This window comes from Buteo buteo, chromosome 1 (genome assembly GCF_964188355.1).
Source record: "Buteo buteo chromosome 1, bButBut1.hap1.1, whole genome shotgun sequence".
Classification (NCBI taxonomy): domain Eukaryota; kingdom Metazoa; phylum Chordata; class Aves; order Accipitriformes; family Accipitridae; genus Buteo; species Buteo buteo.
The window spans coordinates 7,378,514-7,439,461 of NC_134171.1; the positions used below are offsets into that span (position 1 = coordinate 7,378,514).

General features: G+C 36.1%; 3 protein-coding genes across 3 annotated transcripts; all 3 read right to left on the reverse strand.

The window, feature by feature from the left end:
* Positions 1 to 15,886: 15,886 nt before the first annotated feature.
* RNF212 (ring finger protein 212) lies at positions 15,887 to 37,796 on the reverse strand. The gene is made up of 12 exons (XM_075040606.1): positions 37,685 to 37,796; positions 36,008 to 36,069; positions 31,864 to 31,938; positions 29,020 to 29,076; positions 25,880 to 25,938; positions 23,671 to 23,735; positions 23,512 to 23,581; positions 22,647 to 22,692; positions 21,238 to 21,301; positions 19,341 to 19,413; positions 18,366 to 18,562; positions 15,887 to 15,924 (listed from the first exon to the last, which is right to left on the reverse strand). Exons 1-12 carry the CDS (start codon positions 37,794 to 37,796, stop codon positions 15,887 to 15,889), a joined length of 918 nt encoding a protein of 305 aa, XP_074896707.1.
* Positions 37,797 to 38,676: 880 nt separating this feature from the next.
* On the reverse strand, positions 38,677 to 51,423 carry LOC142043601 (transmembrane emp24 domain-containing protein 11-like). The gene is made up of 5 exons (XM_075054983.1): positions 45,788 to 51,423; positions 44,797 to 44,897; positions 43,918 to 44,043; positions 41,549 to 41,695; positions 38,677 to 40,699 (listed from the first exon to the last, which is right to left on the reverse strand). Exons 1-5 carry the CDS (start codon positions 46,062 to 46,064, stop codon positions 40,550 to 40,552), a joined length of 801 nt encoding a protein of 266 aa, XP_074911084.1. The 5' UTR covers positions 46,065 to 51,423; the 3' UTR covers positions 38,677 to 40,549.
* Positions 51,424 to 52,161: 738 nt separating this feature from the next.
* On the reverse strand, positions 52,162 to 57,643 carry SPON2 (spondin 2). The gene is made up of 6 exons (XM_075054856.1): positions 57,257 to 57,643; positions 56,232 to 56,457; positions 55,649 to 55,872; positions 55,190 to 55,381; positions 53,942 to 54,116; positions 52,162 to 52,595 (listed from the first exon to the last, which is right to left on the reverse strand). Exons 1-6 carry the CDS (start codon positions 57,422 to 57,424, stop codon positions 52,417 to 52,419), a joined length of 1,164 nt encoding a protein of 387 aa, XP_074910957.1. The 5' UTR covers positions 57,425 to 57,643; the 3' UTR covers positions 52,162 to 52,416.
* Between the last annotated feature and the right edge of the window lie 3,305 nt (positions 57,644 to 60,948).

The window sequence follows — 60,948 nt, forward strand, 5'->3', positions numbered from 1 at the left end:
ACCGGTATTTTGTAGTAGAATTTTGCATGTCTGTGTAAGATCTTGTACATGCATGCACAGAAGCACATACTGTTGCATGATTTGCCTTTGAATGGAAATTTCCCATAAATATAAATTAAACTATTCCACACAAGTGAATACTGCACAAACACAATTACATCAATGTGTTTCTTACATATTTTGGCAAATCAGTAGGATCTGGTTATCAAATTTATGATGTTCTGCTCCTGTAATAAATAATCTGTGAACCCATTAAAACTGTTTCTCATATGTCATTAACTACAATAGACCCAGCACATGTGTAAGCATAATCTCCTTCCTAAAGCCAGATAGTGTATATCAAACTTCAGGGTTTTCTATGTGGCCTGTTTGTAATATTCTTGGAACTGAGGGAATTAAAATGTTTGCTATATATTTGAGACCTATAAAAGATTGGGTTCATTTCTCCAAATGTCAAATAAGTTTTCCACTCAACAGATTCATCTAAGTTTTCATTCAGTACCTCCCACCATCAGATCCAAGCCTCAATCCGCTAATTACCAGCAAAAAGCAACCCCTCCATTTTTAACTTGCTCAAAATTGCAGGTAGACAAAATACTTCCTGCTAATATAACATCTTCCCCCTTCAGCCTCAACTCACAAATGTCAGACCGCTTCTATTCTCCTCTACCGTTATATCTATTCATTTTACAGCCACTAGCAGGTAGTTTTATTTTCTTAGCATCCTGCAGCAGTTAATCTCCAGACAATTTTATATCCTTTGCCTCCCCCATAAAAAAAAGTAAAACCACCCTGACAGTGAAAAATACAGGGGACAGAAAGGTTAAATGATTTGTTCATGGTTGCGCTGGAGCTCTGTGGATAAGGCATCTTGCAGGATTGCCAGTGCAGTACTGAAAGCCACCCTTCCTTTGGGCAATAAATACTAATGCTCTCGCAAATACCCACGAATTCAACCTGAGAACAGCGTTGCTCTTCCCACCAGCAGCACCACCTCTCGCTGCAAAAGCAGCAAACTGTAGTTTGAATAAAAGCTGGTAATTGTCAGCACTCTGCTTTCCTGCACAGCAACAAAAGTTGTGCTCAAGCTTCCAAATACTCGTCTCTCCCTCTCGCCCACATTCATTTGTGAATTTTCATTTGTGAGAACATTTTCACTCTGTTCTGTTTCTGACAAATCTCAGAGAAGAAGCATCAGTGATATTACAGCCGTATAGCATACTGTTTACTAAATAATTCTTCATTACATCCCACTGACTGTTTTCTTTGGAGGGAAACAAACATTCTTACAAATACAACAGATGACATATGAAATGTTAAAAGTGCCTATTGGGTAAATGAAAGATCTCCTTTATTCTCAAAAACATCCAGCTTTACAAGTCTAATGTGCAGTGCTGTACTATGCCAGATACATTTGGAAACCATCCCAACTATCACTTTGAAACTCTGCCTATTTAAAAGTTTTGGCAACTTTAATCACAGGCACAAAAGCTTCAGCAAAATTGCTGTTTTAATGAGGCCAGCTCTGCCAGGAAGCGACAAAGCAACCAATGCCATCTGTTTGCATCTACCCACATTTAATCTATTAATGTGAGCCAAACTTACAGTCATCAGTATTGTTTTACTGGTATCATTATCTGGCCTAAAAATAAGCTATGGGTCTTATTCATTGCTGAAGTAACTGAAATCAGCACTCTTATACCAGATATAAGTTTGACCCAATGCTTTTTTGGCCAGAAAAGAAAACAGGAAAAGTTCAGCTCCATATGCCGTGAATGCAAGTGAACCTTGGCTAAGCAGACAAATGTTTTTTTTCACATATGCATTACAAGCTGAGAACTAACTACGCTTGTGGGTAACAGTGACTGTATTCTGAACCTCTGTGGAGTTAAAATACATGGAATAAAAACAAGTTAAAAAGACATTACCATGTTCCTGCGCTACTCTCAAGTTACTATTCAATGATCCAACATGCAGTAGCTAAATAAATCCAACTGGCTTCTTTTCTTGTGCAAGCCCTAGGTCCCTCAAGATTTTTCTTTCTGTATGTTTTCCACAGTTATAAAACCTTTGGACAACTGCAATGATAAAACATGAATATGGGCATTAGTGGCTTCCTTCTTCAGTGCAAAACTTAAAACCATGAATTGATTTGACACTCCAAAGAAAGACACTGCTGAGAAACGTCAGCTTACATTTCATGATGTCTCTGCCTACACATTAAGAATGGAGCAACCAGGGCTGAGTGTGAACTGCAGGAACCTGGAGCAATTCTTGGGCTCTTATTCTGAGTATGAGCTCTAGTTACATCTCAGCTCCCATACAGGGAGTACCGCAGGTATAAATCTCCACTCCCCACCTCCCTATTCCACTCTCCCCCAGCTTGCCCTCATTTTCTAGCCTCTGGGACCCTGGCACATGGATTGAAGGGAGCCAAAGCAAGATCCACCAAGATCCCTGCTCTGGTCAGCACCAGGATTGTGGAGGTTCCTAAAAACACAGTTGTCCTGCAGTCTAAGGTATTTTAAAATGCTTCAAAACTTCTTGAAGAACATGAAAGGCAAAGGTGAAGGTTTCCAGATAGGGATGATGTGAGCTTGTGAGGACCAGAGCATTATCTTCCTTGGTTGGCAATAGCCTTCCCTCCTGTTGGAATATTTAAGCCTAGAAAGAGGAATTATTTATTTCACTTTTGATGGTATGAGACTGTACACACACAAAAGGAGATGGACAGACAATATCTGCATGTTGTTTAACAAGTGCTAACAAATAATACAGACAATCAAAGCAAAGGAAGACAAAGTGTAAGCTTTTTAACACCTGTAGGATCTGGAATCGGACATTTCTACTGGGTAGGGTAGGAAATTTTCCTGGTTTCCTACTTGCTGCCCACCACAAGAATAAATGTGTGTGGAATCACTATTCTCCAGCACTTTTAAACATAGTTTACTACAAGAAAGATGTTAGTTTCATTGGCTGACTATAGACATTCTCCTGCAATAGGGATAATTCTTCCCAGTTCCTTGGGCCTGTCATGACTTTATTTCTTACTTGTTCAAAAAATTACTTATGATCACCTATATCCTCTGAGTTAATGGTACAATTTTTTTTGTTGTTTTGGGCAGCTTATGTTATGATCCCTGAGACTATGCTGGATTTAGGGATTTCAGTTTGGTCTTTAGTGGCTCATATATTTCGCAAATCTAATACATATCACAGGGCACAGACTAAAACAAAACGTGTAACTGAGGATGACATTTCTGTAAAAGCCCAGAGTGCTGTAGTACATTGGCAGGCTAATCTGTCATGACTAAGAATTATTATATTCATAAGTGTCTACCACACAAACTGAATCCTCTGATCTAAATGAAATTACTCTGGTTTCATGGCAGTGCTACTTAGATTGCATTATAGTCCATTATCCGTGGCCTTGTTCTGGCTATAAGTGATGACTGATTCTGGTGCCTTATATGGCTATATTGCCCATTTACTTTCAATGCTAGAACAACAGGCATAAACAAGCCTCTTTTGTAAAGATTTGGTATAGCTTGATTCACATACCTACCTCAGACGCCTCTCTGGCAAGTACTGTATTCTGCTTTTTGATCAGACTTTTTGAATATATCAGTCTTCTCTTTTTTCAACACTGCCTCTTTTATCTTGCGCACCTGATTCTTAATCATTAGGATTTCACTAAGCTGTGACATGAACAAACTTTTCCAGCATATTCTGCTCCCTTAATGCCAAAGTTCACTGTTGTTTATAGATTTTAAATTCCCCTGTTTACTTCACATTTTATTTAAGATATTAGTATATCATGTTCTGACACTGCAGAATGTTATAGGGTTTAATGTTGATTTATCTTAAACACAATAAATCGTAGTTCTCAAACTCACATTACCTTAAGCATCACTGGGCTGGATGACCCCAAAGTCATAAGCACTGCAGCACTCCTGGAGAGAAGCATGGCAGACGCTGTGTCTTCTCTGGCTCCGATTTGTGGCTCTTATACCAGCTGCTGCAGAAAAAATGGTGCAAATGAGCAGACTCAGGTTAACCTCCAAAGAAAATTTCTTCCTAACCCACCAGGTCTAAGCATTGGATTAAGCCCTGAATAAGATGCACAGCAAATAATTATGGAGAATGAGAAATGGGCTTTTTTAAATGTTTTAGTTCCATATTATTTTCTCAGTGCAGGAAGAGGTTTATGCTTGCCTCGGGCAGCATGGTAGTGGGGTGGCAGCAAGAGGGGCAAGGGAACATCACGCAGTAGTTGCATTTAGAAAGGAAAGTACTGATTACTAATAACAAACACATTTCTGCACTTTGGATGCTATGCTGTTGTACAGGAATACACAAATAATTCCCCCAAATACATTGACACAACCTTTGTTGTCTGACATCCATAAACACAGACCTTAGCCTCCAAGTACAAAAAGGGAGATAAACTACAATCTGCTTGATTTTAAAATAGCAATTTAATAACTGTTATAATAGCCTCTGATATTTATTTTCCAAAGCTAAATCCAGACCACCAGCCATATTTAGCAAGCACTGGAGCGTGAGCCGCCTCTCCAGCGCCGGTTCCTCCGCGCGGAGCTGGAACGACGCAGCAATGAATCAGTTACGCGCTGCAGACCACACTCCAGCTGTCTTACAATAAACCAAAGCTGCAGCAGCTCCAGAAGTTCACAGTAGCGGCACTAATTTTTACCAGCTGAGGACTCGAGCCTTTATCTCTTGTTTAGACTTCGGAACAGACCTCCGATGTCTGCAGTGTGAGTCTCCTCTAAACAAAAGGCTGATCTTTGGGTTTTCCCCTTTTGCTCAGCCGTCCCGAGGGCCGGCGAGCGCAGAGGACCGTTTCCCAACAGGCGATGGGGTGTTGACGCCGTTTGCACGGTCTTCCTCGTGCTGCAACAGCATGCAGCTCCGGTGACAAAATGCCATCTAAGACCTGGAACAATGCTACCGTGGACGGGGGAAATGAAGTACCTACCACATGGGTGCTACTGAAATGAAACCGGCCCCGCGTGCCAGCTTCGCAAAAAAGAACACTTTGTTTCTGCCTGGCCTTGGCAAGCTTTTAACCCTGGCTAATTTAACATTAAAGCTACACTAGCTGTCTCAGATCCATATTGTTAAAGCCAGCTGGATATGCCAAAAACTACAAAGAGAGCAAGCTTTTTGCCTAAACAAATAATACTGACTGTCACTTTGTATCAGGACTTAATCCGGTTAATGAGCTACAGGTGGGGCAATTTCCCTGATTGAATGCATTTTTCAGAGACCATTTCCATTCACTGTATTGCTTGCTGATAGCCATAAGGTATGTACTGTGATCCGGACTTCACTCTTACTCAGCAATTCATTATTTAGAGTGCCTTTTGCTTTTACAGCGACCCAACCCTGTTATCTCTACCACGGCCACAAGGAAATGCTGTTCCCATTTATTGCAGGGTTTGCAAACTGTATGCAGATTTGCACCAGACTGCAGATTCGTATTTTGTATTGTGGAAACAGGTTTGGGGAGGTTTCAGCCTGTTTCACAGTTGTTCCATTCTGCTGTGCTGAATATTGGAAATTCCACAGGATTAAATTAACAGCTATGAAAGTGAGGTAAATTCCTTGGTTATTCCATTTCAGATCCTAAGATCTCACTTTGTGCTGCATAGAAACAGGCCCATGGATTGGATAAGTTTAACATCTGACTAGATATTAAAATTAGTCTAGAAATGCTATTTATGTTAATAACAAAATATATTGTTATTTTTCATGTATGTTGTTTTAATTTGATCCCACTGTGTTTTCATGGATGTAGAAGCAACAAGAGAAAGTTCTTCTTTGCTGCTGAAAACAGATGAATTAATTTCCCTGTTTACATTATATGGACATCCTTGGAAGGAAAATCCAGTGTGACCGAATGAAAAGTTGTCACCTCAGCCCTTTGGAAACTGGGCAAGTAGCTGTTCTTATAGTGATCCTGCTTAGGTGCAGCAGGCTGGGCGAGTAGTTCTTTGGCCGAGCTTTGCTATGTGACATCCTGGCTTTCTTACCTCCACTTGCTCTCCCAGGAAGAAAAAGATGGGAAAGGAGGCAGCCAGGATACTTGTTTTACTATCCTCTGAATAAGAATATGCTATTTCAGGTAAAACATTTTGCATTTATGATCTTTCTTTTTAGGTTGACAAGTGGGAAGAATATGAAAAGCCCACATATTTTTCAATGAACATGAAATTTAAAAAAAAAACACCTATCTTGGGAAAACTCACTCCTTTTTGCTGAAGACCAGTTCTGCTGCTTTAAACCACATAAAGACCAGTGCTAGCTGCAGGCATGGGACCTGCACACGTTACTTCCTTGGGCTGTTTTGCAGATCAATACCGCAAATGATTTGCTGCTTGTTTTTAAACTAAGCCCTAGACAAAAAAGGACTCTTAGGGGTTAAATGAACAAGCACTTCTTTGAGTACAGGAACTAAAAAAAGGCTGGCCTCCAGCAGACTGCTATCTTACGCTTTTGTTTGTTTTTACCTGAATTAGATTAGTGCTGCAGTGCGATTTCACCCTTATTAGACACTCGGAAGGCACACAATGTAGCACTAAGCTCAAGAAATAGTTCAGACAGAGTTCACAGCTAATTAGACATCCCAGGCTCCTCACAGCAAAGCAACTTGATGGTGGAGTGGATTCTTGTGTGTCTAATATGACCGAGCCGCACCGGCATGGATTTTTGCTGTCACTAGCCCATGGGGTTTCTCCGGTGCCTGAACACTTTTGCATCCAGCTGGTGGCTTTCCCTCAGCAATGAACTAATAAGTGCTGTCTCTCCCCACCAGTTTGCACATAAATGTTTACCAGAAAATCACTGAGAACTCTGTTAAAAATATCAGAGTTATATGTCACATAAATATTTATGACAGGACAGCATAACGAGGCATAACTGTGACGCCAAGAAAGGATATATGTAGCTACTACCATTTAGTATAACTTTTTGTATGACTTTTCTAAATAAATTGTAAAGTTAAAGTAAGTTGCTGGGTTTTTTGTTCTTTTTTTTAATATTATGTTTAGGCTAAATAATCAGACATTCAAGATCTATTTGGTATTGCCAAAGTAATAATATCAGGTTTACGGAAAAGAATACAAACATTACCCCTACTAATTGTTGAGCAAACATTTGTATTTTTTACCTTCCCAGTTATAACAATCTGATTGCCAGAAGTTTGACTATTTATGAAATTATGTGGCAAAACACATGCGTGTATCTCTTTTTAAACCACCAAAACCGGGGATGTGGGTAGGAACTATGAGCGTGGATGGCGGTGTTTCACCCCTGCTTGACTTTCATAGGAATTGTTTCTCTCCCTTTAGTATAAAAGAGACTTGTTGCTCTATTTTAAAAGTAATTGTTGGCAGCAAATAGTTATGTTCCAGGCACCTCTGCCCAAAAAGCTTCACAAAGAATAAAATTCCCTCTTGCTCAGATGGTCAGGCTCACGTATCACTTCGGCCCTGCTTGGTTGTATTTTCGGCGCGTGAGTGGGAGACCACTGGCTCATGAGCTGTTTTCTGAAAGTCTTTGCTGGAGTAAATTCACTGCTGGGTGCCGGGCTCTCCAACGGCAAAATCTGGCCTGTGCCCACTGACTTGGCTTTAGCTGTGCTGTGTTAATATACTCTTTCAGAATCTGCTTATTACTGCTTAAAAGGAAAACGTAAGAGGTTGTATTCCCCAAATAGTCACAATTTTCACTGTCTTGGGGCATAAAGAATGTGGATTAAACACTGTGTAAAGTTGGGGGAAATATATAGCTAGTACAGCAGTATCTCATTAAACATGATCTATGCAGTAATATGACATTACATATGGTGTATTCAGATAGTTCAATACTGTCGAATGGTAATTCAGGTAAAATAAAACACCAATTAGCATATCACAAGAAGGCTCTAAAGCACTCTACATAAACTTCTGTGCTTTTTTTTTTGCTCAGGAGCTAATTAATTTTTTGGAAACAGGCTGCATTTATGAATTTTGGAAACTAAATGAAGCACGGCAGGGTTTCCAGTTTATTGCCTAACAAAAGCTATTACTCTTTTAACAGTTCTGACAGGCACAGCTGAGTCTTACAAGAGCTATTCCCTTCTCTCCAACCCCTTTTTTGTCCCCTCAAACACTCTGTCGCCATATTAACAATCAGTGTAGAAAATTTGCAATTACCTCAACAGAATATTATAAGGAGCTGATTTTCTGATTTATATCTTTCTCAAGTGATTCTCAAGGAACAGTTAACCATTGCAAACAACAGGAAGGCTTTCAATGTCCATGTACTCTATATACAGTGTACGTATATTTGTGTCATTTATTTCATAGCTTGTATCTTTAGTGGTAATATCTGTTGCTCCATCAACAACCGAGGTAAGAGTTTTAAGGGAATTATAGTTTGAAACAAAGATTGCCCCAAAGAAAGAGGGCTCGAGTTGTAATGCATTAAAATGTTTGCACATGTGAAAAATACTTATGAAGTCACTCCTTGGTCTGAGTTACAGAGTCAGGACACGTGGAGCAGATTTCACTGCTGAAGTGTTACAACGATTAATCATAGGCCATAGGAAAGTCACTTTGAGTGTTACGGGAGGAGAAGCGCAGGGGCACCACCATGTAAGAACTCCAAAGAGGTTTCCATACACCGGCACAGAGATGACTTTCTGCCCCATCCACACTTTCCTACAAAGACTGCCAGAAGCTGCCAATTTCAGCCCACCAGTGAGAATCTGAACTCCTTATTCCTGAACCCCAAAAGGCTGCTGTCTCATCCGGTGTGCAAAAAGGCTTCAGCAGTCTGATGCCTTAGCATTATTATTATTATTAGCTGGCTGTGATTTATGGTGTGAAGGAGAAGGCCTGCGGCTGGGGTGTGGCTTGCTAGTTTCCAGCTGGAGTTGAACTGGAAATATACAGCAGCTTTCCTCTAAATCTGCAACCACAGCACCAATATTTACATGAGCAAGTGAAGATACAGATCCACCATGTCCACATGCATCCATGGCAGGGTACCAGTTGGTCAGCCTTTGCATAGGCACACCCACCCCTGCCTCATACTTGTCCTGCAAAATGTGAATGGATGGGCTTTTTAACGAAGAAATTACTTTGGGGCCTCATGTAATTCTTTTAGGAGAACAATATTGTACTACCCAGCATACTGTATATGGCATAGGTTGTGAGAACACCAGTTAGGTTAAAGGAAAAATCCTTACTATATGTAAAAGCTGCTTTATATTTCATTTACACATTTTCCACAAGAACTATTGAAAACCCTGACAAAGTGATATATGAGCAAATAAAATGTGAGTTTACTGCATACAGACTCACACTTTCTGATACATTTTTTCTCAAAACTCAGTGCCAACTGTTTCCCTTGCCATTTTTCTCAAAACCCACTGTGCCAACCAAATGTCATTGATATGTGACTTTCCACACAGATAGATAGTATTGCAATTTTTCAAAATACTAGCCTAAGGCTATTAAGCATATTGCTTTAAACTTTCACCAGAATTGGAGGATATGAAGGAAGCAGACAATTGGCAGAACTAGCCTTTCCACCACATATGTCAGTAAGACCTATAGCTTGGGAAAATGATGCTTTCTGGAATATACCACTAATGTATTTACCGTATGCTGTGCTAGAAGCTTTTTACGTTCACGCTAATAATCTGCAAACTTGGTAATTTCACACACACAAACTAGAGCTCTCTTTTTATGTTTCAGCAAAGATTTAATGTATGGTGCTGTAACATTACTAGGCTGTGTTACTTTTACCCACACAGTCTATAGACTCTTGGTAAGCTGTGAAATGTGGTCAGAAGTAACAGTAACTGCACTATGCTTGTGAAAAAGTGTAAGTCCTCTACATTATGAAGGTTATTGACCTTGCTTCTTATCCCTTTATCTATTTACACCTTAGTTAGAAAAGCTGCATAATTTGTAAAAGACCTGCTAGCCATTACTAGGTACTGCAGAGATTCTAACAGAAGGGGAAAAAAATACATAGAAAGCTGGAAATGCCCATTTCAGAGCTTACAATGAAAGAAAGAAAGAAGGTAATCCAGGTCTGCATATCTGTTCCAAGAAGAATGATATCAAAGCACAGAACAGCAGAAGCCTTGACCAGGGACATTCAACCAGCTCGCCTTCAGGTATTCCACAGCCTCTCCTTGCTCTAAATGCCTTCCAAGATCAATCCATTGCTGATGTTGCATGGGAAACAGCAGAAAGGAGAACAGGCATGAGCATCTGAGTACACACAAGGAGAAAAGCTGAGCGAGACTGGAACAAGGTTGTTTACATTGAAAACAGTCCTTGATACTCATGGCTGCTTTTGTTCTTCCTCCCTTTATCCCTCTATCTCCCACCTAGGCTTTCCCAGCCCTCCCCTGCACTGTCCCCAATTTACAATGCTCCCACATTACAGGCAACTGCTAGCGTAACAGATAACCCACAGAGAGCTGTCCCCCTCCCAGGCTGGGTCTTGTTTGCAAATATAGGTCAAAAACACAGTTGAGACTGGACTGGGTAATCCCAAATGGCCCATCTGTTCCTCACTCCCATCACACGAAGCCTTGCCTGTCGTCACCCACTGTGACTCTCAGAGCTCTGTCCCGCCTGTTTCAAATCAGTTGAGTTCAGAGGAGCAGGAGATGGCTGAAATGTTTTTTCACCATATTCTGCAACACCAAACGCATAAAGACACAGATGTACTTAGACCATCTCCAAAGTCAGCTTCTGTTTGGCTCAACACTGAGTTGGGCAAGGATGTCAAACATGGCTAAAATGTGTGCTTGGTTAAGGCAGGGGCCAGAAAAAGCCTTTAGGAATGTCTAGTGGTACTGATTTCCTCTTCTCTTTTGTGTTGTTTCCTCCAGATGCCTTAACACGGGGATAGATAGCCCTTGATCTTGTTACGGAGGTTGCCCTGATAGGATATGTGTTGTATGCCTTTATTTGAGAGGCCCTGTTTTGCTTAGGACAAAATACTGCCTGCATGGGGTGATTGTCTAGAGTGCCAGAATTAAAGTGGATTCTCTCAGTGTTGTTGATCTTCTGCAGAGGTTTTTTTGCATGTGAGCCTTGGCAGCACAGCTGGGGTAAATGCCTGGTTTCAGACTATTGCAAGGTGGACCAGGAGATAGAACAGCCTCTTTTCAAGCTTTGGTGGCTTCTGAATAGCTCTATGGCAGCAAGGTGCGGGGACTGCTGTTTGCTAGGGGCAGGGCTGTGAGGGACACCTTTCCCATGTCCTGCACAGAAAAGGAAAGCAAGTCTTTTAATTTGCAGAATAGAGAGTTTTCCTCTTTTGCTGGTGGTAAACTGTGAGTAACTTGATAACACAGCTTGTTCACAACTCCTAACACTGAAAAGCCTTTAACATGCACAGTCATGTCCTTCCCCACCTCGTCACCACACAAGTATCACTTCGTCCCAAGAAAGTTCCTTCTTTCCCTATCTCCTCCAGAGAGCTGGCACCCTAGTCCCTGGTACTACTGTACTCGTGAATCCAGGACAAGTGTTTAGTGTCTTTCTAAGGGACAAAGTATCAGGGCTTTAGACATAATTGAGGGAAAAGCTGACCAGAGCTCATGGGGCACACCAGCCAAAGGATCCTTGGGGCAGGACATCACTAACCTTCTCCATGAAGACATCCAGAAAGCTGATCCTTTTGTTATGAAGGGCACAGGTCCACATTGGTGCTAATCAGGCAGTTTTCCCTGCAAAGTGCTGTAGCAGTCAGGGGTTCTAGTGATGCATATCATTTAGTGACTGCATAGTGCTAAAGTTTGCTGGAGCTGATGATTTAGCAGTTCTAAAGGTGCAACATGAAAGAACCCCAAACGCTCACAGCATGGACATGAGCAGCATCCTCCTATCCGTGCAAATGTTTCTATCTGCACAGAAGAGATTTGTAGGAAGAATCTGGGACAACGGCACATGTCTGACCATCAGAAACAGCATGTGCTCCAGAGGCATGCAAAGCTGATCTACAGACTGACGTATGTTGGCACTTTTGACACAGAGACCACAGAAGGAGGGAATTATCAAATTGCATTTCCTCAGGTCATGAGCAGGTTAAATTCTAGAGGAAAAATAGGACTATCATAGATAAGCCGACAGTGCTGCATCTTGATGAGTTATGGCATTCTTTCCTGACTGCCAGAACATGAGAGTTCAAAAATAAGTGGTAGCAATTTCGCATTTTAATTGGCACAATTGTAGAAAATGCTACTTGGCAAGTATCAGGTATTATGTCTAACAGACTAAGCATTTGTCTGCAACAGACTTCCTTTGTATTACAAAGCAATAAATAGACATGGTGCTACCTTATATGGTATAAGCGTCACCTTGTGAAAAAGGTGATGACTGTGAAATGAAGCTGACTTTGGCAACAATAATGCAAACAAGAGGATACATTCAGCATTAGTGGTGACCCCATTGCATGAATAGCATGAGTCTGACTTGTAATAAAATCTTATGCTATTATCTGTGTGTGCATAAAACACCCTTGTACTGAAATATATACTCTCGTGTTCTCTCTCACAAAACTGCAAAAGATAAATTAGTGCCCTCTTATGACTTAAAGCCAGAAAGCTGCAGACAGAGATACTAAAAAGAAATTAAGGCCAGTGCAGTCACTGTGGTTCTCAAAGCTATACGCCACAGCTTTAGCACTAGCATCTTAACTCTGAAGTCCTGAATACCCACTGTGATGGTGCATTGACCCTATCCCAAGAGATTAGTGCGTTGCCAAAGTACTCTGTTAAGGAAGTTTCCCAATATTAAGCCTAAATAATTTCTTCCTTCAGACCATTACTGCTTACCCCACCAGCATGACTAATCCCTGCTTCCATTTTTACCTTTCACATATTTGTGGACTACTGTATCTGAATTAATATTTTAACTTCCAGTTTAGTTTCACTCAGTCCCTCACATTTGTTCATCTTCGGGTGCTTTTCTGATGTTTTATCTTCAGACTCTACCTCAATTTGTTGCCCTTCTTTTTATTATCTGTAAGTTTTCTATATAAATTCTAAACTGGATAGGCCAGAATAGTACAGATTTTACTTCCCTTACCCAAAAGAGTGGTATGACTAAATAAGTTTGTTTAGAGGTAAGTTAGCACCCTCTGGTGTATCATTAGTGTACTGCAAATTTCCTTAAAGATTAAAGGACATTGATTTCTCGCGACAGCAAGAAAATTTTGGTGAAGATGGATGCCTAAAAGATGAATATAGAAACTTGTGTGCTTGTTGGCAGCTAGAGGAAGCTTTGATTTTTTTACTCTCGTCCTCTTAAAGAAGAAAATACTGAATTAAAATATTTTCAACTTTTTTTGAACAAGTGATAGAAGTATTGAACTTGGCAAATTACATTGCTCAAATGGCTTTTTTTCTTTTTTTTTTTTTTTAGCAAATGTTTTGCATTATATGAGAGCCACTTAGACGTATGTTTTGAAAAATTTCACATTATAGTCACTTCATTAACTTGTGTTTTCAAAATTTTCATCTCGTCTGAACTGGGAAGCAAGACCGTGTGTTTCAAAGGTATTTCTACTCAGCATGTATAGCTCCTGTGACGTTTTTTACTCAGATTACATTCTGTTTTCTCTTAAAAATGCATTTCAAAGCTGTAACATCTCTGAAGATGAGCTTTTTTTTTCCCTTCAGGATGGGACTGTGGGCTCAAATAGAATAGGTAGTACCTGTTAAGTAAAAGATACTACTGGATACTACTAAGTAGTTCAAAGCAGAAGTAAAATTATATAAATACCCATTTTTATACTATACTTCTTTTCTGTATTCATGTGATGGTCCAAGTTCTTTTCTCAACCTACATCCACAAAACACACTCTACCTGTGTCGAGATTTTTCCACAGAAAAGGTGAACTGGTGAAGATTACCAGAGCCGTGAAGATCATTATCAATTTGTGTAGAAACCACTGTAGAGAGCAGCAATACAGCAATCATTCAGCTCTCTGGGTATACTTACTCACATCTTTGAATTACAGGGTGCATTTTTTATTATTGTTAGTTCTGTAGAACTAGCATATGTGACTCCTTCCTATATGATTCTTTCCAGGGAACCTTCAGACAAGTCCTATTCACAGACACAACTTTGCAGCTTTATCAACCTCAGAACCTGCCTTCATTTACAACCGTGCAATTGACAGGAGCAGGGTGGGGGAGAAATAAAACTAATAAAACCCAAATATTTCACCTGATTGTAGAATGCAACTTTCAGCAACTATAAAAGCTATAGTATGACTCTGCAGTGTGATAAAATAAAAATTAGAAATAATACGGTGTTGTGATCCAAACAAACAGAAAACTATTGGGGCACAACTAATGTGGAAGCCAGCAATCATATTTTACTAGCCTCATTTTTCAAGCTATTCTAGCACACCTGGAACTAAAGGAGAATAGGAATTTTAAGAAGTTACACTATACTCCTTTACTTATATATGTCTGTGGTATCGTAAAACTAAATCTTTCAAATAGAAGTTTGCTTGAAAGGAAATTTACTTAGAAATCCCATCTAAAGTTGGAAGTATAAGAATATTGGGGAGGAGAAAACACACAACTTTCCATAGTAAAAAAGTAAAAGCAGTTTTACATTGAAATAAGGGAAATGTGAAGCTTAAAATTTGTTATGGAAGCTCCTGATCCAGAGATGTTCACAAAACAGGTGTTTCTCCATCTATTTTACTCTCATTTGCGGGGCACACTTGCCAGTTAAAAACTCGTTGCAGTAGCTAGCTAAGCAGATGATGTAAGAACAATGAAATCAAATTCAGAGATAGTAAGAACAATCATTCACTCTTGTGTTTTCTGAGTGAATTAACACTTTGTCTCAGCATCACAAAAAAACTCATTTATACTCCCCTTTCTGTTCTAACTTTTCTTTCAGGTCAAGCAAAACATTTCAACCCAAAAGAAATTTACCATGTACTCAGGGGACTTTCTCTCAAAAAAACAGCTTTTAGTTTTATTATTTTTTTAAATAGTCCAGGTAAAGTTAGGGACAAAACCAAACAAAGGTGTGTATTTGGTGATTCAGTCATAGCAAAATTTTGCCAGACATACATACTAATAGTGGGGATTTCAACTTAAGAGTTATTCTCAAAAGAAAAAGGTTGCATTCTGGCACCCTTCATTCAGAGTATCCAGTTGCTGTTCCTATGTGAGAGTAAAGGTAATCTCCACTGTGTTTTGTCTCTTCATCCCAGTTCCTCCATTTTATTCTATTTTGGGAAGAAATCACTGCTACCTAAATCAAATGGTAAACTTCTTGGAGTGTGGAATAGATACTGTATTATGAGCTCTGCAGACTGTGTTAGAATGTAATATCCCTCAAACCTTACCCCTTTCAACAGTGCAAACAAAAAGTGATCTATTGAGTAAGATGCAAAATTTGGAATTCTGGAATCAAAAGTCCATAAATTACATTTTTTTTAGGACTGAGGCTCATCTCTAAAACAGGCGCCACCATTTAAAATAGAGTTCTGCTGCAGCTCAATGCATTCACAGCAAGGAATGCTCATTGAATATATGATCATGTTTTGTCTTAATACATAGTTTATAACGGCTGTTTATTTATACAATATATTTTAAGCCAAAATTTCTAAAAACAGCAAGAGGATTTTGTAGTCCTGTTTAAAACTACTGTAGATGTTAATCAGCAAGATCAGTGATGTTTGAAATACATTATTCATGCTGAATAGTTAGCTATTTTATGCCAATTTGACATTTTATAGAAATTACAAATACTGTGATATCCAAAGACTGTGTAGGGCTTCTCCAGATGCTTATTGACTAAAACAATTCACAGATGTTTGCTTATCTTTCTGTTGAATGTCCTCCAAGATTAGTTGCTCCTAGAACAAGAATACAAGTACAAATGGAAAAAAATTTAGTAAGACTAAAGGAAAATTTTATTCATGTAAATTATTTTGATATCTTATTCAAGGAAGAGAGAAAGTGAAAACTATCAAAAATTAAAAATAAAACCCATACATTTTGATGAGAACTTTTGTATATCTCTCTTTATGAATCTATATATGCTCCTTTGTATTTATATAAAAGAATTAAGTTTCTCTTTCCGTAAAAGCATTTTTGCCTTATTCCAATTTCAGCTACACAAGTGAATGTCCAAAGCATTGCTCTGCATATGAACTGCAATTAACTTGTAACTGTATAGCTCAAAGAAAACTAATACTTAAGATAAATATAGCTGCTCTTTCGTTTATCTTCAATTTCCAGTACATTATTTACAGCTTCTATCAGGTTCATGCATTATTTGACGTGCTTTATCACTGTTCAGAAATTCCACAAGAAAAACAATTATGATGTAAGCTTCCACAAGCTATAAGCATTCATAACTTGAGTACAAGTGAATTTCTTAAAATACGTTTATTTTGGTTTCATGAAGTTTCATGAACTCAAAACTGCTTGGGATGTGTTACTCCTTGAATAGAAAGGTCACATTTATTAATAAGGACTGAAAAATGCTTCATAGCTGAATTATCCTTTTAATGTAAATAACAAAGATTTCACTTGCAATGTAAACTCTGCAATATGAGGAATTAGGTTTTCAAGATGTGATCTGTCAGGGTACTAGATAACCTTATCTAGGCTCCCTTTCCCACAGGAGGTTGAACCAGCTGATCTTTCAAAGTGCCTTCCAACCTGGGCTGTTCTATGATTCTAGGATTCTATGACTCTAGGATTCTATGATTTTATGAATTAATCTGCCCCAGTGCAACTCCTACTTACACCCCTCTTGGGCTGGTCTCTGTGCAGCTACTTTTGCTAGTTTTATGCTGCACTCAACAAATAATATCCTAGACTATCTCCCTTTTTACTGTCACTTGTGGACATTTATGTGGGTGTCTTGAGAGCTAGATCTTTAAGAAATGTGAAGTTGAGACAGAAAATTTGGCAACTGAGAGAATAGTACTAGGATTGAAAAAATCATTGGGATTGGGAAGATTACTACTGAAGTCTGTGACAGGATAACAGGTAATTATAAAAGAAATAAAGTTAATATCATACAGATTATGGGAAGAACCACAAGCAATAAATCATAATTATCATCTAAGCCTTTTCTCCCAAACTCTGAAGATACAGAGCATGTGACACAGGAGTACAGTGAAATAAATAATAATATTTATAAAACATAAAAATAAAAGACCAGAAAATGCTTTTGTCTTCTTTAACTTTGTTCCCATCATGTCCTTATTCTTTGCTTTTTTGTTTGGTCTGTTTGTTGTAACTATCCAGAGTGTCTCTTTTGTGCTTTTCTTGCTTCACAGGAAAAATAACCTTTAGTGTCCTCTCATCCTTTTTCCTTTGGTCCATCCTGCTTCCTCTTTTACACTAATATTCTGCATTCTTATCTCCATCCTTGATAAATTCCTTAATCTGTTTCATCTATAGCTTTTTTTCTGTCCCATGCCCTGTTCTGGGCTCCTTTTCTACTTTCCACCCTTTTAATATCCTCACCTTTTTTTCTCTTCCTTAACACATCTTCCTTCCTCTGCTCTGTCTCATCATCTGCTCATTCCCTATCCATTGTTCATTTTCAGAATGAGTTCACTCATTTGTTCATTTCCATTAATATTCCTTAGTTCCTAATAACCAGGTAACTAATATTTCACTTCTTAATCTCAGAATACTGCAGTTTCCTTTTATATTCATTTTTTTCTCTGTTGGACATAGTGAGACGTCAACCATCACCCACTTTCTACAGCGTGCCATTCGGTCACACAGAAACTGCCTCCCATTCATTCTTTTCATTATAGACTTTTTTCCTTCTTTTCCATGTGTCAACTCAACTATTCTGCTTTATTAAAGGACTCCTGTTGACTATCTCAGTCTTGTTATGACTCCCACTGAGTTCACTGCACTTCCTCCACTCGTGTTTCTTTTCTTTACTACATACTTGGGACTTGTTGCAAGATTAATTTTTGCAGAATTATTACATGCTTTGCATTATTTAGAACGGGTATTTTTTCTAGAAAACAACTATGGATACTATCAGATTTAAATATCTTTTAAAATATCATTCCAAGATGAAGCAAGAACACATTTTCACAGCAGGTATTCTATTGCACAGATGACTAAGGCAAGATACAGATCATAAACATCAACATTTTTTCATATTTTGCTGATAGCCTACTTCCAATTTTGAAATATCATTTTTGTTTTGCTTAATTTACTTCTTATTTACTGTTCTCTAGTAAATGAGTAATAAACATGTTATGCTGAAAATTTTTTGGGAAGTGTTAAATGTTGTTATTTTATAAAATATACTTGCCTAAATGTTGTCTTTGCAGAAGTCCAGAGATGGTGATTGGCTGTCTTGTTACAGATGACTGTGGGGAAGGTGATGTAAATGGATACAACTGAGGGGTTCTGAAATCAGAAGCAGCCCATGACCCCCTTCTACTGCTTTGTGATCCAGATGATGATGTAAGTGAACATCCACTATGTGGTAGTTTTATAGGTGTGGATCTGTTAATGAAATTAATTCATGGATGAGATTTGAGGCTACTTTCATAGTACAAGAGATTTCAAAACTACTTAAATTCAGAGTGCTAATATTTTAATAGAAAATGCTATAAATTATTGTGTTCTATATATTCCTTATCAGATTTTTACTTCTTTAGGATTTTTACATATTTTAAAAAGCAGAAGGAGAAAACAAATTATATGAGAGCCAGAAATGGAAAAAAAAATATTTTGTTATATATACATTTTAAATTTGTGCTAGGAAGATTATTTGGCTTAATGATTATAGAGAACAAGAGATTACTTTTTCTGGAACCATTTTAAGTTTTTTCTTTATGTTAATAATTTTCACAGCTTGAGACATTTTCAATGTTTAGATGAAAAACCTGAAACACCTGCTACATGCTGCATGAAGATGTTCAAGTTATTCAGAGAAGAGATATTGTGTTGTCAGCTCTGATTTTCAGAAGAATTATAAAGCAGAGAGGTCGTTGCACTTTCCTACTATAAAATTACTACCCTTTGTGTAAAAGTACCATGACTGTAGATGTCCACAGCTACAGGAACTCAGATTATCTCTGCACATTTTTGAAGAAAGCAATTTCAAAATAAAACCTTCCAACAAAATCAAACACATTCATATAGGTGGTAGCTAGCCTGCACAATAACATTCTTCAGATATGGACTACAGCCTTTAAACATACAGGTTAATACAGGCCAGACAAGAGAAATTTCAGTCTCTCATAAGAGACAGTAGCATCCTGAAAAAGTATTTAATTACCTTGTAGATCCTGCTCTACTATTTTGACTTGACATTATTCCAGATGACTGAGTACCTCTGTAGGATACACTACCTGTAAGAATTGAATTTTTGAAAGCTGGACCAACATGAATTATACATTTTACTTAAGAGGTAACTTTGGAAACAAAGATTAGTACTTTAAGTGCATTATTTGGGACAAACTCATGATCCTTTTATTCAAGGATTAGAAATGGTGCACAATTACAACAGACAATGAAAGATAAGGAATTGGCTGACAAAATTAAGTCACCATGTCACTTCAGAAAGGATTAAAATAGCCCTAAAAAATAATAATGTGTTTTTACAATTTAGCACAGACAAGACATTTGCTGAGGCATGAGTTGTCTTCCAGTACCTCTTGCTAGAAGATCCAGCAAAAGTGAAAGCTATCAAAAGTCCTCAGCAGTACTCCAACAGAGGGTAAAGGTGAAAAATTGCCTTTAATCTCAATAGATTAATCCTATATAGAGCTTAGCTGTCACAAAAACATCATTTTGCACCATTCCTGCAAAGCTTTTTCAAGTTAAACACATATGTTGGTTTATTTCACCTTCTCTCATTTATTAGACTATTATTAGACTATCAAGATTGCTCTGCTGAGGTGTTCCACTTCTTCAGCTATCCTTTTTTGCCCTGTCCATCTCTGAGAAAGAAACTTTCTTTAGTGTACCATTAAATCATTGTTTCTACTTGCCCTTACTTTTGCAAGTACGCTTTGATTCATTCAGCTTTGTCCACTGCAAAACTTTATGGGTTGATTCTGGTATGTGCTGAACAAATAACTGTTCTACATATACTTTTACTATCTCATTAAGTATCTATTTATATTTAAACACAATAAAAAAACAGTTAACCTCAACTCTTGCTGTCTTGTTATCCATAAATTTATAGGCAAGCATGCATTTAGGAAGGATGTGAACATATAAATGACATAACATAGCAAAAGCAATTTTTGCTCCTTCATTACAATTGCATTACAATTGCATTTGTCATTGTTTCGGGACATTTACACCATGTAAAAACACAAGAGTGCTAAAAGCTCCTTAAGTGGCTAGAGATGATTCTATTAACTGCTGAAGCCAGGTGAAAGACTGCCTGAGAATCGACTGTTACAGAAACAAGCTGAATGTAAAACCAAGAACAGGAGGGACACATGAATGATAGACCTGCAAAACATTAGGAATATCTGGGAAACTCCTCACAAATAAACAGTACTCAAAGAGACTGCACTAATTTCAGTAGGCTGTCATTCATGTCTTATTTACATCAGAGTGTTACCCAAGTTCTGCAACAGCCCAGGAATGAAAGGAAGTACAGGCAGGTAAAATGCCTTATATCCTATTACTGTGACATGGTGAAAAACAAAAATCACCTTTCTGAAGAAATTCTTGGTCTCAACTTAATTGCCTTGCTTTTGTCATGCTTTGTAACTTCCATTTAGTTTCCCCCCCTTTTCCTCATGTGATTTTTAACATGACATTATGGACAATGTTAATCTCTGGTAACTATAAATAAATATAATTATGAAGGTTAATAGAAGGTCAACAACATATATGGCAAGTATGTCTGTTCTGTTCAACCATACACATCATTACAGTATTTTCTTTGCAACTGTTGCCTATGATTGCTCAGCAAAAATAATTTTGGTTACAAGTAATTATTGACCGAACAAAGTAGGTCAGTACTAGGAAGACTTATTTCATTCTTCATTTTTAACCATTTCCCATCTGCTGGATTGATGTATACTTGATAAGTTCCTTATACCTCAATACAATTCAAGTTTGCTCAGTAAATTGCTAATATACAGATTTTAATTTATTAATGCTCTTAATGCAATATAAATGTTATCCAGTTACAAACTTTGATTTTTACTCACCCATACGTCCATCTTGAGGTGGAGTTATTAACGATAACCTTGTTGGACCGGTTGGTGTCTCAGGCTAAATGAATGGCAAGGTATTAATTACAGTGTAATAAGTATGTTAATTATTTAAGTATTTTTAGCAATAGTTTTACATTTTTGAGGCCTATAAAGCCTGCAGATTTCTGGTGCTCTCTGCTGCCAATTTTGTTCATAGCACTAAAATGCAAAACCTCAGAATTAAGTTGTTATTTTTTACAGATCTACAGGGACAGAAAAAGTACGTGTATTTTAGTTTTATTCCAAGAAGTCCTCTCTGTCACATTCAGATAAGAAAAATACCACATACATAATTTTCTGTGCTGAGATTCCATTCTTAAGCTATCACCTGTTCCTGGAAGTTATCTCTCCTAATCTGAATACTAATACAGTGAAAAACTCCTGCCTTCATTCTCATGTTAGAGATGTCATTCCAAGCTTGCAATTCCCTACTCAAATATCAGGTTCTAACACTGCTTTTAGACCATTGACTTCTACACCTAGCTTTTTCTTAACATGTGAAGATACTATACACACATTGATGCCCCTGAGCACAGACAGAAGCAAGGTCACCCGGTCAAACAGCAAACAAAATTGTTCATGAAAGGTGAAAGAAAATTACTCGCTTGATTTGTGGCTTAAAAAAACATTTATCCATCAGAAATGAAATTTCAGGAATGTTTTGAAAATCAGTGTGATGTGGAGTGCCAAGTGATTCACCTCTTGTAACTTCAGATATCTGCAATGACAGCATTTACATCCAGCCTGATACCCCAAAATTCCCTTTATGGTCAAGAGAATCAGGAATGAAACCAATAAGTTCCCTTTAGAATGAGATGAATCACACATATTAATCCATAGGTTATACCTATGGATATAGGTCTATCTATGGATACAAACAATCTATAGGTTATTAAGGAAACCTTGAGATGCTAGCATAAATCTGCACTGCAGACATCTACATGAGGTCTGGTGAATGGGGAAATCTTACATATATTTCCATTGCTTAATATATTAGAACTTAAATTTAATTGCAACTCTCAGTTTCATGCGTTACCAACATTTATTTTGGAAACAGTTACAACATTTTTATAACATAAGCGCACTGAGATTTCAAGAATTTGCCATTTAATTTAGCATCAGAAGTTTAAAATATAATTCCAGAAATCAATGTTGTGATTTATTTCCTTTTGGTTCCTTTTTAGGAACATCTGACTTCTACTAAGCATCAAGCATAGCTGAAATCAGCACACACATAAGAATTTTTTTGAAGGAGGTGGAGGGAGGATCCTATTTTTTTTCAGTATTAACAGATTAGGAGAAAACAAAAGCATTTGTATGTATATATACATACATATATAAACATATATAAAAATACCACTTACTTTCCTCATTGGTGAAGGTACAGGATCAATCTCCATTGACTCCATTCTTACAACAAAGTTCAAAATAATTATGACATTGTAATAAAAATAACACATTCATTATAATGACTAAAATTGCATTATATTCTCATGTTAAATTTGACTAATAACAGAAAAGCATAATACATAATGCATAACACATATGAGTATTTAGGACTTGTTCCAAAACCCACTAGCAGTAAGAAAAATCTATTGATTTTGAGCTTTGGTTTAGACATTCATAGAGAAAGTTATTTTATGATTAGCATTGTTATTCTTGTATTTAAGTCAGAATAAATATGCATGTTTATATATTTGTCACTTGTCTCCACAACAAGGGCATTCTGAAATTATATTTTTTATAAAAAATAAAGTCAAAGTCACAGGTATGGAAATCTTTTAGCTTGAGCAAGTTGTATTTTATTATTTGTATTTTATTTAAAATTTAATGAGCCTTATTGGAGTTCATCCCATCTAACTTTAGACAACTACAATGTACAGATAGGTGTCTGTACAAGTCATTTAGTTTTCCCCTGCAGTCAATGGGAAGAATTCCTCACTAATTAATCAATCTAGCCAGAAAGCCTGTAGAATAATGTGCATCATGCCTTAGAATTTTTTCCAGTGATTACAAAGGCAATCTATAGAAGTAGTTATGATGTACACTTGGATAGGTAAGATCCTCTCCAGTTCTTTCCTACTTACACAGTTTGCAGAAACAAAATGCAAAATCAGAAAATATACTTATTTTAAACTCACTACCAAAAAAAAAATGACTTTCTGTATAAAATATCAGTATATTGTCACTGTTAAGATTTTCATTGAAAATTTACAGATTTGTACCTACATTTCAGAAGAGGAAGGATGACTAGGATGAAGAGAACATGAAGAATAACCATCTTGTTTTCTTGAAGGAACTAAAGTCATCAATAAATTTAATATTAGAACATAGCTATATCTAGTGATATGTATTCCATAGTTAGTATCTTAAACCAACACTTCTTACTGGAAAGTGGATTTCTACTTGCACTGGAAAATGGGCATTGGGTAGTTTGTTCAGGAAGTTTCATACTAAAGGGGAAACAGAAGAAACAACAGGTATAAATTGAAAGCTGGTTTGGTTAGTTCATTTGTTTAGCTGGTCAATAAAGCATAAAATCAAAGCATTTTATTCATCAATAGCTGGTTTTAACATGACACTATTTGCCATGAAGCAAAATAACAATTTATTTGATAAGCTACTAACTACTTCTCTATATCATAATGTTTGTATCAGTCATTACATGCCAAACAATATCAATTTAGGATAACATTATGTACTTTATGGAACAACAGATCTTAAAAGACAACTATTAACTACAGTTGAGCCAAAAATCTTCATTCTGATGTATACATTTTCCAAACTTTAAAAAATCCAGTTATCAAAAGAAATGTTGACATATTTATACTATTGATCAACAGCTATGTAAAACCGATACCTTTGCCAATAACCATAAATAGAACATGTCTAGTGGGCATGCAAGGAGAAGCCCTAAGTCACACTTTCTTGGTAGACCTTTGAAAAATCTGAAATTCAGTAAGAACTCTGTGTGTGGTATAACCAAAATTCTATTTATTTGAAATGCAGACGAGAAAAAGGAGGCAGTGGATAAAAATGTATAAGCTATGATAATCCACCACATACATAGTTTCCTTTATACTGTTTTTCTTTCCATTATAGTAGCCCAAGAAGCATAAGAGAGCATAACACAGTATTATGTGCATGTCAGAGTCAAAAGAAAGTCTATACTGAAAAAACACAGAAAAGGAATAAAGATCAACAAAATTTTGCAATTAAATTGCTGCCTTCATGAACTGGCTTATTAAGGAGATTTCAGCATCCTTGATCACTGGTGTTCATAAAGTAGCATTCATGAAGGGCTTCTCTCAAGAAGATGGATCTATAGGGAGAATTACATTGTAACTACACACTAAGTACTCTTAACACCCATATTCACTAAAAGGGAAAAGCAGACAATGCCTATTAGTGTTTTTTCCCAGATATTTTTGAAATCTTAGAAAATGGGTAGGATAAAATAGGACATAGAAACAAATGCTATATGGAAAATTTCATAATTTCACCATAAGTGGATCACAGTAGATCAATCTGATATCTTTTTTGTTTTGTTTTATGTTCTGGTAAGCAGATTTTTTTAAACAGTAGTAAGATACTCCATTTTTTTCTGTGTTAATTCAATTTAAACATTAGAGTGCTGTATAGGCCATGTGGACTTTAAAGCAGAGATAAGAGTGATTAATTCAGGCATGTATGCTATAAATGATGTTAAAAGGGAAACAGCAACAAAAAAGGATGAAGACAGTGCAGAAATGTTTTTAGACATGTCCCCTTCAGTTTAGTCTCGCAACTGGTCCTGTTTAATATACTCCCTGATGACTCAGGGATAGCCTGCAGTTTGTGAAATTTGAAGACAGAAAGTTCTGAAGGTAGAAAGTTTCATCAATATTGAGGAGAACTACATAGTGATTTAAAAAAATGTGGTATTTTCAAACAAATAGTTGAAATAAAATTTAATGAAATGAAAAGTAATAGCACAGAGTGCACTTAGGGATCAATAAGAACTTTGGCTTTAAATTGGAAATAAATAAGATGGAAAGATTAAGGTGTAACAGCGGGGGAATAACAATGAGCTACCTCTTGGCTATCTCCTTGCCACATTTGTGAAAAAGGACTAATTTGAGTCAAGAAGTTGATTTTTACAAGAAACAGAGAAGATGAGAATCATGTTACAAAAACCTGGTAATTTTGCAAATGGGCTAGATACTAGGAAAGATATCATAGTACTTTCCAAGCTGATGTTGGAAAGCCCGTTAGAAAAAAACCAAGCACATTCATGTAAATGTAAATAAAAATTTTAAAACTTAATATCTATATGATAGAGATTGCTAAAAATTCATTTTTAGAATAACTACTGACTTGAATTTAAAAATAAAAGAATTCCTTCCTGACAGGTTTGATTAATGTGAAGAAAATAGACCTGGTGACAGAAATAACTGTTCATTTACTTTTATAAAAATAAGCTTCTTCTATTTATACAACACACTATATGAGAAAGGCAAACAAAGCATGACTTTTTTATTGTTTTATCAATTAAACTTACTGTTGTTTGATTAAAAAGACTATTTCTCATTTACTTTTGCTGCATTAAACCTCTTACCATTGTATCTGATGCATTTGTTGTGTTACTTTCTTGAGAGATTCTTCCAACTTTACTGTCTGTGAGATAATCATAGATATAAACAAAATCTATTTGTGTGATATACAATTCCATTTTCATACAACTAGTATTCTAAAGTGTTGAAAGGCTGTTTTCTATTGGTTTTAATCTTAGATATCATTGCTATTCCAGATTTATTGGGGCAAGACTATAGCTGTTATATGGATCCATTAAACAGTCTGAAAAATATATGCTTCTTTTCGGCAGTTACGAACTTAGTTTGATTACCTTTTGTGAAATGTGTTGGTGATCTTGGATAAATGAATACTAAGAAAAGTGTTTAGAAATAGTTTGGTTTTATTTGTATTCCTCTTTTCCATATCTGATGCAAAAGTTATGTTGCATTTAATATGAAATTATCTGGAAAAGATACCAATAACTGTACAAAATACCAGATACCATGTTCCCATATTTCTCATTTCAGATTCAAAATTTATTCAGTTCTTTGCAGTATCTATTTGTAATAAGCTTATGTGAAGAGTATTTCCTGTTATGTTATAGACACAATCAAAAATATCTCCATTAAAGAACATTATGAGCTTGCAAAATTGAAGAACATTAAGGTCAAGAACATTAGGTCAGCTCCCTAGTATGTGTATTTTTTACAGTCTTTCATTACACTATCATACATTATATTTTATGAAGGATGTAAAAATTTACTCAATAGCCTCAATACTTCATCTATATTTTACCCTTAATTTCCACTGTGTGACCTTAGTCCTTCATTACTTCACACTATTCATATTTTGATTTGAAGACAAATTATGAATTTTCTTGTTAACTTTTCATGCTTCTCCTCACAATATTATTCAAATTCTTTAATAACATTACCTGATATACCTTTATAAAATCATATTGTTTGTGGGACATATATGCTCTTTTTGCAGATGTGAAACTCTGCAAAACAGATTAAAGACATCTAATTTACATAAGATCTGGTTTTGTGTATTCTTCTTTTTTCTTTTTCCTAATGAAAGCTAGGTTTGATTAAGAAAGTGACCAGTACAGATGTCAGGAACAATGTACTTTACCCTGTCACTCTGTAGGACTGCATCATTTTTAGGCCAAGATGCCTTAAATAAGGTGAATAACTATTTGGGTTTCAATATCTTTGGGTCCTAGCACAACACAGGGTCTCGACTTGCCAGGAATATGGACATCAAGTGCGCACTCCACACACTATCACCTGCACCACAGTATCTGTACAACTGACAGAAACAGCAACAAAGAAGCTTTTATCAATGTCGTGAGACCTGTTGGTTGACAGTGACAAGGATGACATACTAGAAATAAGGAAGGGGACCACAAACAAGATAGCCAAGCATGAGAACCTGATTGTGAATTTCCTTATGCAGTACTCCGCCTTTCTCAAAAGCCAACAACCTGCAGAGTGGAGAGTGGCAGGAAGAAGCACTTGTGTCAAAGGGTAGTTTTGTGCTTCTTCATCTGCCCCGGGGTCACTGCCATTTGCCGAACTGTTTATAGTGATAATCATTCTTGCGCCATCCTTTTCCCACTCACCTTCATCTCAAAGACAGTGGAAGGAAGGAAGACTCAGATGGAGATTATAACCCTGAGCATCTACTCCCACTCTCTCATCCTGTGTGCCTCTGCCAGTTGTGATCTGGCCTTCTCCAGCTCCTTCAGACTCCCTCCCAGTAGCCCTGAGAGGGAGCATTGCTAACTGAAACTCACAGGAAGGAGATGAGTATGTCATTACACAGGGAAATGCTTCTCTTCCTTGCTTACCTCAGCCTCACTGTCAAACTATTTCTCCACCAAAATAGCCTCACCAGTGCTAGCCATAGCTGCACATAGGATGTTTAAGACAACCAGCCTCTTCTGACCCTGATCCAATGCAAGCAGATTTAAAATACTAATACATAGAATGGACAAAACAACAACAAAAACACCCAAAGCAGTGTGCCATTGAAATAGCAACCAACTAAATCTTCAGCTCTTTCTGTACTGTCACCTAAACGCCTTCCTTGGGTCAAGCAGCATCCTTAAGTACTTTACAGCCACTGCTAAATGAATACCTCAACAGTAAAGAGCTTAGAAACTTACCATCAAAAAGTATCAAAACTCTGCACAGATTCTTTGGAGATCAGATTTCTATTTATGCAAAATTCTGTTAAGAGCTTTATTTTAATTTGTCTACAGTTTTCAGGTTTACCATCTGGAGTCAGTACAATAGATTAGAAGGGGGCATAAAATCAGGATTCCTCCATGGCCTGGCTTTGTAATAAAAGGACAGGACATTAGGACTTATTCCAAAATGCAGTCATGGAAAACAGTGGAGAATGTGACACAAGCACTTAAGTTTCCAAGCTGTTCTACCCACGAGAGCCATATCAGATGCTCTCCTCACACACAAAATGGCCAACTGGCCAGCTATATGAGTTTGCCTCTGTCGTTTCATACATTGGGCACCTACTGATGGGTTGATTCACCAGTATTGTCAAGTAGCTTTAAGTAATATACCTGGCTGTGTCCTTAGAAATGAATGAAACAGCCAACTATTTTATCAAACATTTAGAAGTGGCTGAGAAATGAAAAAGAAATTTTCTTTCCAACCTACAGAGGAAGAGACATAGTCACAAATTCAGTACTTCTTCTTCACAGAATAATTAATTCTATTCTTTTTCCCATTGAGCTATCCCTATTTCGGGGTACTAGCCCTTAGTCTCGTTCTCCATTGCTCAAGCTTCTCATTTAGTTTGTCAGCTCTAGTCTTCTTTTCCTCTAGGCTTATCATCTGAGTACCACTCTCTCCCCACCTCTTCCACTTTGTCCTCCTACTGTGAAATGGTTTCTTCTCTCCCTGTCCTTTGACTCTCCATTTAATCTCGGTCACCCCACAACTAAAATCTGTTTTATTAAATAATAGTAACCATAATTAATAAAGTCCTCACAGATTTTAAACAATTAAAAACTGGTATTCATAATGACAGAAATGAGTCAATCCTCATAAATTATTCTAAGTATTCCAATAAAAGTTGAATATATTTTCTAAAAATAAACCAAAGTAACAAGGCAAACATAAGCAACAAAAATAAGAAAATCACAATTAGAGTTACCTTTTGTCTGTGGTATGCTAATAAATGTTTACGATGTTTTTCCTGAAATTCTGAAATCTAAAAATAAATACATTTATATCAATTACCTAATTACATTCATTACATATAATCACCTAATTACATTCATGCAACCTTAGCAAAAAAGTCATGGAGAAGAACTACTTCACAGTATTCAAATTTTACTATATTTTAATAATTATTTAACATATCTTCTTTAAATCCTCCCCAACAAAACATTCTAAGTTATTATCACTATTAGAGAAAATCTTATAAAGTTTATTTAATCTAGTATGACCTACCCGAGAGTTGGTAGATTTGTTTCACTGAATTTATATATTAACACTATGTTCAATTACAAGGTAAAGACATTGGGAAGCCAGTTTAGCTGTGGTGTTTCTTACTCATTAGTGCTCAGCAAACACATAAAATTAATGGCAACATAAAAAGTAATGTGTCTTACTGGTAATTATAACTTGCCTTGTAAAAATATCCTGTTAATTAAAAAATAATTGTTAGACACACTGTCTGGTGGTGTGTAAGCACTTCTTGTGTCCAAATGAGGATCATAAACCATGACAGGTTAAAAGTAAAAACATACAAGGTAGGCAAGACAAGAGCTTGAGGAACAAATTACAATAAGCAATAACTTACTAATAAATCTTTTTTCTGATGTGTAAGAAAACTGCCAGAAAATGTGTAGGGATAGAGAAAATCAAAAAGAAACACTCTGAGAAGATAAACCCATAGTGGAGTATCTATTTGAAATGGTTCCTTTTTATTCACTGTAGAAGAGCCTGGGAAGTTCCCACTGAATACTCATCAAAGGATCAGAAGAACTGATGGAAGAAACAGCCACTCAGAAAGTAATGGTTCTGAGCTGCTTCCAACCACTCAGAAATGAGGTCTTGGGTCTATAAAGGAGAAATCTGTAAAAATGTCAATTCAGTGCTCAGCACCAGTCAAAAAAAAGCAAATCAGGTCTTAGAAGTCATTAAAAGAGGAATAGAATAAGAAACATCATTATGCCACTTTAAAAAATATGTGTTACTAAATCCTGAGTCTGCTTAACATCTCAGAAAAGATATAGTAGGTCTGGAGATAGTTCAGATTAATCAGAGGTATGTAAAAGCTTCAGTAAAAGAATGACCACATGCAATATGACTCTTCATGGCTGAAAAAAAGACATTTGAAGAAGGGATACGTTAGCAGTCTACTGATGATTAGCACAGATGGATTGCATGGGAATGGTTACTTTTTCCTCTAGAATGGGATTGAAGAGTATCAAACGAAACTAGCAGGTAGCAGGTTAAGACCTGAAAAAGGAAATCATCACACAGTTTACAACCTGTGGACTTCCCTTCCATAGTATGCGATAGATGCTAAATATTCAGAAAACAACTTGACAATTACATGGGGAAAATTATCTACCAAAAGCTTTTGAATGCAAAGGCACCAACCCCACCTTGAGAAATCCCTGTGTCACAAACTGTTGAAAGCTAGGAGGCTGTTCTGAAGACATATCACTACATGCCAGCCTTGCTCTCATATGAGAGAGTGCCCGCTGTTGTAACAGGATATTAGATTAGATAAATCTTTTCCCTAATACAGCACAAGCTGCTCTTATATATTCTGATGCTGGTAGAAGTTCTGAACATACCTTAATGCCTTAATTATACTCCAATATGTTTTCCATAGCTTATCTCAGGCTACAGAAAACCCACCTTAGTCTTTTGAGATTGTCCCCTCTTTTTGTCCCCTCTTTTTACTTTCTTTGACGTGTTACAGAAGTTTGTATTCACATGCAATTGGTGGTATAGCTGTCTGGATTTGTTTAGTTTACAGATTAACTGCTGATCATTGCACATGCCGTTAAAAGTGGAAGGCTTCTTGTTTACCTTGTGTGACCTATGCATCTTAGGAGAAGGAGTGCTGAGAATAGCGACCGTGCTCAGCTTTGGAGAAGTTTGTGAAGCATAGAGTAGAACAAATGTGAATCCATAATAACCACTGAAGAAAGCAGGTGATCTTCCCTGTGTTACTTTCCCGCTAGATCAGGAAGCTCACCACAAGATCAAACAAGTACCAGCCCAATGGAAATGAGAATACACAATGAAGGTTACAGGTGGGTTCAGGGAGAATGTACTACTACAGTTCAACCTAGAGTGGTTGAAACTGCCACTGAAATGCTCAGTAAGAGGGACAAGGACAAGTCCCAAAGCCAAGCTGAAAAGATGCAGAAAATGAGGAGGGAATAGCAGTTTATATGTATTCATTTATCCCAGACAGCTACTAAATTTCTGGACTGGAAACCAAGCCTAAAGGAAAGGATCCTGCCTGGAGTTTACAGAAGGCAGGGAGGAAATTTACCTTGGAATCATTTATTGCATCTGTCTTAAAAAAAGCAGACCTGTTTTGATTTAAAACAAGAAAAAAAAAAAAAAGAAAAAGAAAAAGAGAGAGAGTGCATGCATTCAGCTCAGGTCTTTAGCCCGCTCAGGTTTTCACTGTGTAACTTTTTGTTGCTATAATTAGGGCACACTATCTGGGCATGTTTAAGGTTCTGGCACATCTAATTTTTCACTCCATGACATTGAAAGTGATTTTACACCGTTAAAATAACCAGACTAGTGGTCCTTAGAGAGAGTTTGAAAACATAAGTAGTGACCGTGTTGAGTAATTTATGCTTTCTTAAGAACTTTGAAACTGTGGAATTAAGGAAGAAAAGATGGTAATAAGCATGCATTCATTTTCAAGCATTCACTCATATATTTTTCCAATTTATATAAAAATCAGTAGAAGTTGCTGATTATTTTATAGAGTTAAAAAGTTTTAAGGCAGATTCACCTGTGATATTTCTTTTGCATATTTCTTGCATAACGTATCTATTCCCATGAACAGTGATTGAATATCCGGATTTGTCTACCAAGAAAAGAAAGTGTACCAAGGTTAGCATTTTTATTTGCAAGTTATATTAAATAAAACATTTTGTGAAGTGTTCCTTAAACTGATTGATATATATAAATAAAAAATAGACAGCTCAAAAGTGGGATGATACAGAAATTGAAAACAAGCACAGTTTTATTTAATGCCCTTACTAACCATCTGGAAGGCTTTGTGCTTTTGTTTAAATATATTACACACATATATACTTATTGTAACTAAGACAATAACCATTTCCAGAGGACATTCAAGGAAGATGTTTCGGTCCCCTGGAAAAGGCATTGCCTTCAGACCAACAGCCAGGTTTCTGGCAGTCCCTTTCCAGGTTTTTTGGTTCTCACCGTCCCCAGCCACATGGATGCGTCTTATACTCAGTTTTGTTTCAATGTCCTTTTCAGAATAGCTCAAATGCTGACTGGGATCCCTTTATCACTCCTGCCTGTTGAGCAGCAGAATGCTATCCTAGCATAAGAAAAAAGCCCTAAAATGATAGTTGAATTTTTCAAGTATTCTATGACTGAGACTTTTAATCAGAGATCATGATATGGCCTCAGAAATGGCCATCTGTGTTTTTAGAAAATGCTGCTCTGTACATAAGCTATCATTGTAATAAAGATATATTTATTATTTATGGTGAGAAAGAAATGCTACAAAATATAAAGCACATCTCAGAATGATACTGACATTTGGACATCTATCCAAATCTACAAAGCAATGTAGATAACTTAGTTAAGTGTTACTTTTATCCAGAATACATGTATTCCTAATTTATTCATAAGAAAACCAAACAAAATACAACCCCAAAATAGTTATACTGGTTATAGTACTAACTTAAAATAGTTATATTACTAAGAACTAACAGTGATCATATTTCAATTATCTTCTACTGTAACAGTAAACAGCCTTTAAAAATGAGGAATTTAGCCAAAAAAAAAAAATAAATCTACCTGTAAACTGCAAACTGGAAGGTTCTCTGATGTATTGTGTTGTAAAATAGAAGATAGGCTTACAACTAGCCAAAAGTTCAATAAAAAAGCAAAAACAATCCCAACGTACTTAGATGATAAAAGAAGATTGTCCCAGATAAAAGGCATCCTTCATGTAAGGAACCACCTTTCAAAATCCAGTCAAAAAGAACTGAAACTGTTGCAGGCAAAATATAAATTAAACCCAGAAGTACTAAAGAATCTCAGAAAGTTTAAAAAATTGAAAAATTAAAGAAAGGTGAATTGTTGAAACAAATAGGATGTAGGCCAACTATAAATGAAGCAACAGTTTTCTAAGCTACTAAGAAAATAGAAATATAAGTACTATCACTTAAATTAAAAATATTGTATTGAAATAAAAATGAATTGGGCTTTGTTTCATTTAGAAACGTACATGTAGAGAGACAATATTTTTACCTACTCCAGAAATAGTATAACACTAGTATAAAGTCAAATATCCAAAACTAAATAACAGCTGTATTTGCCAAACTTATTTTCAACATGTGTTTATATTATATATTTTTAATAATAAGAGGGAATTAAGTCTTATATGTATGAAAAATAATTACACGAGGAGCTAAATTAATAACCTGGATTTGCAACAGGTTTATATCTTTCATTCCCCATATTCTGACATCAGCTGCTTCGATGTCCTGTATAGCAATTCATCTGAGCAAAGATGGCATGCACTGTTTTGTTACTGTAGAACTGTGCATGTGGCTGCCAAATGCACTTCTGATTATTGATGATCTGTACTCACATTTCTCTCACCAGGAGAACTAAACTGCTTTTCCTTGCTTTCCCCAGCTACTAATTTTTATAGAACTCACAGGAGGAAATTAATTGTATTTGAGACTTCCTCTGCTTTTTTGAATTTGGTTGACATTAGCCAAAGCATTCAAAAATTTCCACAGCGTAAATTGACAGACTGAGAAAGAGAAAAGCAGATAGACAGATAGCAACCACAGTCTAATCTATCTATGGTATTTAAGTGAAGAAAATACAAACAGGACAATAAAATTTCATCTAGAAAAATTACTGTATTCATAAAAATACATTTGTCATCTTTAAAATGTATTCATAGGAGGCAAGCTCTAGAAACCTATTTAGGGTCCTAAAAAAGCAATGACCTTGGTTTAAGTACCTATCAGATCTGAAAAAAATAAGAAACAACCAGCTTCATTGCTGATGTAAGACTCTTTAAAATAAACGTTTGTATAACACTGTTAATATTTTATCTGTTGCACGGAGGAGTAGCAGATGTTAATATGATATTCTGAAATAATGAACAGTGAGATTCTGATTTATCATAACACTTCACCATCCTCTGGGAAAAAGCAAGTTGGGATCATGAGACATAGAAGGAAGATATAAAGGTGACAAGCATCCATTACTGTAAAGATGAGAATATTTAATGTGTAGATGTTGATTGCCCCAATATGCAATTTAATGAGCAGTTTTAACACATTTATAGGACCTCCTACTCATTGGGAATTCTTCCATAGCATCAAGCTCATAAAGGTTACCAGGTATATTTCCACTCGGGTGCCTGAATTACAGAGTCATGACTTTTTTATATGCATCTTTAATTATCATTCCAATCATTTTATCTGTTCTTAATCAAGGCTAAGCAATCATCATGAATGTCTTTCTTAAAGAATATGGTAATTTGCTTCCTTCCAGTCCTCCAGAGCAGTGGCAGGTTCTAATGAAACATATAATATTTTTGTTAGTATCCCAGTCATTGCATTTTTAAATTCCTTCAGTATTTTTGAAGCAAATTATCAAGTTCTGTTGAAATGCTGCAATTTAAGATTGATCTAACTTCAAAATTAACTTTGTTTTGAGCAAGTTGTTGGACAAGATAACCTCCAAAGGTCCCTGACAACCTAAATTATTTTGTGACTGAAATTAATAACAAAACTTGCAGCCAGGATAGGCTGATATTGAAAGCTTATTAAAATACCTGCTTTAGAAGTTTTATGAGAGGCTTTTGGGTTTTTTTTAATTTGACTACTGTGTGCATTGTTACTTTGTATTATGTTTGCATTCTGTCAGTTTGCTGTGATTTTTTACTTTTGGTAGCATTGTCTTCTTCACCCTGTTTCAGTTTTGCAAGGTTCTGTGTTTACAAATATGAAATATAGTGTAACAGTTTTTTACTTTTTTATATACAGTATATAGAGGTAGAGATTTCTGTATTTAGATATTATCAGCTCAGTTTTAAACATATCTAGAGAAATCATGACCTCCTTCAACGTCACCTCTTCAGGATTAGTCCCAAATTGTCCTCTATTTCACATACATGATTGCCTTACAGCCTTGTAGGACTTTATGTGTTAGCTGTATTGAATACTCTTAGTGTTTTTCTTCTACCATTGTAAGGCAGGCTTATGTCTTAGGTAGGCATCAGTCTAGGAAAATACAAATATTTTCACAACCCATTTATGAAATTAGCTAAGAAGAAGATGGTTCCTGGGAGAAATGGGAAAATTCGATCTTTGTAATGATTTATCAAGAAAGGGAATTAAAGGCTATTAATTCTCTAACGAATAGCAAGAAATCCCAATAATTTTCCAGATCCTCTCTTAATCACATGGCCATTAGGAAAATAGTTAAGCTTAAGAGAAAATGGGGAAAAAAACCCAATACACTTGAAAATATTGATGCATCACCATGCAGATTTTTGATTCCATTCATTACATGAATAATTCATTACAGTCCACTTTCTCTGATGTACAAATGGCAGTCAATAAACATTTTTCCACATTTTGAAAGTTTGAAAGTTACACAGTAGCCAGTCACGTTTCTTCAAAAGGTTGGAGTGATTTACAGTCCAGCAGAATCTGAAAATGTAAAAACTCTCTGTAGGCTTTTATTTGAAGAAATCCATAAAACTAAAAGCTGTTTAGTGGATAAATATCTAAGTCTACCAACCTATCATCAGTAAATATTCATGTCACAGTTGGCAAACAAAAGGGAAGTATTTTGTAATGCAAATAATTTAGCTGTTAAGCAAACTACAGATTAATGTAATACAGCAATAGTAAAGCTTCATTTACCTGTTTTGAAAGGACTAATGTATGACAAGGAATTCTACAGATCAAACATTCATCTTTTTTGCCTGTAAGGTAAAGACACATTTAAAATATACATCAAACTGAATAGATATTGAATACCTATTTAACAGAATTTGATGCTTAAACCTTTTTTTGGAGTTTGTGGAAGGAATCTGAAAGTTATACAAGAAATGCAAATAAGCATGAATAAAGAATTTGATTCTATAACCATTGCACACAGTTGCACAGGGAAAATGTGTGTGAATGTCATCAGGTGTTACTCCTGCAAATAAGCATTCATGTAAATGATTTTATGAATATCATTTGTGTCACTGAATGCAGGTGACTTTTAGTTCTGTTGATTTAAATAGGACTACTTGCCTGGTTTAATTAAATGTATGCCGAAGTGCACTAATGAGTTAGAGTCAAACAGATATATGACTTTTTAGATTGGGGCCCAGTCTGGCTCGCTTGATAAAATACATGAAACCTTGACTTCAAAGAATTAATAATTTTACCTTGTGAATTTTTCCAGTGAAAAATTAATCAAATCACTTTTTAAAACTTTGCCATTTTTTAACATGTCTATTTGATTATTTGCAAACATATTAGCAAATATTTCTAGCAAATGCATATTACTACAATATTTATAATTAATAATTTTACTAGCTGCTTCTTTTGTAAGGATTCTAAGGATCAATGTTTATAAACATCTTTAAAGAGTTAAATTTAAATCTGATATTATCATTATTATTGAATACACAGCAAAAAAAAAAAAAGTCTCAGGTTTTTTTCAGCCAAACAGTATTAAAAGCAGAAAGGAAAGCTGTTGTTCAGGTTCTAGGAGCCTGCAAGTTGTATTTAGAAGCTGCATTTTATGATCCTCTCTCCTCAAGAGCAACCTTGTGAATACTTTTAGTCAAAAGTTTTTAATTCTGAAATACAGGTTGATCATTTATTCTGTGTGCCCTTACAAAAACCAGGGCATTTAGCATGACCTCAAAGGCAAAAATATTGATATTTGTCTGTTATTTTTTCCTTTTGCAAAGCAACTTCCTTATTCCACTATCTTTTCCAAAGATCCTCAACTAAGCACATCACAGGAGCCCCAGCATATGACTCAGGAATTGCATACGACACAGAGGAGCTTCAAATCATCACCTCCAATCCTCCTAACGCTGCTGAAAATTTTGTAGTGTTTTGGTGACAATACTGAGATTTAAAATGTCCTAACACTATTAGCAAAACCTGCACTAAACAAATCCTATGCTTTGCAAGTTGCTCTTTCACTAATGAAAAAGCATGCCCTTTCCAAAATTAGACAGAACAGAATGCCATCTTATGTTTTTTACAATGCAATCATGGATCATAAGTATCCAGACTCAAATTTTACTAAAGCCTCCAGTTTTCTGTATCTAAGGCTTGCTCTCAAAGCCACATTGCTCCAGCCAGATTCATCTGGAGGCAGACACAAGTGGTTTTTACTGTTTGAAGCAAATCAATACCAAGGATTGAAAAGGTTTATCAATAACATTAGATTGAGAAGAAGAAATGCTCAGGCCTTTCTTTTTTCCACAGTGAGTCAGAAATGCTAATGGTTAAGGTAGATGTGCACACACCGGCACTGCCTGACCCGCTGAAGCAGAGGGCCAAGCCACCCGTGCCTGCAGCAGCCATTACCTTTCTGGAGGCAGATCTCACAGATAACATGGCCGCAGCTTGTGAGGCTGAACCGTGGGGTGGGCTTGCGAGGCGCACAGAAGCAGACGTTGCAAAAGACCGGGACGGCCATGAGGTGGAGGGGCAGGAGGGCCTGGCAGGGAGCAGGCGGCTGAGGCAGATGCTGACCCTCCTTGCCGCCCCCGGGGTGAGGCCTACAGGCCTCCCTCCGCCATGTTCCTCCCGTCTGAGGCACGGACGGGCCTCAGGTGAGGGCAGGTGCTGCCTCTCCCGGGGGAGGCCTGAGGGCAGCAGACTTTGACCCTCACATCCCAAAACAAGGGGTTTTTCTGGCCTCTCACTACCAAACTGGAGAGGTGCCCACAACAGGGGACCGTCTCTGAGAGATTTCTCCCTCCCTTCCCCAAAGGTGGGCGACTGAACTGGACCAGCCACTGGGGCTCTGGGTAGGTGCTTTGCCACGAGACCTGTCCTCCTGACAGAGGCAGCCATGCAGCAGGGGCTGCCATCAGGATAGTAGGTGTGTGGAAAATGGTAGTGGTTTTTCCCTCTTTAAAATGCAGGAAATCCGGGAAGGTTATCAATTTACTGTCACAGGTTGGTTGTCGCTTCTTTTGGTGAGGAAAAAGAGCAAAACGAGGAGTTTTGATTTTCATTTCTTAGACTGAAAAAAAACCCAAGGCTTGCTAATTTCCCTTGATGAAAATTTTAGGGGAAAATTCCCTTACAGACCTACTTGCAGTGTAGGCTGTAGCTCTGGGTACGACAGAGCCACAGACTGCATAGGAGAAACCTCCTGCTTTTAAATTCCTAAAGAGTGCTGCCCCAAAGTCCTTCCCAAAAGAGCTACGATTCAGCTTCTGCTTTATAGAGTTCATTAAAAATTTTGGAGGAGACTGAAAGCATTTCATCAAAGAAAAGATATTTAATGATTATTACAGATAAAGAATGAAGCACTTTCAAGCTATAGTCAAGGCTCCAGGTCTCAGTGCTGGTTTGAGTCTAGACCTAATTAATACAGAGAAACATAATCAGCTCCTTTATAAATTCTGACGTGGTGCCTGTCCATTTGGTTTAAAAGCTTAAGTGTATTGTAAGTTTGTCATTGGGATGTAGTTAGGAGCCTTACACTAAATATCAGCTAAGGTCTGAACCACAACCTCATAGCAACCTTTTATTAAACTTTCTTCTTGGACTTCATATACCATATGGTTATAACACATCTTTCCTTCTTTCCCACCACCAGAGATGTTTTTACAAGACACGTTGTAAGTGAGTGCTCTGTAAAAATGAATTTAATAACAGTTACGTACTGGGCATTTCAAGTGACAACTCTAAAGTCTCAGAATTTTTAAATACAGGACACACCTCAGTGAGTAGCTTGATGAGATTTTGATTGATTTAGTCCACAGAGCATTGCTTTTTGTCTCTACTTTGTATCAGCTGTATGGATTCTCACATACTCACAGCTGTATTTTCATTCCCATACTGTAAACATAAGTGAACTTAAAGGGCAATGTCATTTCCTTGCTAGTGAAAACACAGGGTGAGAAGATAGAAAAAAGAAAGCAAGCAGTGCCTTTAAAACAATAATTGGGCTACAAATTTCAGCTTTCATGACCTTTTAGACTACTGAAGGGTCTGGAAAGACAAGTAGGAAGCCAAACCACAATATTCTGCTACCATAGCACTCTCTAGAAACTTCAAGTTTCATGTTTTTACATGTTAACCAAGTGCTGAGATGGGTCATGTTATAACCACCTTCAACTCCTTCTTACACTACTGCAGTTTGTCAAGCTGATTATCTGAATTTTTAACCACAGCTTTTTACTTGCAGTTGCACAATACTGTATCTACTCTACCAGTTGTACATAAGCTAGCTAAATTAAGGCATAAAGATATAGTCAACCAAGCTGCAATAACTAAAATGGAAATATACAATTAAGTCAAAAACTAGTAAGTTCCTTAGACAGTCATGTTACAGTTACTGAATAACGAAAACAAAAATAATTCTCCAACACAAAAACAGACTGAAGAATTTAGCGTAGGAATAACTTAAAATAAAATACATAGGCACAAATTCAGTGTTTACCAAGAAACCTGTAATTTGGTTTACTTTAGCATACTTCATAAAGACTATAATTTACATAAACAACTGTGGGAGACGTCTGATCTCAATTCTATAGCCTAATGTATACAGCTTATCTGGAAGTAAATAGTAATTCCAAATTGTTTGTCTGGGTCTCTCTTTTCCATGGTAATTGCTGCAACCATTGATCATAATCTTAAGGGTGGGCTCCAACATCACTTAAAACTTTGAATATTTAAAAAAAAAACCAGTTACAATTATATCTGAGAAAAAGCTAGGTGTTACACATACATAGGTTGAGTTCAAGACACTCTCACCAAATTAAGCACCACAGGGGATATAGTTGTTTCTCTGCCTACTATCTGAATCCTAGTCATTCTGAAATGCTGAACTGTTCATGGTAGTACCAAATAAGATTACTAAGCAAGCAGAGACATTTAAAATATTAGGAAACATTTTTAGATTTCTATTTTATTAACAATCCAGAGTTGAACTTAAATGGTGCCTTAGTCACTGAGTCCTACTTCGAGATTTAGGTTTATATCTGTAGAGAGAAAAAAAATGATAAAAGAAGGGATTCAAGGAGTAAAATGTAAGGGGATGCCAGAGGTTGTGATATAGATGGGGAAACCAGAGTTAGAGTAAGAATCAGAATAGAAGATGAGAGAAGCTTGAGAATCATATACAACCAATTTTCTCATAGATGCAGGGTTTCTTTGGATGTTAGGTATTACACGGTGTGCAATTTTTCAATCTGTGCATTTACTTTATAAGACTTAAACAAGCTTCTTAGATATGAAGAAATCTCTGAGAGATTTGATTTGCCAGATTCCAATGGAGATGAGGATTAGTGTTTGTACAATAGCCCACCACAAAATATTGCTGTTGGTTTCTTCACTTGTCTTCCGAAATTTTTCTTCACGCTCCTAAAGAAAAAAGGAAAAGCATAATTATTACCTTTTGGCATCTGTATGTTTCACGCTGCTACCCAGGAAACTAGGCAGGTATCCCTCTTCTGCATAGTAATGAACAAACACTTTTTTCATGTTGATAAAAATGAAAGTTTGTTCTTATCCATAAGGTGGGTACCTTTACAAATCAAACCTGAGAAGCAGACACACTGTCTCCTGAAGCAGAAAGGCTTCCCTTGCTGACAAAAGATATACTGTGCTAAATATGTTCCATTAGTACAGGCTTAAGCCTTTTTAGGTTTACAGTCACTTCCATATTGCAGTCAAGAACCTTTCTGCAGTCAATATTTTATTTTTTTTAGGTAATTAGTTGATATATTTCAAACACAGTCTGACTGCCTGTGTATGTATAGAAATGTGAAGACAACAGGTGTACACTTGCTTGAAGGAGGGCTTTATTTCTGACTGCATGAAGATATATAAATATACAGTCATTTCCTTACCCACTCCAATAAAGTTTATGCACACAGACCAGCATGGAAACAACAGCTGGCAACATCACCAGCAACAGTACCTGCCACCTGCTCAGCTGCTGTTACTGACTCTGACCAAGAAAATTATATTTGGAAATTCCTGCTTTAAAATACCACCTGTTGCTATGAGTTTGCAGTGATTAAATAGTTTTTATGTTACAGCTTAAAAATATTTTGCAAGGTAATGTAGGTTATTTTGGTTAAATACCAATAGATTTTTATGAGTTAGTTAAAAATAACACTGCAATTAAATAATAAACCTCATAATACTTTATAAATCAATAAGTCTATGTACAGTATTTTTAACATTTCCATCAGGGAACATACATACTCTTTCATAGTTTTGCTCTTTGGATATATGATGAATTTGCTCAATTAGATGTTCTAGTCTAAAGTTAACTTCATTCACTTTGTCTTTGGCTTGAACAACAGATTCATCCAAAAAATGTTCTCCAACTCTAATGTCCAAATGGATACGCTGCAAACAGAAAAAATATTCTCATTACTGTGTCTTCTGTGTTTTCAAAATTCCTAAGAAAAAAAGAAACAATGGGTAATTTCCCTTTCAGCTCATTACAGGGAAATGGTTTTAGTTGCTTATAGAAATCTTTCCTAAAATAAGAATCAGGTGAGATATTTAAAATGTTTCTTAATTTTATTTTTAAATTATTATACAAATTTACAATCTTAACTACTGTTAAGGCATTATTTTATGCTTGTATTGATTCAACTACCATGAAAATGTTTTCTGTTCTTTGTCGAAACTAGTTAAAAAAATGAGCACCATTAGGACTGCTCATTGTATTTCACTTTCCATCCTAATATTGCAGAAATTCTTCAGTAGGACTGCAAGAATTTTTTTATAGATGGACTTCTAGGTTTCCTCCACTAACAGTTAGGAATATAAGACTGGAAGGAGACCAGCTGAATCATTATTTGCAGTTTGTCATAGGTATTAAAGCAGAACTATCCATAAGGTTTCTTTTTTCTTTCTCCACACACGGTTTATCCAGTATGAAATACCTCCCAATATTCTATAAGCTATCGTACGATCTATAGCAAAAATTCCCCAAACCTGCCAAGCAATAGACACATAGAAAGAAAAGAGAAGAATGGAACTTGCAATATTATGCAACTTATTTTGGCATGAATTAAAAATTTTACTAAAACTAACAGGAGAAATTTCTCCTAGAAGCCAAATTGTACCTAAGACAAAATAAAAATTTTTAGCCAAACAGATAATCTGCGGAAATCCTACAGCTTGGTATTATCACAGTAGAAGTTTGATCTACTCAGACATCAATGCAAAATGAGGAGCACATCTTCTTTCAGCTCTCTTAGAGTTAGCTAACGAATACCCAGAAATCCATCTCACGGTCTTATGGTAGCTTTCATCCATTAATTTATTTAACTTTGGTTTGAAGCAGTTCAGATAACCACCACTGCATCTGGTTCTTCCAGAAAACCACTTAAAGATTTAACTTAGCTAAAGGCTGTGTTTCCTTTTGGTATCTTTATTCTTGCAGATATAGTTATAAAAAGCATTATTTTCCTTTTTTACTTCTATGTTCTTAAGCTAAACAAACCACCCTTTTTAGTATTTGTACTGTTAATGTTCTCCTTCCCTGCACCTGTTCACTTCTTTTAAACAGGATGACCAGAACTGTACATGGTGCATGCATCATGTAAAATGATATTAATACAGCTCCGTCTAAACCAGATAAAAATCTGCTGGTGTATCCTCAGAATCATATTCATGGTGTGTAGTTAACTATGACCAACCAATGTTTTATCCCCCTTAGCTGATGAGCTCCACAATTTTTATTATTAGAACCTAAGTGCTCTTATAATGTGTATGATTAAATTTCCACTCATTTTCATAAATCAGTCCATAAGAACACCTACTTATTCCAGTGTAATAGTCCCACTTCAGTACTGTTAACTCTTCTCAGTTCTGTGTCATGTACATGTTCCCAAAGCTTACATCTAGGATTAAATTTAGCCTACCTCACATAAGACATTTATGAGATGTTTATATCTAGCTGGTTACCTAATGCTTTTGCAGTCAACTGGGAAAAAAACCTCCCCTAGAGAGTAATTCTCACCTGTTCAACTATCTGAGAAGAGGCATATAGATTAAATTTTCAAAACAGTGTTTATGAAATTGTTTGCTGAAATAAATTAGAGCCATGATATCACCTCTGATGGCTTCTTTTTTTTTTTTCATAATCTGCATTAAGACCAACTTTATTGGTAGTAGACAATATCAAGTATGCTAATATGTTCTTAATTTTAATATCTTTCAAAAATTACGATGTTAAATTTTCTTTAGGAATTCAGTCTAAGTTAGTGAAGACATGGAATATCTTTATGACAAGTGTTTGTGTTGGTCAATCTTACATGTCTATCTTTCTGAACCAAATAGTTGTTCTTATTGATCAGAATCTTTCATATACAAAGCACTGTACAAACATTAAATCACTCTAGAGTTACTAGTCTTGCCTCTTTAATAATTGACTTAAACATCAGAACAGAGTCTTTTTATCTCTTCATCTTCATAATTCTAGGTTTGCCTTCTTTAATTACTAGGAAATATTGAATTATCTGCTGGAAATTAGACCAACTTCTAATCTAGTTTGTAATCTCTTCAGTTTGTAAACAATTGATACTATTACTGCAAAGAATATTTAATACACCTACCAGTTGACTTCCTGCAAATGCCACAAATCTTGTGGAGTTAGACTGTAAACAGATAACATGCTCCCCAGATAGATAGGATGTGAAAGAAAATGTTCCTTGTGGCCCATACAGTTTTGACAATAATACCTGTAATTTAGATATTATACATGTTGGGTATGTACATTATAAACATCAGTAAAACAATCAAAAACAGTACTGTGAATTGGATGTAAAAAGTAATCAATTAACCTCCTGACATCATTAAATTTATCTGAATTTCAGAATAGATTTAGAGGAAAATAAACAATTTTAGCTCACAGTGAACATTGAAATGTTATAGATTTCTGCAGTGTACAAAACCCAATGCTCTTTAAAGAATTTAAAGTTTGAAAACTTTAGGCACAGAAATAAATTATTCATTGCTGAAAAAGCTTAGGACCTCATGATAACACAGGCAGTTGGTATGCATGACGGCTATATGCACCTTCAAGGTAATCTTGAATTTTCCGGTTTAGTTTATCATCAGCCTTCCTTTCTGCTGCTATGGTACATTCTGTACCATTTTACTTCATTAGTGAATTTTCATATTTTTAGAATTTAACCTGTTTTCTCAGTTGTCACTTACTATTCTTAGTGACACAGTTTCCCAAATCTGGTAGTAATGCAAAAATTGTCCACACACATCATTATCAAACATTGCCATTTCTTTTTACTTTGATAGAAATCACAAGGTGCTTATACCTTTCAGCATCAAAATAATGAAGATGTAGATTTACTTTTAGATTAAGACTGTACATTTACTTTTTCCCCAAAAGTGTCTATTATTTTTAGATATTGCTGCATGCCAGTGCCAAAAGTCACCTCATAAATCCTTCGGAAACATTTGTAAAGCATATTTACCTCAGCAGCAGGAGTTGTGACAGTCACAAACATTCCCAAACCAGGAGCAGACTCCAGAAAGTCTTGCTTGTGTATATCCCAGCGTTGTACTTTGTAATTCCCTAAATAAAAACATAGATAAAAATCTGTTAAACAACATGTAGCTTAATATTAAACTTCTTTATTGCTTTTTCAGCAAAAATATAAAGATAAATGATTAACAATAAAACAATGTATATATTTCATGTGTTTCTGATTAAAATTTCTCAGGGGGCATTTTATAATGGTGTGAAATCCAATAAATTTTTACCACACTAGAAAATGTTCTAGAATACTACAAAAATGGTTGATTAACAAGTAATACTTTCTGATTACTTCTAATGCTTTGGCAAGATTAGCATACAGAAGGCATGCTGAGACCTCCAAAAGCATAAGTGTGCTGTATTCAAATTACATTTTTAGGATTGTCTTTCATATTTATCACATTATTTATAAAAAGATGATTATATATTATTTTTATTATCCCCTTTCAATCTTACATTTACAGTCTTGTAGATGAATTTATGTGCTTGTGATATCCCAGGTAAAATGGAACTTTAGTACATCTTGAATTGCTTCTTTCCAGACCAGCATTAATCAAAAAAGTAACTCTCCCATTTATATGGGGAAAACCATGTTACAGAAATTCTAGTATGAATGAGTAAATCAGTCAGAATGTACAGAAGCACACATTGAAGCAGCAATTCATCACTACTGTAGAATTAGAAGACATTCTTTTACTTCATATAGTCAGTCAAGCACTCCGGAAACCTGCATTTCTTTGTGTGATGGATACACACAATGTGTGAGGACATTATGACTAACCCCTGCTGCAGGGAGTTATTGTCAGTGTGCCCTCTTTCTTATCGCCATGGTTTTAGCATATTCATCAATCACAGATTTTCCTGCTACATAACAAGCTGTCTTTATTATTGCATAGGTTAGACATCATGTAGCATTGACAGGTACCTACCAATTACCAACGTGTCGCTGGGAACATCTTCGATTATGCATTTCTCTTCTCTTTCTCCACTATGAAAATACAAAGCAAGTGAAAAAGAAATGCAAAAGTTCATAAGAAATCCTGTTAATTGGCTTTTCATGGTTTTTATGTATCCCAGTTGTATTGCTTTTGAAGATAACTGTTTACAAATGTATGTAGTCCTGTGGTCATTCCTTGTTTGCTTCTTATCAGTGTATTTTTGAGAGAGAAAAAAAACTGTGAGAAAAGGCAGCTGGTGGTTACACATTTATAAATAACTACAGCATGTTCTGCAGAATGAGATAACATGAAAAAGATAACTTGTAAAGTCTTTCTTCTTTCCCAGCATCTAGATTAAAATTTTATTTTACACACATAGAAGAACATGAAACTGGAAAGGACCTCTCAGGTACTTGAGATCAGTTCCCTAGATTACTATAAGCAACCACATTGGCTCTCTCTTTCCATAAACTGCTCAGTTTTCAGCTTAAATGAATTTGTTAACTTATATTTCCCATTTATTCTGGGTGATTATTCCAGACCTTCACTCCTCTTTTATTAAGAAATCTTGTAATTTCCAACCTAAATCACTGCACATACGTATACACGTGCACAAAACCCACAGGGTCTCCATAAAAGGGCTGAAAGAAATATGAAGAAAGTCAAAAGAACTTGAACAAAGAAGAATCTGAAACACTAGTGAATATGATACCGCAGGAAAAAAAAATAACAAAATTAACATTTTCTGAATAAGATTTTTTTACATGAGAATGTATTTTCCTTAGATATTGCCTAATAAATTCTCTCAAGTTATAGTGTAAATCAAACAATGATTGAGGTTTTTATTTTTACCCTTTGTACTAATATAGATCAATCTATATGTCTGATGATTAACTCATTTACCACTCAAGTGTTCCTTGTCCTGTAAACTGAGATCACTGTGTCTGAAAGGTTAGCCTGAATGTGAGAGGATATGTGGTCATTTTCTAGCAGGGAAGACCCACTTATGGGATCATTTCCAGTAGGGAGGACTCATTTTCGATCTCCTTTTCCCCTTCAGAAGCTCACTACACTCCTGTTGAAGGCTCTATAGTTTGATCACTGACTCTGTCCAACCCTGCCATGTTCCTCAGCAGCACCTAGCATTCGCAGATGTAATTGTTCACTGATGTCCTTGAATGTGTCTTTGATGAACCTCACAGTTCACTTCAGAGGTCTGTCAGCTTGACTTCAGGATATGGGATATAAGCTACCTCTACTGCACACACACTTGCCATATATGTTGTACACAGTGCCATAGACAGGGAAAACACCATTTCCTTGCTGGAATTTTACCAGCATTTATTTTGCTTGAAAAGGTGGAAATTGGATTTTATTTTGTGTTTTGCTTTTATATAGCTGTCAAATGCTCAGCTGCATACGTTGCATCCTTAACACTATGCACACACCAAAGGATCATGACTAGCCCTTTTCTCATATTGTCCAACACCTCCTCTGAATTTTTCTTTCAGTTACCTCATAAAATGTTCCATTTCCATTTACTGTTATTTGGTTATACCTATACCAGTAAATAAAACTATGTTGGTCTTCCTATCCATTTCTGAGCAGCCCTTCTGGCAATCTGCTTTGGCAGGAGATGCATTCTGCTAGCGCTAGTAGCCGCAGAATTGGCTCCATCATAGCACAAGAACAGGTATTTTCCTAGTGTCAGGGAATAAGGGTGGACAGCAACTCATCTTCAATATCTGTAACCTAATACCTAAAATTTAAGGATGGTAACTCTTACTGGATGATTTCACATCTGCAAAAGAAGGACTGATACATGTTTATTGCCCTTCACTGCACCTGCTATCTATGAAGTTGCCTCAATAAAAAAAGTCTTTGTCTAACATTGGCACAGGCTTACAACCGTCATCAGTTCAGTCCATTTCACAGCATGAAGTATCTTCACAGACATTCTAGCACAAGTAATAGTTCACCTCCTAGCAAAATACAACATCTCTGTATGGATAAAGAGATTGTCAGATGAGGAGACTTGATTCCTTAAACATTACTTCTTTTTCTTTGACTCCACATGGTTAAGGATAGAGGGATACAAATTGCATCTCATGGCCATTGAATCCTTAGAAATCTCAAGGGTGATATTAGGACTCCATTACTACTTCAGCATTTATACATCAGAAATAATTTTAGATTATACAGGATCTCATCACATAATTGGACTCTTACCCCTCCACCACAGGGAGATCTTGACTGACATGCACCTGCATAAATTCTCATGCCATACTATACCTGTAAGAAGTATACACTTGTCTGCAGATTGTGAGCTACTTAAGCAATCACCCTTTTATCTTTTAATTGACTACTTGAGGCTTCCAAAATTCCATGTTCCAATGATAGAACACAACATGTACAAGGGGACACCACTTTATCCTTCACTCTGCCCAAACCAGTTGGGACAGACAAATTACTTATGTACTTCTGGCTAGCAAATGCTACCATAGTAGGGCTGCTGGACTTCAAACAAACAAAAATAAGTCAGCCTGCAGGTGATCAGGTTGTCATGCGGCATGTTGAGAGCTTTTTTGTCTCAGGCATTCACAGTACCTGTAAATTATCATGGACATGACTTCTGCATACTACATCCCATTAAACAGGATTCATCTGACTTCAGAATTGCTGTATCATATTAGACTTTTTTTCTGAACACGTTAAATATTGTCATGGAACAGTCTGAGTTACTGTATTATGTTGGATCACTCATGACAGATCCGATATTCCCAATGTTCTTCAATTACCCGGGAATATCATGAAATGGACTTTTTTGCCTTCAATACCATCAAGTACTCTCAGATCGTTTGTTTGCATTCCAGTTATATCCTGCTGGGGACAGTGCTCGTTCAGTGGTCAGAAAGGCTGGCATACGCTTTCCCTCCCTTCCTAGAAGTTAGGCACACATTCGTTTCCATGACCATGCTTAACTCAGTCAGTGTGGCGAGGGTATTAGAACTATTTTCAATGAATCCAACACTGTCCCTCCACAAAATGAGCTTTAACAGCAGACCCTGTGCCGTTTAAGTAATTGCCTACAACATTTCATAGCAGGCTTGGTGGATGAGATTTGGTCAGTTAGAGTTGGCCCACTTATGCACTATGCTTACATAGTATAGAGTTGGCCCTCTGATACAGCTTCTCCCCAATTGTGGGGATGCATATTTACTTAGCAAAATGGAACAGGGCCTCAAACTGTGGTTAGTAAGTTTGTTTCACAAACCAACCCTGGGCATCCATCCCAGTCATTTTGGAGTATTTGGTAGAACAAAATGTCTGCCCTCTCCTGTAGTCCACCTAAGGCTCACACAGCCAACATTTATGGTATGGTACCAGGGAGAGCTTTTCAGTTGAGTTCAGTTCATAGATCACATCAGTCCTTCCTGCAGCCTGACTTATCTACAAAAGTACCCTCGTTTTTTCCCGGTCATTAACCACCAAGGTGCTGTATTGGTTGTCTGCAAAGAAGCCACAGCCCATAGAAAAGCATAAATATAGATACAGCTTCAGCTGGCATTCCTACCTACCAGGAGATAATAGGAAGAGCTGCCATGTGTTCACAGCTAACTGTCCTTAAATTCCTTAAGGTAATGGACAAGTTGTTCTCAGTAATGAGGTTCCCTCTTCCACTATAGGAATTGAATTTGGTGTTCCTGATTTTTGTAGGACCACAGTTCCAGTCTGAGGTGACTTTTTTGCTGCTACACTTACCTTTAACTGTGGCTTCCATTCTGCAAGAATATCTGCCAAGGCATCAAAGCTGATTCTTCCTACAAAATATTCTTGCTAAAAAAATTGTCTTTACAAATCCATTTCAAGTTTCCTCCTAATGTGTTTTCTGAGATTAGTTTAACCCAGAAATTAATTTACCTGTTTCCTTCCCTAAATCTCATGTATTTAGGACCACAGCATCTTGGCTGCCAGCCATCTGTAACACTGGATGTAAGAGAAAGGGAAGGAAGAGCTCCTCTGTGTTTCTTCGCTGTCCTAAAGTTTTTAATAAAGACAAATCCAAAACTGTGCTGAAAGTAAAAGCTACAAAGACCTAGCCATATCCACACAGGGACCACGTACCTAGTAATCAGTTTAATAAAGATATATTATGAGAAATGTGCTCCATCATTAGAATGTGCTTCACTGGAACTCACTGTATCCACAGTCTTGCCAAGAAATGTCTCCATCCCTGGTGCTTGCAAAGTGAATGCCTGGAACTATATTTATGGCCAAACATTATACAGCCACAGGGGCATCCTTAAAGAATGCCATATTTACCAAAGTCTCCTGAAGTCACTGCTTGCCAGAAAAAACATATCCAGGTAACTGGATAGGAAACTTCTACTTGAAGTTTCTGCAGTGAATATTCATGTATGTAAACACTCTAAAATAGAAAAGGTATTTATCACTAACTGGAGTTTCCTGAAGCGTGTTGGCCTTTTACATATTCACTTCCCTTTCTACTCCACCTCTCCCTCTCATCCCTTCTCCTTCGGTGTCCTTTGGGAAACTTCTGGCTTCAGGAGTTTGAGTAAACACTGGGACTGCTCCACTACCAAATCATATCTTGCAGGACTGAAATCTTAGATTCTGGTCATGTATACAATTACAGATGCAGATAGATAGTCTTCTACTGGACCTAGTCCTTTAGTTGTTCTGAACATGTGGGGAAGCAAAACTCTAGTGTTTAGAGAACTTCCAGGAAGGTTCCTCCAAGGATAGCTTGTGGTTTGTGGGTTTGTTTTCCCTAAGTCATAATTTAGACTTGCATCTGATTTCTGCCCAAGACCATTATTGAGTTTAGTTTATCACTCATTGATCAATAAATTTGAAATTAGTTCCTGTCCTCAGAGAATACTTAAATATGTACTTCAATATATGCTTATGTTTTCTGAGATGGTGATAACTGTGTAACTATATAGTACACAGGTTTAACAGAAAAGCAAACACAGAATGAGCAAAAAGTAATATAAAAAGAAGAAAGAAAAAAATTGAAAAGGTGGAGAAATTAACTAAACACAAAATATGAAAATTATAGTACAATAACACTATTTCTATTACTGAATGGAAACAGGGGAACTGAAAAAATAGGTATAATAAAAAGAGTAAGTGAAGCAATTTTGAAAAACAGGCAACAGTGGGAATCTGAAGAATGCAAGATGTAGAAATTCCTATACTTAGCTCTAACAACTGTGCATTTATCAGCATTTGCAGGACCAACTTAGTCTAGTCTGATAAAGTTTCAAATTTCTTTGGGTCTTTGGAAGATTTATCTCCTGGAAAAAAATTTAGAGAATCTTTTAAATGTTTCAGCCCTACAGAGAATACAGTGTGCTCCTTAAAGTACATAATAAATTTTCTGATATTTGGCATATTCCAAAAAGAACCTACTCATATCAACTCTCCTGTTCAGTATCTGTGCTGTGTATTTGTAAAATTGCAGTGTGCTGTAAAAGTTTTGTGGGCTGACTGTAAACATATTCTATTGAACAGTGTTATTCCAAAATTCTTTTCCTAGTTGGTAGCCACAACTCTTTATAAGCCATATGTTACATTCATTTTATAACAGTTATTTGAGCATTAAAACTTGCAGTCAGGAACAGTCTCTGACATACTGTGTTTTGTTATATCTGTGTATACCTCAATTTTAGATAATATTAAAATATTGGTAAGTTTTCTCCATAAAAATGTTAGGATGACACAAATAGCAGCAAGCACATTTAAAGAAATATGGACACATTTACTGCGTATATAAAGACAATGATATAATTTATGTTACGGTCAGCGTTGTTAACTTTGAGATAGTTCTCTCATGAGGGACACATACCAGCAATCAGTCAGTTTTTAAACCTCAGCTAACACTTTTAATTAAGTTCAGAGGTTTTCTACTATTATCCATGCTTCTGATTATTTCTAATAATTTTGTTGGCTGAGTGTCCTCATGACAGATATTCTCCTCACTTTTGAGAAAAGAAAAAGACATTTTTATGTATTCATAAGTCTCAAGACAAGTTTACTCAGTTATACTATTGTCTTAACCACACTGCAAACATCTGGTCACTCCGATTTATGTAAGTAGTTTCTGAAGAAATGTATGTTAAACATGTTTAGAAAGACAACAAAAATGCCAATAAATTATAAAAACATAATTTAGAGAAAAAATTAATTTCTAGGTATAAATAGCTGTAGATAAACAAATTACAGTATTTAAGAACGTTATTAGTTTAGGTTCTGTCACTGAAAGATTTTTACATTGGTGAAGTATAATCTTTCCAAATGTCTTCTTTTCTGCCACTAGAGGGTACTCCAAGAACTTACAGTATATTTATAGCAAGGCTTTATTTGGTGGGTTTTGGTCTGTAAATGATCAAGTACTGTTGTCATACTAAACCTTAGGAATTTAACCCCCCAAAATCTTGATATTAAACAGCAACTTTCAAAACCAGACTAATATACCTTTTCAGCAAAATAGTGCAGCATACCCAAATTATAAAGAACATTGACTGACATGTAGTTTAGATTTAGTTAAACTTATCCTATTTTTAAATTATCTAAATTATTATCTTTTCTTTATTTCAGACACAATTCTCTGGTTCACATCCTGTTTCTTCATCCAGATTTGGACAAGGCATTCCATTATTGGCAGGCTGAAGAACTACGAAACGGGTTCTGATCTTGGTCCCTGTTTTTCTGCAAAGACCTCTACAGAGACCCCAGGAAGACCATTGTGAAACCTCACAGTCCAGTGGTGTTTCTGCAATATACACAATAAAAAGGTAACTTTATATAAATTAGTGCTTAAGGCAAATAGTTGGCAAAGCATTAAGGAATGATGATCAAATAGTGTCCTTTCTTATACAAAAATACATGTGATATTACTAAAATCAATACATTGTCTCATAAATAAAAATGACTGTTTTCAGCTCCTAAGCTCATCAACACTGGTATGACTATTATTACTATTCTTATTACAGTCTAGAGACTAAGGTATTATATCAGTAGTGCAGCATATTATCTATTAAATTGAAAATACAGAATTCCTATCAAAGAAAACTATGCTTAAAATAATTGCATTCAAATTATTGCATTGAAAAACATTTGCTGTCAATTTTTGCTATAAATTGATAAATACATTTATCAAAGTATAAATTATGCATTATTAGCTGTTTAATGAGCTTTATTTTAGTGACTGTGAGGTGTCTTCAGCACAGAGTTAGAGGCTTGCAATCTTCAGACATTCTGGAGAAGCTCTTGGAACATGGCAGCTCTTCCAGCTCTTCATTGGGGATTTAGCTTATTGCTGTCTCTCAAATAGTATTTAGGATGTCAGTCTTCTTATTCTTAACCCTTCCTCTTTCACTTTGTAAAAAATCACTCAAAAAGTGTGAAGAGAAAATCTCAGCGGACACTGTCCAACTGCTATCTTTCCCTTAGAGCAAATATTATGTTAATTACGTATTTGTTAATTTGGAGATTTGAAAATTACCCTTAAGACTGACCTGAGTCAGTAGTTTGCATGTCTTCCTACCTAAACAAGGTTATTAGCTAATATTTTTAAGAAAAGAAAAATGAGAGAGAACATTATTTTTGTTGTCAGGACGTATGTTTCTATCACAAATATGTCCAAATCAATTGAATTATATCAATTCTTATTGCACATAACTATCAAGCCCTCTGACCCTGCAAGAGACAAGAATAATAGTACTTTTGTTCCATCATCATGTACAAACTTACCAACGAATATTTACTTCAAAGTTGCAAAGATTTTGGGAACTCTGATTCTGATCGAGTGTTGATAAACAATAAAATTCACTGATTTATGCTGATAGTAAGGCTTGAGTAGCCCTTATCATGGATATAACCCAAACCTTTGAACCATAGCTCAAATACATGATCCCTTCCTCATTCTTTCAGGGATTCTCTTTTATGTCAATGGGCTTGTTTGATTTCCCATGTGTGAGTCTGGAAACTATTCCTATGCAGATAGGAGAATATTCTGCCTAATCACCTATTTCATCCACATTGCCTGCCAGATTTCCACATATTTTTTGAGTGAATGGAAATAACAGAATTGAGCATATCAAAGTACTAATCACTTACCTGAGACAGAGTCTATTATTTCATTGCTTTTAGCTGGCAGATTAAAATAAGGTGCAGAAAGACCCAGCTGGTTTTTCTTTAATTTCACCATTGTTACTTGAGCAATAGGTGGCAAAATTTTGAGTTTGGGATAATAAAATGAGTTTGCTGGGTGACTTGGAGAGGAACAAGTGATCTGTGAAATAAAAAGGGGAACCTTAAAGGAACTACCTCATATTAGTAAGAAGATAACTGTAAAATCATGTTTACACATCATGCTAATACTTTTTGGCAAGTAAAATGCATATAACCAGTTTCTATGAACCTCAGTTCACACAACTACTGCTGGTAATCCCAGAATTTTTATGCATAATGCTTTAAGAATGGGCACAATGAATTGTGCCAACCTTTGGATAGAGGACTGCGGTGAGAGGTACTGAAAACACAGTAATGTATGGAGTGGTTTGATGGGAAGAAGTGGATGTTATTACAAGGAAGAAAACAAGAGTATCAATAATAGTATTAGGTATGCTATAGCAGCTGTCGTGCATATAGAAGGCCAAATGTATTGTTTTCCAGCTTCTCTGTTCCTTTTCTCATTACTCATTAGCACAGCATTTGGCTCTAGAAAAACTGACCTTAAAGAAAGGATTAACTGAATTTTTATAATATTCAAAATATTTGAATCAAAATCCTTTGTTCCCCACCACCCTTAAATGACAAAAACAAAGTGTGAGGCATATAGAGCATCAAGCGAGAAAGAGATTTAAAGTGGGGTCACCGCAGTAGTGATGAAGTTCTCCTCTGCTTTCCCTTAGCTCCTTTCCCTCAACTGTAAGTTTCAAGTTTCACCAGTGCTTTTAACTGAAAACTTCTCCCCACATCCGTATTCACTACAAAGAATTTTCCTGTTTAGATACACATTTAGTAATGCCAGGACTTTTGTGAACATTTTTATTTTTCTGGTGTTTTAAGAATTGTTAAAAATCATCTAAAAATACTCAGCTTTTAAAGAAAATACTTTAAATGTAGAGCCAAATTTTCATGAACCATCTGCATTTACCTCATAAATTTGAAAGATACAGAAAATAAACGAAAGTAGTAGGGTTATCAGCTATGTAATAAATTCATATAGAGAGAGCATCAGCACTGTCAAATGCTGAAATCGGTTTCACAAGAGTCTATTGTGTAGTCATTCGATAGTTATCTTTTAAAGGGAGGACTCAAAACATATAGGTCTGAAGTGCTAAACTACATATATACACCTACCTCTGTAACTGTGTCCTGTGGAATAGTGGCAAAGTTTGGGGAGGAAAATGTGAAACCACTGTCAGTTCCAGCATCATAAGGAAATAGATCTACTGATACTTCTTCCATCCAGTGATCTCCTTCACAGAGATTTAGGCTGTCAATACCCACAAACCAGTCAGGGCTTGGAACAATTCGTACAACAAATGAAACCTAAAGAAACAAAATGACCCATCAGGATTGCGTCGCTTATTTGGAAATGCTCCAGTCCTGCTTATAGTAATTTTAACTTAAAATTTTTGAAATAAATGTCATTATGCTCTTCTACTTTATAGAACCTGTACAGTGCTCCCTGCAATGTGACATGCTTTTTAGTAACTCTTGCATTATACTGTTCCTACAAGTGAGAACTCAAATATTTAAATTTGGGTGCTAGTGACATAAAATAAACTTTTAAAATTAATATGTACATTTACTTACTAAGGGATGTCTTGAATGTGCTTCTAATTCAGTGAAGGTTTGTCCTGTACCACTGGAAATGGCAGGAGCAGAGAAGATTCCATGTACACTCTGAATTTTCTCTCCAGCTTCTTCTATTTCTTTCATTAATACCCATGCTTCACCCTTTTCAGCAAAATCACGTACACCATTGCTGGCATATTCATTTTTTTTCCACATGCTGTAGTCAGAACTATGAGTAACACCTATTTGAGTGAATATATGGCATGACATAAAAGTCTGATTTAGATTGTCCCTATTTCTTCAGTTTCTCTGTTTTATATCTGAGGTTAAAAAATATGTGTATAAAAATGAGTGAACACGAAAACATTTGGCTTATCACTGTTTATTTCAGCTGCAGCCAATTGAAAACAGAAGTCAATTGAAAACAGTTGTGGATTTTTGAAAGCATTGTGGATACTTCAATTTCTGCATCTTACTCTTAATAACTTCAGCTATTTTTTTCCGTTTCCATTAGTTATCTTAAAATTGACTATTTAGAAGAAAAAAGATCACAGTGGTCAAGGCATTTATCTGTTTTTAAAACTGTACATACTTCACTTACCTAGCATTGATGACCACTGTGCTGGGGGCCTATAAAGTGGATACTGCTTAGGGAAAGCAGTCTGACTCCATTTCCCTGTGAAGATTATGCTGTACTTTGCAAGTTCCTCTGCTGTGCAAATAGAATCATCACCCACAGGCAAGCTGCTGGCATAACCTAGTATTGTTACAAGTAATGTCCAGATAACTTTACAGGAGCAGTAGACAAACATCAGGTTTTCCATTCCCTTCCACACAAAAAGAAAAAAATGTTAGCCATATTAGTCACTCTAAACTCAAAATTGAATAACAGTTACCTAATAAAATGTAACGTACCGTAAGTTATAACCAAAAAGAAAGCATATATCTGAAACACTAAGAATTGTTATGCTTCTAAAAACATTATTATAATGCTTTCAGATTTGATATATACCATGCTATATACTACAAATCTGTAACGTTACCTGGGACAAGTGTTTCTAATGAAAACAAAAAAATCTTAACCTTGTCCATAGTACTACCTCTGAGAAAAATCTGTTTCTGATTTTCTTTTGAAATCTTATTAGAGCCACATCTTGAATTAATTAGAGTAGCAACTGTTTCTGTGGAAAACATTAGTGGTATATTTATTCTTCTAAAGATTAAATTGCAGGTTACTTTGCCAAAAGAAATGATTTATTTTAAATTTGTGTTCTACAAAGGCTGGTTTATGGCATAACATTTTAAGTCAAATACATTTCATATTTATATAAATTACTTTGCTGTCATAACATGGGCACTAAAAAATACATTGTAATTGCTTCAGATTGTTTAAGCTACACAGTTGTTAAAAAATAATATTTTTTTAAAAGTTGCTGTCATAGGTTGTGTAATTTTTTAAAAAAAATTAATATGGTAATTGCATCAGACTGTTGAACTCCAGCAATTGTTTAAAATAACAGCCTTAAAAACTTATTTTTAAATGCTTTTGTCCTTTGAGAAAACTACACAAATATAAGTAAAACATTAATAATATATTAATTTGTAAAAAGAGCTGTGAATACTCACTAAATATTTCCTCTGGAGCACTGGTAGGGGGAGAGCACCTGCTTTTGCTGGCAGCTGAGTTGGTCTGCAAGAGAAGACAGTAGGAGTCTTGCTATTTATGCCTGAAGAGGGTCCCTTTGGTCCAAGAATTATTGTAATCTTTAGACTTTCCAGGTTTGCAAAAAGCATGCCATCTTCTTGTTTGCAATCTTTTTGGATGAACTATCAGAGGTTTCCTGTCTGTCAACTGGTTCAGGTTCCTATCAGAAAACTGTGATGCCGAATAGACGAAATGCTTTAAAAAAAACCCTTGGATTCTTAGTAACAGTTCGAGTTTTCTGGTGCCTTTACAGTTCTCTGCTCTTATTAATGCCTCCAAGCTATACAAATGAACTGATTCCAACACTGAAATAGTTCTAGTGAATACACTTTAAATGAGAAGCATGTTTTCTTGTAAGTTTTATTGTCTGACAGATGCTCCTTCCAAACATTTACAGAGAGCTTGCTCACTCTCACACACCATATGTATGTGTTCAAATAAAAGGGGTGAGGCAGCTAAAAAAGTCAAGAGGAAAAAAAGTTACATTTCATAATTGCACACACTCACACAGACTGTGTCTCCTGCAAATACGAATTAATTTAAAGTAGTACAGTGTATATTTTTGTGTTCTACAGTACCGTATGCTGGATGATGAAAGGGCTCTGTAACATTGTGGTTTCTTTGGAAAGAGTGGTTTTGGGAAGCTCTGAGATTTTTCTTTGCTGTCTTCAGAGTAAAAACCCCAAATAAAAATCTTACTACAGTTAAATCATACATCCTCTGTAGCACAGTACATATACTTACATCATTAAAATTATTTAAATTGTCTATGAAAAATTATGCATAATACAGTGACCTAATTAGGAAATAATGTTTAATATTGATTTTAAATTATTTCTCCACCACCTTTCAAATAAGGGAAAACAAGGGCTTTGTGCCATGCCTATAAGTTTAACAAATGCTGTTGCGGCTGATCAGCAACTGAACCATGAAGGAAGTCTTTCATAGAGTCTTCTTTTGCAATTGTGAGGAATGTCACTTAAGTACTTCCACAGATCTCTAATATGATGGTACAGCATATGGAAAAAAACCCCGCAGTTATTTTTCAGATGAAACTCCCAGGCCATCATATATAGCTATATGGTAGGCATATAGCTAGAGTGACATGCTATTGTCCACAGTGAGGTGGTTACCAAACAATCAGTCTGAGCTTTGTGGCACTCAAACTGGAAACTTACCCTTCCCTTCTGCCCTCCACTCCATGGTAAATCAACAAGAAAAGCCAAGACATGAATAAACTGGGATGTCTGAATGGAATTTCCATTGATTATTCTCCTGGTAAAATGGAATCTGTTGCAAGTTTCAACATAGATGGATTCAGCACCCATAACCACGATTCCTGTATATGTGGATAGATTATGGGAATTCTGTAGCAGGTTAAGCCATCTAGACATGGACATGTCATTTATTTCCAAGGCCCCCTCCTCCTATGTTAATGCAATGTTTTCCATAATTTATTCCTGTTCCAGGAGCCAGACTCCACTAAGAAAAAGGGCGAAGAGACTTCATGGATACTTTTATACCAGTTCTTTGAGTCTTTGTTGAAGGATGATATTTGAATTACATCCAGTTCACTCCCTCCTATGCACAGAATTCCAGATTCACAGGTTCCTTAGAGATTGAGTCTACCTACATCAGAAGTGGGTGATCCTTCCAGCCCATGCAGCCCTCTAGAAGAACTATACAAAGGTCCTACAAGTTTTAAAGTATATTGCTCAGAGCACTTTTAAAATTACTTAAGGCTTACTTATTTATTACTAAGTAGCTTTAAGCTTCAGTAGGCTTTGTTGTTTATCATCACAATTACCGAACCAGCTAACTTCACATATTGAAACATACTGTGACACTTCCAGGACAATACTTAAAATGAGAACAAAGAAATTAGCTCTGAATCCAGCACAGAATTATTTAATATATTAGACTAGCCTTTTCCTTTCGAAGAAAAATTACTGCCAAAAGGCACATCACCAGACTAGATCATTCCGGTTCCATGACTACATGTTATGAATGTATCCAGGAACAGGACAATACATACAGGCTGCATAATTTGGCACAGCTATTATAAGAAAAACTTACTAAATGATAAAAGAACTGAATTATTGGAAGTCATTAACTTGGGAAGTCATTCGAGGTTTCTAAGTACAGAGTAGACAAACAAATATCAAAAATCACAAAAGTTATAGTCGATTCTTCCCTGGAATAGGAGTACGTGATGCTTTGTACTGAGCATCCAAGAGGCTTTCCAGTTCTACAATTCTGTGTAATCAGTTTATCCTTCTTCTAGAGCTCCATTACTCAAATTTCTTGAGGTTATCTTACTCTTCAACAGCAGATATGCAATTAATGGAATACAACTGAGTCTAGATATTTTATTTTCCTATGTTACCAGTGTGGGAATGTGACACTTTGAAGCATTTTAGTTTGAAAACCGAAGAGGGATTCTTTCCTCAAAGACTGCAAACACTTACAGGGAAACTGGATTATAGTCCTTATTCTTGTTCTCTGATTCTGGTCCAAAATGGAGGTTTTCTTCCTTACCATTCCTACATTGGACCTTTCCCTGTTTACAATGAGGGCTCTGCTGTGACAGTTTTCTCAGGATTAAAATCATCAGGACCTACAGACTCATTCTGGTCATTGTTGGATTCATAATGAAATTGTTGGGCAAAATACAGTGACTGTAAATTTATCTAATTATCTTCCCTCTTGTCCCTGCCCCGCCATCTCATGGCTGAAGTAGGGGGAAAACAGAGAAAAACATAGACCTAACCTGAGGACTCCCAGTCTTATTTTTTAAATAGAAACTGTGCTAAGCATAATCAGTCTCTGACATTGTGAAGGACATCAAAACACCAAATGTATCTCATAGATGGGAAGAAAAAAAAAAAAAACAACAACCCAGGTTTCCACTCAATGGATTACTTTCATGGCTGGGAAGCCACAGATGCCAAATTTCTGTGGGCCAGCAGTTGGAGAAAAAAATTGCTGTGGGATCAGAACCTATGCTTGCATTCCTTCTTCAGTTTGTATGTCCCATTAGAAAGCAGCTGAAAACTCATGGAAAACTGGAAAAAACCCCTTCCATTCAGAAACCATTTTGCCTGTATATAGAATTGGACTTTCTTCTTTCTCTTTTACAGCAAAATACATTTTATTTTTCAAGTTTGTGTTTCTTCAGGTACATCTATTTTCTGTCCACTTGCATATCTCTATAGACCCCGAATGCTAGAGGGAGTAGACATACAAAGATTGTTTTTACTTGAGCATCAGTGCCAAATTGTGCCTTGTGTTTAATTTTGCTTGCACAAGTGTGCAACTTCTCCTGTTTCTTGTCAATAAAACAACAGTCTTACAGTTCCTGCTGCTTTACCAAGATTCATAGGACGAAAGCTGGAAAGTATAAAGCAAAAACGGTGTCCAGATATTTTTGGGTTTTAAATAACAGTCATAACTGTGTCTAAAATATTCTGTATTTTTGCTAACCAAAAATAATAAAACAAGAAAACAAGGAAAAAACCCTACTTAAAAATATAGCAGTATAGTAAATATCATGTTGATTCTTGAATCATTTACATCATATGAAAACATTTATATGAACATGTTTAGGCTATCA

Excerpts from the sequence above, each read along its gene's own strand:
- RNF212 (XM_075040606.1), bottom strand. The coding sequence starts at position 37,796 with ATGGCCGTCCCGGTCTTTTGCAACGTCTGCTTCTGTGCGCCTCGCAAG. Across the intron at positions 36,070-37,684 it reads TGAGATCTGCCTCCAGAAAG|GCAAAAAAGATGAATGTTTG; the intron begins GTAATGGCTGCT and ends TTTACCTTACAG. Across the intron at positions 19,414-21,237 it reads ACCTCAAGATGGACGTATGG|GTAGTGTATCCTACAGAGGT; the intron begins GTGAGTAAAAAT and ends CAATTCTTACAG.
- LOC142043601 (XM_075054983.1), bottom strand. The coding sequence starts at position 46,064 with ATGTGTAACCACCAGCTGCCTTTTCTCACAGTTTTTTTTCTCTCTCAA. Across the intron at positions 44,898-45,787 it reads CAGCGACACGTTGGTAATTG|GGAATTACAAAGTACAACGC; the intron begins GTAGGTACCTGT and ends GTTTTTATTTAG. Across the intron at positions 41,696-43,917 it reads CATTTGCAGGAAGTCAACTG|CGTATCCATTTGGACATTAG; the intron begins GTAGGTGTATTA and ends TTCTGTTTGCAG.
- SPON2 (XM_075054856.1), bottom strand. The coding sequence starts at position 57,424 with ATGCTTTTTGCAAACCTGGAAAGTCTAAAGATTACAATAATTCTTGGA. Across the intron at positions 56,458-57,256 it reads TGCTCCAGAGGAAATATTTA|GGAATGGAAAACCTGATGTT; the intron begins GTGAGTATTCAC and ends TTTGTGTGGAAG. Across the intron at positions 55,873-56,231 it reads ACAGTGGTCATCAATGCTAG|GTGTTACTCATAGTTCTGAC; the intron begins GTAAGTGAAGTA and ends TCACTCAAATAG.